The 67018-nt window shown below is 36.8% G+C and overlaps 2 protein-coding genes and 1 long non-coding RNA gene across 6 annotated transcripts; 2 read left to right on the forward strand and 1 right to left on the reverse strand.

Moving 5' to 3' along the window:
- Nucleotides 1-37500: 37500 nt before the first annotated feature.
- Nucleotides 37501-38142, forward strand: LOC113328492 (50S ribosomal protein 6, chloroplastic-like). Its single transcript, XM_026575576.1, has one exon. It carries the CDS (start codon nt 37593-37595, stop codon nt 37953-37955), a length of 363 nt encoding a protein of 120 aa, XP_026431361.1. The 5' UTR covers nt 37501-37592; the 3' UTR covers nt 37956-38142.
- A 1660-nt stretch (nt 38143-39802) lies between these two features.
- LOC113285399 (inositol-tetrakisphosphate 1-kinase 3-like) lies at nt 39803-43813 on the reverse strand. The gene is made up of 10 exons (XM_026534294.1): nt 43394-43813; nt 42659-42740; nt 42389-42421; nt 41581-41701; nt 41328-41420; nt 41066-41185; nt 40792-40968; nt 40557-40612; nt 40388-40472; nt 39803-40210 (listed from the first exon to the last, which is right to left on the reverse strand). Exons 1-10 carry the CDS (start codon nt 43561-43563, stop codon nt 40104-40106), a joined length of 1044 nt encoding a protein of 347 aa, XP_026390079.1. The 5' UTR covers nt 43564-43813; the 3' UTR covers nt 39803-40103.
- A 2772-nt stretch (nt 43814-46585) lies between these two features.
- Nucleotides 46586-49347, forward strand: LOC113285431. Of its 4 annotated transcripts, none has more exons than XR_003328655.1 (4): nt 46586-47235; nt 48037-48379; nt 48453-48976; nt 49080-49347. It is a non-coding gene; the product is annotated as an uncharacterized LOC113285431 (long non-coding RNA). The 4 variants fall into 4 exon arrangements; XR_003328664.1 differs by having other exon boundaries at nt 48037-48162; nt 48284-48976; XR_003328659.1 differs by having other exon boundaries at nt 48037-48162; nt 48630-48976.
- Nucleotides 49348-67018: the final 17671 nt, after the last annotated feature.

Raw genomic sequence — 67018 nt, forward strand, 5'->3', positions numbered from 1 at the left:
ACTAGCCTACTCCAAGCTACCTTCGGACTGGACTATAGTTGAACTCCAATCAGTCTCCCACCGATCTAAGGTATAGTTGTACTCCTACGCCTCTGATCCCAACAGGATACTGCGCACTTGATTCCCTTAGATGATCTCACCCACAACCAAGAGTTGTTGCAACCCAAAATCGCAGACTTGATAATAAACAAATCTGTCTCACACAGAAAAGTCTATCAAAGGATAAATCTGTCTCCCACAGATAAACCCTAGGTTTTCTTCCGTCTTAAGATATGAAATCAAGGTGAACATGAACCAATTGATAATCCGGTCTTATACTCCCGAAGAACAGCCTAGATTAATCAATCACCTCTCTACAATCCTTCCTGACTACACAGGCGGTTTGTCGAGGAATCACATACAGTGAGGCGAAGATGTTTGTGACTTATTTATCTTGCCTATCGGAGAACTCTCACGATCTCAAGCTTATCAAAGGTTGTACTCGTAAGATAGAGGATGCAAGATCAGATCACACAACTACGATAAAAGTAGTATCGGCCTGGCTTCACAATCCAAATGAAGTCTTTAAGTCGTTAACCTGGTTTTAGAGAAGAAAACCAAAGGTTAAAGGAGAATCGACTCTAGCGAGCGCACTAGTATCACACAGACGTGTGGGGATTAGTTTTACACAATGCTAGATGTCTCCTTTATATAGTCTTCAAATCAGGGTTTTGCCTTAGTTACAAAGCAATCCATATTCACTGTTAGATGAAAACCTGATTTAGATTCAAGCTAATATTTCTCAACCGTTAGATAGAAAAATTAGCTTGTTACACACACTTGGGTAGACGTTTACTGGGTTTGTGAAAACCATGCCCAAACGTGTACGTGTATGTTGGTTCAACATAGTACCCCAAAAAGGTTAACCATATGAGAAATTCATATTAACCTAGTGCTTCTTCACCATAACTAGTTCAATTGACTCAAATGAACTAGTTAGAGAGTTGTTCAATTGCTATGAGATCTTATGTAACTACACAAGACACAATTGAAACAAAGATGATTCGATTCGATGAATCGTCTCATGAACTTTATAGCCACGGTTTGCATAAAGCATTCCTTACTAATTTAAGTTTCATGTTCAGAGCACATCTTTAGATCATAACCACTTAAGCTCACAAACAAGTTCGCGGACTTAAGGCAACCGGCAGAGTTTTCCAAACTCAGCAGAAAATCTCGGCAAAGAGACTTCCGCCAGTTCGCGGACTAGGTTCGCGGACTGAGTTCGTGGACTAAACACGCAAACGAGTTTTTGGAAAATCCCAGCATAAATTCTCGGCAAGAGAACTTCCGTCAGTTTGCGGACTTGGCAAATCCAATTCCTCCGGTTTCTCTCAATCAACAAAGTTCGAAAATTTCGTATTAAGGAATACACGATTATGTAATATAAATTCTCATTCCAATCATTGAGACATTCTCAGAGGACGTTATATAGCCGTTATTCACCGACCGTTTCCTGTCAGAGCAATTCTCGAAGTAATTGAAACTTTTCATGACTTTCGTCACTAGGTGAAGATAAACTTGATCAAAGCGAAACACTTTACCAACACACGATTTCGAGAAAAAGATAAGTAGTGAAACTCAGCTCGAAATGTCAAATATGTATGATCCAGTCTATAGAGCATACAACTTTTTGTTTCATAAGAAGTAGGAGATAAAATAGATAGAGTTTTGAGTTATAGATAAGTTCAAGTCTCCACATACCTTTTTGTTGATGAAGTTCCACGGTTCCTTGAGTAGATCTTCGTCGTTGTATGATGAATCGCCATGAAGTCCTTGAGCTCAACTACACTTTTCTATCCTAGTCCGAAACTTAGCTATAAAAGACTAGAAATCAAGACTCATAGTTTCGATCACTAACATTGACAAACATGCTTGATATAGCAACGCATGCGAGTTCGACCGAGCTATGCTCTAACAACATGGAAATAACAAAGACGTGCGGATTGAAAATCTACCTATCTTACCTTTAGGGGGAGTATTAGCTTTGTTATTATAATGTCACCAGCGGCATTTAAGGATTGAATTTTATGCAGGTTTTGTGTTGTTGAACTTGGAATCAAACGTATGTGTATAATGAATTTTTGTAATTTGTTTATCCATATGATGTAAGAGTTTTGTCACTAAAATTGACAAAGGGGGAGATTTTTAGAGCATAGCTCGGTTGAACCCACCAAGCATTGGTATGTCAAGTTTGGTTGTCATATTTTAGTGAATCAAAACTCATTTAAGGAGTCGCTTGATTATATACTAGAGTCAACTTCGCATAGGTTAGCTTGAAAGTGTTAGGATATGAGACTTACATGAAGACTTGAAGAATGTGAAGAAGTATGGAGCTACAATGACAACATCATCCTTCCTCTTGAGGTTAGTAATATTTGACTTGAACTGTTTCATTCCCTAACGTATCTTTCAAGTCGTGCATATTGAAAACATAACTGTGAAGCTGTGTATGAAAATATAGTTAGACATAGTATTAAGGAATACAATACGAGGTTTATTGCTTAACCATTAAACTTTGTATATAAGACACCGACATAATCATATTAACGATATTGTGATTATGTATGGGTATGAGTGAAGATTTCATCCTAGGAAACAATGTTTTACATTCGTTTAAAGGAAGTAAGTTCATAACCTTGTTTTGTGAATCAAAAGGGAAATCGCTAGGCTTATTGGTATTGTTATTCATTGCAAATCTATTTTGAATATCCAATATGTATGTTTAGTATAACCGCTCATAAACTTGTTTATGTATCTTGGTAAAACTATTCACAAGGCCTGACTTATGTATTGGTATGACTTTTATTAGTGAAACTGATCTTAAGTAATCGCTCAAGATGGTATGATCGATGCCTTGTAAATATCAACTTTTATTTATTCATTGGGGAACCGATCCTAGTAAGAGGTGAAACACGTTTACAAGAGGGAATTGATTCTTGTAAGAGGTGCAACATGTTTTTAGTAGATGGGAGAACTGATCCTATGAACATGTGCAACAAGTTTGTAGTTTTGGGGGAACCGATCCTATGGACATGTGCAACCGAATACAGGTAGCTACCTGAAATTGTGGGGAACCGATCCTAGTACCTAGTCACCAAATTTTTGTAACTAGCGTGACTATGCACAATACTCACATGGAGGTAGAACCGAACTTGTTTGGTAGAACCGTGAAACCCATAATTGTTGATTTGATAGGATAATCAATCACATAGTTCTTGGAATTCAGACGAACCAATCCTAAACTTGTTTGGAAGTGTGGAAAATCGTTTCCAAGATTGTAAGTATGAAAAAGGACTTGCAAAGTAAAAGATGTCGACATACTTTGAACATGTGAAGTAACTATTATCATTAATTGTTCAAAGATATTCCTTAATAGGTAAAGGAGAATCCCATGATCGAAATAAATTGAGAATCTTTTAATTAAGGTTTCTTAGTTTTTATATGTTATTTAATCTCCTGCAATTAAATGCATATATTTAGAAAATAATAATTAGTAATGTGCATTTATTGATTATAGATTTTTCTATTGGGATTTCGGTCAATATTTGGACAGTGCATTTCTAGGAATTATGAAAACCGATTTTGTGTTTATTGTATATCTGTGAGAATATTCGGTTTTGGAAATTCCTTGGTGTCCAAACTTCCTTGTCTATAAATATTGAAGTTTGCATTTCTAGCAAACTAATCCTCAGAGCCAGCAAAACTACCTAGTTGTGTTGTTACTGGTGGAGCTGCCTATTCAGAGAAGAAAGTAACCTAATTAGGCGAAATCTTTTATGGCCGCTCAGTTTAAAGATTTATTTGGGATTGAGAAGCTCTATTAGTACTGTTGGTGGGAAACTAGATAATTGCAGTTTATTTTAGTTTTCGATTGATTTGATTGACTAACGATTATTGAACTTTAATTGCACCTAATTTTTTTTATGTTTGAGAATCTTCTCTTATGATATAAGATTCACTCAAACTTGATCGAAGTTTCGACGGGGATCTTTAGACTGTTTGTAGATTTAAAGACGTCTTGTGATAATCCAACGTTAACAGACTCCGTTTTGTGTGTGATTGATCACAAGAAATTCAAGTTGATTGTGTGCAGGTGCTAATGGAAGATTAAAGAAGATTTGAAGACAAGAAGACTTTTTGGGTTCATAATCTTTGGTGTGCACAATACTTGTTTCGGTTGGAAAGGGATCCAACTATAATCGGTTTATCTTTGTGATAGATTGGATTGATTAGTTGAGTAGATCGGCATCAATACACTTCTTTGTGATTAATAGTATTGATTGCATAGTATAACAATTACTTTGGTAGTTGTTGTGAGATTTATCTAAGGAATCGACAAAGGAGTTTATTGGTTAAACGGAAGAGCCTTTGTCACACTCATATCACGTTGTTTGAAAAGATTTGTTACCGAACAGATTTGTTGTTCCTTTACTGTTTGGAATACGAACCAAAGGAATTTTTTCCAAGTGCGTGACTTATTAACAAGTTGGAGGCGCATGGATTGAAACTCTACTTATCTAGAGGGAGTATTAGCTTTGTTATTATAATGTCAGCAGCGACATTAAGGATTGAATTTGATGCGGGTTTTGTACTGTTGAACTTGAAATCCAGCGTATGTGTATAATGAATTTTTGTAATTTGTTTATCCATATGATTTAAGAGTTTTGTCACTAAAATTGACAAAGGGGGAGATTTTTAGAGCATAACTCGGTTGAACCCACCAAGCGTTGGTATGTCAAGTTTGGTTGTCATATTTTAGTAAATCAAAACTCATTTAAAGAGTCGCTTGATTATATACTAGAGTCAACTTCGTATAGGTTAACTTGAAATTGTTAGGATATGAGACTTACAAGTATTACATGAAGACTTGAAGAATGTGAAGAAGTATGGAGCTACAACGACAACATCATCCTTCCTTTTGAGGTTAGTAATATTTAACTTGAACTGTTTCATTCCCTAACGTATCTTCCAAGTCGTGCATATTGAAAACATAACTGCGAAGCTGTGTATGAAACTCTAGTTAGACATAGTATTAAGGAATACAATATGAGGTTTATTTCTTAACCATTAAACTTTGTATATAAGACATCGACATGATCATATGAATGCCATTGTGATTATGTATCGGTATGAGTGAAGATTTCATCCTAGGAAACAATGTTTTACATTCGTTTAAAGGAAGTAAGTTCATAAACTTGTTTTGTGAATCGAAAGGAAAATTACTAGGCTTATTGGTATTGTTATTCATTGTAAATCTATTTTGATATCCAATATGTGTGTGTAGTATAACCGCTCATAAACTTGTTTATGTATCTTGGTAAAACTATTCACAAGGCCTGACTTATGTATTGGTATGACTTTTATTAGTGAAACCGATCTTAAGTAATCACTCAAGATGGTATGATCGATGCCTTATAAATAACAACTTTTATCTAGTCATTAGGGAACCGATCTTAGTAAGAGGTGCAACACGTTCACAAGAGGGAATCGATCCTTGTAAGAGGTGCAACACATTTTTAGTAGATGGGGGAACCGATCCTATGAACATGTGCAACAAGTTTGTAGTTTTGGGGGAACCGATCCTATGGAAATGTGCAACCGAATACAGGTAGTTACCATAAATTGTGGGGAACCGATCCTAGTACCTAGTCAACCAAATTGGGGTAACTAGCGTGACTATGCACAGTACTCACATGGAGGTATAACCGAACTTGTTTTGGTAGAACCGTGAAACCCATAATTGGTGATTTGATAGGATAATCAATCACATAATTCTTGGAGTTCAGACGAAACAATTCTACACTTGTTCGGAAGTATTGCAAATCGTTTCCAAGATTGTAAGTATGAAAAATGACTTGCAAAGTAAAAGATGTCGACATACTTTGAACATGTGCAGTAACTTTTATCATTAGTTTTTCAAAGATATTCCTTAATAGCTAAAGGAGAATCCCAAGATCGAAATAAATTGAGAATCTTTTAATTAAGGTTTCTTAGTTTTTATATGTTATTTAATCTCCAGCAATTAAATGCATATCTTTAGAAAATAATAATTAGTAATGTGCATTTACTGATTATAGATTTTTCTATTGGGATTTCGTCAATATTTGGACAGTGCATTTCCAGGAATTATGAAAACCGATTTTATTGCATGAGAATATTCGGTTTTGGAAATTCCTTGGTGTCCAAACTTCATTGTCTGTAAATATTAAATTTTGCATTTCTAGCAAACTAATCCTCAGAGCCATCAAAACTACCTAGTTGTGTTGTTACTGGTGGAGCCGCCTATTCGGAGAGGAAAGTAACCTAATTAGGCGAAATCTCTTACGGCCGCTCAGTTTAAAGACTTCTTTGGGATTGAGAAGCTCTATTAGTACCGTTAGTTGGAAACTAGATAATTGCAGTTTATTTTAGTTTTCGATTGATTTGATTGACTAACGGTTGTTGAACTTTAATTGCACCTAGTTTTTTTATGTTTGAGAATCTTCTCTTCTGATATAAGATTCACTCAAACTTGATCGAAGTTTCGACGGGGATCTTTAGACTGTTTGTAGATCTAAAGACGTCTTGTGATAATCCAACGTTAAAAGACTCCGTTTTGTGTGTGATTGATCACAAGAGATTCAAGTTGATTGTGTGCAGGTGCTAATTGAAGATTAAAGAAGATTTGAAGACAAGAAGACTTTTTTAGTTCATAATCTTTGGTGTTCCCAATATTTGTTTCGGATGGAAAGGGATCCAACTATAATCGATTTATCTTTGTGATAGATTGGATTGATTAGTTGAGTAGATCGGCATCAATACACTTCTTTGTGATTAATAGTATTAATTGCATATTCTAACAATTACTACGGTAGTTGTTGTGAGATTGATCTAAGGATCCGACAAAGGAGTGTATTGGTTAAACAGAAGAGCCTTTGTCAAACTCATATCACGTTGTTTGAAAATATTTGTTACCGAATAGATTTGTTGTTCCTTTACTGTTTGGAACACGAACCAAAGGAATTGTTCCAAGTGCGTGACTTATTAACAAGTTGGAAGCGCAGAGATACTGAGGAAACTAGGTGAACTATAGGTTCAGTTGCTTGGTCTCAACTATACGAAATTGGTTTGATTTTGTATAGCGTCTTAATTCTGAGAGTATTCAATTCTGGACTAGGTCCCGGGGTTTTATGCATTTGCGATTTCCTCGTTAAAAAAATCTTTGTTGTGAGCCAAAGTTCTATATTCTGCCTCAATGGAACTTCTGGCAATTGTTGGTTGTTTCTTGGAAGACCAAGAAATTGGAAAAGAACCAAAAAAGACATAATACCACACTTGTAGACCTTCTATCATTAGGGTTCCCAGCCCAATCAGAATTCATAAAGAAGAGAGAGGGAGTTGTAAGACCCTTTTGAAGTACAATTCCATGGTCAATGGTGTGCTTCAAGTATCTGAGTATCCTCTTGTGAGCAACCAGATGAACATCAGTATGATAACTCAAATGTTGACATACTTGATTAACAACATAGCATATTTCAGGTCTAGTCCAAGTAACATATTGTAAGGCTCCAACTAAAGATCTATATTGTGTTGCATCAGGTAGAGGTTCTCCATCATGCTTACTCATTTTAGTATCAACTATAGCTGGTGTAGTACAAGTTTTAGCATCCAACATATTAGTTTTCTTCATCAAATCCATGACATATTTGGTTTGAGATAAGTGCATGTCACATGCATTCCTCTTAATCTCAAGACCTAAGAAATAGTGTATTTGGCCCATATCTTTGACTGGGAAAGAAGCTGATAGTTTGGAGATTACCTCATTGCATAATTGAGATGAAGAACCAGTAATGAGAATATCATCAACATATATGAGAACAATAGAAATAATAGAGCCTGATGAATATATGAAGAGAGAAGTGTCATCTTATGAAGCTTTAAAGTCCATGGAAACCAAAGCATTCATGAGTTTCTCATACTAGGCCCTTGGGGATTGTTTTAAGTCAAAAATGGACTTGTGAAGTTTACAAACAAAATCAGGATGATCTTTGTCTTCAAAGCCAGGTGGCTGAGTCATATACACATCTTCTTGAAAATCACCCTGAAGGAAAGCATTGCTAATATCAAGCTGTTTTATACCCCAATCATTATGAACATCTAAAGATTGGACAAGTATGATTGTTGTTTCTTTGGCAACCGGACTAAAAGTATCAGTGTAATCCAACCCTTCTTATTGATGATATCCTTTGGCTACCAGTCTTGACTTGAATTTATATATACTCTCATCTAGGTTGTATTTAATCTTAAATACCCACTTACACCCAATTAAATTTGTTGCTTTAGATAGGTCAACAAGTGTCCAAGTATTCTCATTCTTTATAGAAAGTAACCATTTAGGAGACTTCATTGCCTGTTTGTAAGAAGTAGGAGCACACTCTTCAATTTTGGACATAAGAGCTTGAGACAAGGGATATCTGGTATTGCAAATAGATTTGTAATTAAAAATCCCACCTTTACCTCGTGGTTGCATAGAATATGTTGGTGCTAGAGCTGGTGAGATGACTGCAGAAGTATCAGATACTGAGTGCATGATAGGAGGAACAAATGCAGATGCACAAGAAGTATTAACTGACTCAGATACTGGTGTGACTGATGTGGTAGTTTCAAAACTATTTGATGAAGATATAACAGGAAAATTCCTATCTGAGTAGAGTAGAGATTTTTGAGAACCCACTTGTGAAGTAGCAAACAGCTTACAAGCTAAGGAAGGAAAATGAATTTCATCAAAAGTCACATGTATGGACTAACTCCGAAATACTTTGCTGGAGAATCAACTAGACAGACAGAATCAATCTAGATAAAAAGTATCTCAAGGAGTTATTATCTCAATCTCTCGATTTGATCTTTACTCAAGCAAATAGAAACCTGTGAGTCTTTATCAAAGAGAGATAACTTGGACGGTACCAAAGACCAACGTACAAGGATCAATCAATATCAATCAACAACCAAAGGTTGGATTTCCAATTGATGATCACGAACGCACAACCTGTATTATTTCAATTATATAAAATATAATGCGGAAAAGAAATAACACAGACACCAGAAATTTTGTTAACGAGAAAACCGCAAATGCAGAAAAACCCCGGGACCTAGTCCAGATTGCATACACACTGTATTAAGATGCTACAAACACTAGCCTACTCCAATCTAACTTCGGACTGGACTATAATTGAACCCCTATCAATCTCCCACTGATACAACGTACAGTTGTACTCCTACGCCTCTGATCCCAGCAGGATACTGCGCACTTGATTCCCTTAGCTGATCTCACCCACAACCAAGAGTTGTTGTAACCCAAAATCACAGACTTGATAATAAATAGATCTGTCTCACACAAAAAAGTCTATCACAGGATAAATCTGTCTCCCACAGATAAACCCTAGGTTTTGTTTCGTCTTAAGATATAAAATCAAGATGAAAAAGAACCAATTGATAATCCGGTCTTATATTCCCGAAGAACATATTAGATTAATCAATCGCCTCTCTACAATCCTTCCTGACTACACAAGCGGATTGTCGAGGAATCACAAACAATGAGATGAAGATGTTTGTGACTTCTTTATCTTGTCTATCGGAGAACTCTCACGATCTCAAGCCAATCAATCGATTGTACTCGTACGATAGAAGATGCAAGATCAGATCACACAACTACGATAAAGTAGTATCGGTGTGGCTTCACAATCCCAATGAAGTCTTTAAGTCGTTAACCTGATTTTAGAGAAGAAAATCAAAGGTTAATGGAGATCGACTCTAGCGAGCGCACTAGTAGCACAAAGACGTGTGGGGATTAGGTTTGCTCAATGCTAGATGTCAAGTGTGTATGATCTAAGTCTATATAGCATACGAATTTTGTCTCATAAGAAGTAGGAGATAGAATAGATAGAATTTTGAGTGATAGATAAGTTCAAGTCTCTACATACCTTTTTGTTGATGAAGTTCCACGGTTCCTTGTATAGATCTTCATCGTTGTATGATGAATCGCCATGAAGTCCTTGAGCTTAACTACACTTTTCCTATCCTAGTCCGAGACTTAGCTATGTAGGCTAGAAATCAAGACTCATAGTTTTGATCACTAACATTGACAAACATGCTTGAGATAGCAACGCATGCGAGGTTGACCGATCTATGCTCTAAAAATCTCCCCCTTTGTCAATTTTAGTGAGAAAACTATTAATACATATGGAATACAAAAAAGATAAACTTTAGTGGCTCCTATTCCATAGTCTAATATTTAACGTTCCCTGAAATCTTCGTCCTTCCAAGTACTCCAATGATCCCAAAGGTTGTAAGTTTAGCATCACCGTTGTTGAAGATCCGTAGCTATAACAATGAGAGAAATCGAGATTCTCAATCATTATTATACAGTGTCATAGTACTATTATGTAATATCAAAGTCCAATTGTATCACGACTTTAATAATAATACTATGGTGATATGTATCACTCCCCCTTAGTCAATACTCTATCTCGATCATGGAAACCACTCCCCCTTACACAATGATCCGAAAACCATATTTATTTGTAGTGTGAACTACAATATTTCTCCCCCTTTTTGTCAATAAAATTGTCAAAGATACAAGAACGGGATCATAATGAAATTTCCACAAGAGACATTTCATAGAGTAAAATAAAAAATACATACCAACTTAATTTAGATGAAATCATAAAGCTGAAGCTAAATACATTCATCGAGGAGTTTTAAGATACAAGATAACCCCTATAAAATTCCATGGACGCACTCCCCGCAAGATATTACCATTAAGCACAGGTTCAAAAGAACTCTCTCCCATTTGATGTCATTCCCGAAAGAACAACAAGAGCGACCTTAATTTCGAAAGAAAAGAATGATTTTTTATTGGATACCAAAAACCATGAGAATGATTTTCTATATCCAAAACTCAACCAAATTAACCACAAGTAAACCCATGATTAATTTAATTGGAATACGCAACTAAATCAAACTACAAAAGTGATCAATTTAATTGAAGGTGCTCAACATAAGTAAACTTACGGAGCTACAACTAAGGTAATCATACGGAGACGACTAACTTAATCGTTCACATACTCAACATAAGGAAAACCTTACGGAATATGCGACTATATTAACCAATATAACATGATTAGTATAGCCGTCCATATACTCAACACAAGACTTTGTGGAATATATGAAAACTCAACTAGACTAATTACAAGAGAACCTATAATTAATCCAATTGGAATACAAATAACCAAATTAATCACCTAAGTAATCAATTTAATTATTTTGGGATCAACATAATAAAACTTATGGAACCCCGACTAAGTTCATCATAGAAAATGACAACCTTAACCGTACATGTAATCAACATAACAAAGAACACTTATGGAGTACAAACTAAATAACCAAACTAGTTGATTAAATTAGTTCCTAATGCTCAACATATAGCATCTTATGGAACAACCAACAAGCCAATAAGAAAAATCGACTTAGTTGTGTAGTGCTCAACATAATACACACAATGGAGCCTTCACGGTAGAACATAATAAAATGGATCAATGAAGATCAATACCGTGGATAACATACAAGGATCTATTCTATTTTCCATTATAACGATATAATAGAATTTATCACTTTCAAACAAAAGATTTTATCCTATTTTCCATCAAATACATGATTGTATAGGCATAACTTTTGTAATTGTCAAAAGTCCATTCGTCCTTTCATCAATACGAATACTAATTCATGAACGACTTTACTTTTGACCGCAATATGGGACCTTCAAGTTCACGGACGCAAACAATACATATCCCATAAAAATATTGCAATATATCAAACCATTAAAATACTGCAATAACATCATCCTCCAAATATTTTTAGAATTTAATACCAATAAACCTAAAAAATAACATAAGAAGATGAAAACAAAAATAGCTATGTGTAGTCACAATCATCGCTATTTAAAGCACTAGTTATTCTTCCAACTAATCCAAAAAGAAGACATCCTAGGCGACAATGCCTTTGAGAAATTCAGCATCATTCCCGAACTCCTTGTTGTCAACAGCCATTGGAACATACGGTTCGCGAAGATATGAGTTTATATCAACGAACTGTCTTGATTGATTATGTCGTACCAGGGCTCTCTGAATTTCTAAGGACTTTGACACAAAAGACTTTATTTCACGAATCTCCTATCTTACTTCCTTCAACTCATCAAGAACATCGGAAAACTTCTGAGAGTTAGAAGGTACAACCCTTAGTTTTCTTGTCCTCTTTCTTTTTAAGGACCTAAAACCAGGAGATTTCTCTTTTTCCTTGATTGATGTCTTAACAATCATATTGACATCTTTTCTCTCCATAGACACAATGCTTAGAGAACAGTTATACCAACTGATTTTTGTGGATGGAATTCACAATTTCGTAAGCAGTCTTGAGATATAAAGGATATCAAGGAGGAAAAAGGAATGTGGGGTTCGAAACCTATAAACAATTTCGTGGTCGTTCAGCTCCAAACCCTATGAAGAGTGGAATTGTCGATATTAACCCTTTCTTTCATAGACAGAAAACAACAAACCTAAGAAAACACTTCTTTCCTAAAGACTGTACGTTCATGATCTTGTCTCTTTTGAACAGGAACATGAGACAAGATTTCCCAAACAACACAATTAGTTTGTGTTGTGGTGAACAACAATTTTTCCACCATTTTCCTCAAGAGAGGAATCTTCAGACTTCTGTCTATCAAAACGATTCGACCATACTTTCTTTCCAAATGGTCTTACTCTATCCCTGGAAACCAACTTCTTAGACGAAGATAAAATCCTACATACCCCAGCGGTCTTCTGAGGAAGTTTCAGCGTTCTTGCTAATCGATCTGCTCTTCGTTGGAATTTTCTAGCGTGCCTTGTTTGGTGCTTGTATTTGTAACACCTTGATAGTTCGTGTCCCTTCATTGAACAAAACGAGCACGTCGAACTTGGATAGTATTCAGGCATCTGAGATGTGCAAGCAGCTAGACATACAGTAGATCCTGAAACATTACTGACAGGGTTTTCAGTTAGAGAATCTTCCATCCTGATTGGGTTTCATTCTTCTCCGAACCCATTGAGGTTGATATATGTATTGCTACAAGTATCAAAATCGATGTTTTCACCAAGGAGCCCTACACTTGATTTCCTATCTTCATCAGAATCATAGGTTTCAGAAATTTCATCAAGTGTTACGGCTAGACCTTTGTTCCCAGTGTATTTTCTACGATTTGGGCATTCGTTAACAAAATGGCCAAAACCCTTACACTTAAAGCACTGAGGAATGTCCTCATCATCAGCCTCGTCAGCATCCCTATTTTTAGGAGGTATGCGACCGTGAGGTTTGTCTGATGACCTAGGTTTCTCTCTCGAAAACCGTTTACTTATCTTCAACAGAAGATCCCTAAACTATCTTGTGATCAAGAAGACCGACTTGTCAAGGTCTTCATCTGAAAAATCATTCTCAGACTGATCATCCTCAGAGACATGAACACTTTTACATTTGGAAAGTAATTTAGTGCTCTTCTGTGCTTTAAAGGCAACATCCTTACCGACTTTGGATGTATGCTCATGATCAAAGATCTTTAGCTTCCCAACCAAGGTGTTTCTGGAAAGATTATTGAGGTTATTTCCTTCAATGATGGCATGCTTCTTAGACTCGTATCTAGATGGAAGTGATCTGAGAATTTTCATCACAATGTCCTTTTCAGGAATAGTCTTACCAAATGCAAAAGATGCATTAACAATTTCAGACACTTTGTGATTGAACTCATCAAATGTTTCTTCATCTGTCATTCGAAGGTTCTCCCAATCGGAATTAAGGTTTTGAAGCCTAGCTTCCTTTTCACTGGTGTTTCCTTCAAATACGGTTTCCCAAGATATCCCAAGCATCTTTAGACCTAGTACAATTAGACACATGGTGTTGAAGACTTTGGGCAATGGCATGTATGATAGCATTTAACCCTTCAGAATTATGCTTTGCAGCAAGAATCTCGGCAACATTATATTCACCAATATTCTTGGGAACTCCGTTTCCAGCTGCAACAACGGGCGCATCATAACCATTCACCACATATACCCATGATTGAAAATCACGCGATTAAAGAAAAGCTCGCATAGCTATTTTCCACCACAAGTAATTGGAGCCATCGAAGACTGGTGGTACGTTAATAGAGATAGCACCTCTGTCCATAGAGTCGGATCGCTACAAACACAGACTTATTAGGTCTTAAACGTGTTTTCCTTCTCTGATACCAATTGAAAAAGCGGGGGTCTAACAACACCACCCAATATTTCTCTTAGCAATCTGTATGGACTAACTCCGAAATACTTTGCTAGAGAATCAACTAGACAGTCAGACTCAATCTAGATAAAAAGTATCTCAAGGAGTTATTATCTCAATCTCACGATTTGATCTTTACTCAAGAAAATAGAAACCTGCGAGTCTTTTTCAAATAGAGATAACTTGGACGGTACCAAAGACCAATGTCCAAGGATCAATCAATATAAATCAACAACCAAAGGTTGGATTTCCAATTGATGATCACGAACGCACAACCTGTATTATTTCAATTATATAAAATATAATGCGAAAAAGAAATAACACAAACACCAGAAATTTTGTTAACGAGGAAACCACAAATGCAGAAAAACCCCGGGACCTAGTCCAGATTGAATACACACTATATTAAGGTACAGTTTTACTCCTACGCCTCTGATCCCAGCAGGATACTGCGCACTTGATTCCCTTAGCTGATCTCACACACAACCAAGAGTTGTTGTAACCCAACATCACAGACTTGATAATAAACAGATCTGTCTCACACAGAAATGTCTATCAAAGGATAAATATGTCTCCCACAGATAAACCTAGGTTTTGTTCTGTCTTAAGATACAAAATCAAGGTGAACAGGAACCAATTGATAATCCGGTCTTATATTCCCAAAGAACATCCTAGATTAATCAATCACCTCTCTACAATCCTTCCTGACTACACAAGCGGATTGTCGAGGAATGACAAACAGTGATACGAAGATGTTTGTGACTTCTTTATCTTTCCTATCGGAGAACTCTCACGATCTCAAGCCAGTCAATCGATTGTACTCGTACGATAGAAGATGCAAGATCATATCATACAACTACGATAAAGTAGTATCGTTCTGGCTTCACAATCCCAATGAAGTCTTTAAGTCGTTAACCTGATTTTAGAGAAGAAAATCAAAGGTTAATGGAGATCGATTCTAGCGAGCGCACTAGTAGCACACAGACGTGTGAGGATTAGGTTTGCTCAATGCTAGATGTCTCCTTTATATAGCCTTCAAATCAGGGTTGTGCCTTAGTTACAAAGCAATCCTTATTCACCGTTAGATGAAAACCTGATTTATATTCAAGCTAATATTTCTCAACCGTTAGATAGAAAACTTAGCTTGTCACACACACTTGGGAAAACGTTTACTGGGTTCGTGAAAACCATGCCCAAACGTGTACATTCATGTTGGTTCAACATAGTAACCCAAAAGGTCAACCATATGAGCATTTCATATTAACCTTGTTCTTTTTCACCATAACTAGTTCAATTGACTCATATGAACTAGTTAGAGAGTTTTTCAATTGCTGTGAGATCTTATGTAACTACACAAGACACAATTGAAACAAAGATGATTCGATTTGATTGAATCGGCTCATGAACATTATAGCCACGGTTTGCATAAAGCATTCCTTAGTAATTTAATGTTTCTTGTTCAGAGCACATATTTAAATTATAACCTCTTAAGTTCACAAACAAGTTTGCGGAATTAAGTTAATTGGTTGAGTTTTCCAAACTCAGCAGAAATTCTCGGTTCGAGAACTTCCGCAAGTTCGTGGACTAAGCACACAAACGAGTTTTGGAAAATCCAGCAGAATTCTCGATCGAGAACTTCCGACAGTTCGCGGACTAAGTCTGCGGACTGGGTTCGCGGACTTGGCAAGCCAATTCCTCAATCCTCCCGATTTCTCTTGATCAACAAAGTTCGAAAACTTCGGTTCAAGGAATACATGGTTATGTAATCTAAACTCTCATTTCAATCATTGAGACATTCTTAGAGGTCGCTATCTAGCCGTTATTCACAGACCGATTCACGTCAGAGCAATTCTCAAAGTGATTGAAAATTTCATGACTTTCGTCACTAGGTGAAGATAAACCTGATCAAAGCGAAACACTTTACCAACACACGGTTTCGAGATAAAAGATAAGCAATGAATGCTCAGCTCGAAATGTCAAGTGTGTATGATCTATTCTATATAGCATACGACTTTTGTCTCATAAGAAGTAGGAGATAGAATAAATAGAATTTTGAGTGATAGATAAGTTCAGGTCTCCACATAACTTTTTGTTGATGAAGTTATACGGTTCCTTGTATAGATCTTCGTCGTTGTATGATGAATCTCCATGAAGTCCTTGAGCTTAACTACACTTTTCCTATCCTAGTCCGAGACTTAGCTATGTAGGCTAGAAATCAAGACTCATAGTTTTGATCACTAACATTGACAAACATGCTTGAGATAGAAACGCATGCGAGGTTGACTGAGCTATGCTCTAACACCAAGAGTATCTGATGTGGCTAACATGGCATGAAGATTTTGTGGAATAGGCCTTCATTGATAGGAGAAATTCATCTTGTGGTTACATTCAATAGCATAATGACCAAATTTAAAGCAAATTTGGCAATTTGGATTTATTGATCCATGATAATTGTTACCAGCAGAAGTAGATCCAGTTGTGTGAGAAGGTGGTGGTGTGCTTGATGAGCCAGAAGTAAAACAAATTAGTAGCAACAAATCTTGTAGGAAATGAAGATGCAGATTTAACTGAAAGAAATGAGTGTTGTGGTTGAAATTGTGGTCTGAATGATAAGATGATGAAGATCTTAGTCTAAAAGATAGATTGAAATAATTAGGCCTCGTAGTAGAATTAAAGAAAGATCGGTTGTTGGATCTAAATGCTGGATACGCTTTAGTTTCATCAGAATGAAGAGACGATTTAGATCTTTTAGACAAAAAAATTCTTCACTTAGTAAAAGATTATGTAATTCTCCTAGAGTTACTGGTGGATTACGAACTTTAATAGAAGTGGAAAAAGAATTAAAAGTTGAGTTTAATCCATTAAGAACACATACCAACATTTCACTCTCATTGATAGGAGATCCAGCAACAGATAGTGAGTCTGAGATCTTCTTGATCAATAACAGGGGAGTTACCTTGTTTTAGAGAGGAAAGTTTGGTACGTAATTGAATGATATGTGTAGCTGAAGTAGCAGCAAACCTTTCCTCAATATCTTTCCAGAAATCAAAGGATGTTTCTGGACTAGCAACATAAGAAATTATACTCTCTGAAATTGAATACCGGATCCAAAGAACTAAGGTTTGATCTTCTTCATTCCACTTGATCCACTCAGGATTGATGGTTTCTTCTGGATCTGCATCTCTCGGAGCATAGACATATTTGAGTGGACAAGGTTTGGTTCCATTGATATAACCTAAAACATTATATCTTTTGAACAAAGGTAGAAGAAGAGATTTCCAGGTGATCTTGATTTTGGAGGAACTTTGGTTATGATTGAATCTATGTTGTTGAAAAAGAAAATTTGCAGGCTAAAAAATTTGCAGGTTTAGTGGTGGAAGCAAGAAAGGTGATCAAGCCCATATCGGCTCCAATACCATAGAGAAACGTTTAGGAAAGAGAAAGATGAATCTTATTAATCCATAAGAGACATGTGAAACAGCTTATATTCTAGTTTCTGTTTAAATGATAAGGGAAACCAAACTCAGTACCGACAAGGGCTACCACAGTTTATATGTCAAAACATAACTTACTGGATATCATGGTCCAAAAATTTGTATCTCTTGAACGAAAAATGTTCCAAAAATCTGCACCGCCTGACAAAGGTCTCTAGTTAAACCCAAAAGTTTCTTGGCTGCTCTAAACAAAAACTCCCATGGCCATGACCTAAAATTTGGGTCTGTAAACCCATATCTGGTTCAATTCAGAACATTTTGAAGAGAAAACTAAACTTCATTTTCGCGCGGAAATGGACGACAAAAAGTGATGTAACAGAAAAAGAAGAAGAGTCGCTCGTATAATCCAAGTTGAATGTTACTTTTTTATTATGTTTGCTTAATTGCAATGGATTACATAATCATTTTTCTAACACCAAATGCACTTGCATTCATTTTTTATTCCACGTTCGGAATTGTCAACACAGCTAGCTTTGACTGGAATACCATGTACCCCATAATCAATAACACAATCCATTATAGCAACCCTGAAAGTTATCAGTAGTACATGGCGACACCCATGTCGCTATGCAAGAATTAACTTGGTCCCTCGTGGCTTTTCCGCCTGCAATCGCTGAGAATTTAATCACCGTCAGTCCATAAACTAATTAAAAAAATCGTGTAATATCCACCAAACAAAAAACACATATTCTAGTTTCTGTTTAAATGTATGTATATACCTGCAAAGAACATCGACAGAACCAGGAAAAAACATAAGATAAGAGTGTTCTTCATAGCCATCTTCTTCTTTAGTTATTTCCACGGAATCAAAACTAACCTCTCTTCTTTTCTTTTCTTTTCTTTTTCTTTTTTTTTTCTTTTTAATTTTTTTTAAATAAGACTTACTTGGAATTTATTGATATACGAATAATATAATTCTTGATAGTGTGCTCTTATATACTTATAAGATACCATCTATATTATAAGGGGCAATGGTGTTTTTCTACATCGACGGCCATCAATAATTCAGACACATAAAAGACGGTCAAGATGGAGCAACTAATATATATTTTCACTAACTTCTCTGATTTTTCACGTTGAACGAATATCTATAATTCGTACACATAAAGGACGGTTCAGATTTTATTAGATTTGTTTTTACACTCTAGTACCACGCGTCCAATCCTTGAATGGAAACCCCGCAACGCATGTACTACACAAAACGTCACCTTTTCTATGGCCATTAATTCAGCTGCAATGAATTTTTTGATAACCGAAAACAATGAAACGACTTTCTCCGTTGATTTTTGGCTACACTCACTTTTCTATTCCTCCGTTGATTTTTGGCTACACTCACTTTTCTATTCCTCGGGAGCCACTTCCCCTGTTCTTCGTTTTTGTGACCCTTATAAACTAAAGTTATGATTTCTCGTATACTAGTATAACAAGCATGCGCTATGCGCCTGTCGCTCGTTTCTGTAAACCACAACGAAAGTATTAATATTAGTTTCGAAACCATGGCTACAAGGAGATGCAAAAATTTAATACCTTAGTCATCTAAAATAAGCAACAATGTAATTGCACAAAATCAATATCACTTCAGAAACACTAAATTGCTCTGATATTCACAAAAATCAATCAATATCTACACCTAAAAGTATGTGCAACATAAGTATGAATAAACACAGTCGCCTCAGCACTACGTGTCTTTCTTTCTCTCCATCTTTATTTTCCTTTCTACCTTTAAGTATCCGTATATGATAAGTGTTCTTTCTCTTTTCAGGCAGCGCCTCTGTTTTGATCATTACATCTTATTTTTGTTTACCCAAAATTCAGCGCACCTGTAGTCGAGGTAGGTTATCCTCCATTAATAGTGATTAATTCCTGGACACCAGTATGTGCATCTGTGAGACCCGGTTTATGCCCCCATCAGCGATTGACAGAACGATAGATCCAGACCTTGCTGCAAGACTACTATGGCTTTTTTTTTATAGGAAGATAACTAAAAGAAAGTTAATGAAGCCAAACAAAGTCACAATTGGTTGTTTTTTTTCGTACATCATGTACAAAAGAAATTATCAATGAGAAAATTGATAAAATTGGATTAATTATCAATGAGAAAATTGGATTCACATTTTCAAAAAATTTACACCTCTGGTTCGAATACGATAAAAGACATCAAACAAAATTTTCTGCGCATATTTTCTAAGAACTGATATAAAATGAGAACTTCTCATAGAAGACACATACTAAGGAGAACACACCATTTTTATATTATGTCAAATGAACTGCATATGCCTTAGAGAGTATCATTTAGCATACCAAGCAACAACGAACAACAGTTTGCTCTTATTAACTTAATGCACAAATATATACCATCACTATGTAAATGACTACTCACCCATTGTAGATGAACTAAGTTTACTTGCGATGATAATCCTGTTAAAATGCGCAAATACGCTCTTGTGAATCTGCGTGTACATGACCTAAGTATCAACCTAACAACCTAAGGTTGTGACTTACAGGAAATTATGTTCATGTCACCTGCCTATGATGCAGGACAAATTTACTTCATGTTAGTTACTATATGTTTATACACTGTTTTATAACGCCGGTAGTATCAAACGATAAAGTACGCAGCTCTGCATTCATAATCTGTTAGCATTCATATGTTGCGACGTGGTAGGCTTTTATGAGTGTAAAATAAGAGCAAGAAAGAAGCCTACTTGTTATACCTGCAAGTGCACAGGGTCTGTTGTAGTAGATGTGTGCAAGTCAGGGTCGAACCACAGAGACTAGGTGTGTGTGATTGAAGGTTTCCTAGCTAAGCTAGATCTCTAAGTGTAGCAGTGGCAGTGAGCTAATGAAACAAAGGAAATGAGCCTAAGGAAGTGAAGTGACAGCAAAGAAGTAAAGGGAATCAAATAAAAACAAGAAACAGTAAAGGAAAAAGGTATTTTGGGTGAATACTAGGGATTAGATTCCACCATTTCACCTAGACTAAGTTATCCTAGTTCCACATAAATCTTGTCCCTTGTATAGTTATCAGTGAGCTTCTTGGCTCAACTGACTAACTAGATGGCAGTGGAGGTTCTATGCCTGCTGCTCATCAAAGGGTTGGGTTAGAAAGGAAGCTAAAGGCACTAAGATAATTCTAATCCTAGTAGTAGTTGGGGCTCTCACACTGTAACTACCCACAGAGAAGCCACTTAGGTGTTTTAACAACCTAAAGGATGTTCTAATCACAACTAAAGTATTCATCCTAAGTACTAATTGTCTGATTTAGAGTACAACTAGTCAGAGGATTCATAACAGACAATTAAGCATGAGCTGTAGCACAATCACATGGTGGTGTTCTAACTACAATGCATACATGATATGCACTGTGAGAGCAAAATGTAAAGTGCTTTGATTAAGACTATCCTAAACATTTCAAGCACAACAAGAATTATGTTTATAACTGAATGAAACTTAGCAATGGCTCAAAGGGTTTCCTCATCACCCTAGTTACGAGCTTAGAACATGGAAATTACACTTGAAACAACATTGCATTCAAACAAAACATGAACTGAAGATAACACAGTTGAGGAACTGGCTAGTCCAGTCCTCTTGGGTGAAGCTCTGGCTAACCCAGGCATAATTCTACACACACCCACATCAAGCTACTTATAGTTACAATTTATCTCAAAGAAATCCCTAATTTCAGAATTAGGGTTTTGGAAATTTAGGTCAAAACAATCTCACCATACTTCTCTGAATTGTTGTCCCCTCTGCAAATTGACGCCAACCCATGCTCCAAACTTGACTATGCTACGAACCCATCAATTTCTTACGTCTCTGAAAGCCGTCTGCCATTTGTACTCAAACCCTAGTTCTCTTAGATGTATCTCATAGGTGATGAATGAGATAGAGGTGGGAGAGATAGAGTCTAGAGTGATGTTTATGGGGGAATGGTTGTGTGGTTGTAGAGGCTCGAGATGGTGAAATTGCAGGGATCTGCAATGGTCGGGGAGAACGATAGTTTTGGGGAAAGGAAGTGTTTGGCTGAAGGTGAAGATATTTGATGTTGTGGTGTTGGGCAGATATATCGGATTTGATGCTCAGCGAATGAAAGACGTTGGATGATCACATCTGGATTAAATCGAACGGCACGATGGAAACAAGCATGGAGCAACCGTTGGATGTGTGATAATCAAAACTGACGGCTTAGATTGTAGTTAGGTACTGTGATGTTTGACAGGAACTTCAGAGTTTGATGCACGATGATGAGGCGACCGTTGGATGACAAGATGCATCCAATCTGACGGCTACAGGAGAAGTGGATATGGATAATGGAAATGGATTTGGGTAAGGGTTTCGGGCCTTGGGTATGCCAATCCCATATCTTCTTTAAGAACAATTCTTCCTTGTTAAGCACATTTCTAGCCTTTTGGTCTTGCGCACAACATTTTTCGCAGCTTCCTTGCGTGATTCCTCTCGGCTTCCACCACTTTTCTGCTCTTTTCGCTCCGTAATTCCATCCAAACTTTATTTACAACCTAAAAATGCAAAATTAATTAATAAAAATATTCATTCTTGAAAACAATGAAAATACAGAATATGGGATAAAATGTAGAATTAATGCACAAAAGATGAGTTAAATGCCAATAAAAAGATATAGAAATATGCACTTTTTAGCACTCATCAAATACCCCCAAATCTGAATTTTACTTGTCCTCAAGTAAAACAAAACTAAGGAAATCCTACCTATACCACTGTCGCTGGTCTCTCGAATGCATTTAGCGTATGCACTAAGCCTTTTAAACCACCAAGTGTCCCTAGTGGACGAGTTTAAGTCTCGTGAAGGTTTGCTTAGAACGTACCTACAAAGTTCTAGGACAAAATATAAGCTCAGATTCCATGAAATGTGACACGTGCAAGACAGTAGAAGCTCACAGCAAAATGGAGATGTCAATCTAGCTATCAAAGGCACAATCCTAGCACTGATAACAACTAAAGACACGTGATAAGAGTGTAAAGTGTATCTACACATGTGTAAAGAAAGATCGGATGTTATGACTACTAATCACCAAGAGATAGTTTCTCAGGCTAAGAACCGAGGTCGAAATCTAGCTAGCTGTCCGGACTTTACGAGAATTGTGAATGAGTTGGAGGTATTTCACAATTACTCGCGCTGTACATCAATGGCATACACCCTTCCTTGCTTATTACAATAAAACAATAAAAGATGACTCTTTACATGACTCTTATTTACATTGACTACTCTCTTTTATTTTTGGAACAAGAGAGGATGGAATTGATAAATACTTGATTTTTTATTTTTTTTTTTATTTTTTTTTCTGAATATATACATCTTTTTTTTTTTGATATTTTATTTTTTTCGACATGGTAACACTTTTGATACATAGACAAAAAGAAACAAAAAATTACATGACACTTTGCAAGAGGTAGCCCTTTTTGATGCACCCAGTTAAATTCGATGGTTGTCTTTCTTAATGTAACCTCCACCTTCTATCCCAACCAACCAAAGAACAAGCTAGTCAAGTTTCATTCAGTATTCTAAAGTGATTGGCAATCGTGACTTCCGATAGAACACCTCAAGGATGAGGCTATACATGTATTGGTAGATCGTGCGCGTGCAAGTTTCTTATCACTATGTGAATTGTGCTAGAATCAAGGGTGCCTAAATATCTAGACTAAGAATCCTAATAATTACATATTTGCACAAGAGTCAACATTTCAAGGTAAATGAGCTCCATTTTTATGTTTTTTTTTTTTCAATTTTTCAATTTTTTATTTTGATTTTTTCATTTTTTTCAAAAAGGAAGAGTTCAATTTTTTCAATATAGCATGAGTTCTTGTTTTCAATTATGGCATATTATCATGGTATCTACTTTATACCCCCAAACCTAAACTAAACATTGTCCTCAATGTTTCAAAAGATGAATAAAAAAAATTATAATACAACATATGAAGAGGATCATGTTAAGTAGAGAAAAAGGAAAGAGAATACCCGGATGTCGGCGAAAGCAAGATTACAACTCCGTTATTCAAGGCAAAAATCCAACATATTTCAGCCGAGATCATATTGGATTAGCAAAATATATACAAAAGGAACAAAAGGGTTTTTAAAATTTTTATCTACTGGATTATATACAAAAAATTCACCATACACTAACAATCTAAAGAGTTGAGGATCAACCCAAAAGACGAAGTGTAGACATTTCAACAGCTTCACACAATAATAATATGATAGGCATGCAAGTGAAGCTGTGAAACAAAATGAGCTACCTCCAAACCTGGATTTTTCAACAGATAAAATTTTGGATACAAAATCTCGCAGTTTTGGGGGTTCATCATGCACAAGGTCTAGCTCGAAATGAACTTTGCTAGGGACGGGCAAACATGCTAATTTCAACTGTGGCTCCTCAAAGATATTATACTTAGATTCAAAATATTCCAAAAGGACTTGGGAAGCACACAGTTCCAAACCTAGGTTGGGAATTTTCAGAAAAGTTGGTTTGACAATATCGGTACAAACCAAATCTAGGTTGGGTGGAAGGCCATTAGATTGTGACTCAGGCAGGACGATAGGCACATCATTATTAATAAAATAAATATCTCCTAAGTCTTCTACAAGTGTCACAACATGCTCACATTCATCAAATAAATTAGCAAGCCCACAATCAGAATCAACATCATCAACAGATTTATTCTCATGCATCGGCAAATCAGGAGAAATATCACAATGTGACCTAGGTGGAGAATCAGACACATCAAATATATTTTCATGCATAATAACATTAGTGTATACAGAAGATTCAACTATTCTTATGTCATGCTCATCTTCACAGAATAATTGTACGAATCCCATGTCAATATCAAAATCATATGAATTACAATGAGTATTAGAAAGAACAACATTCATGAAGGTCGAGGGCGAGAAGCCATATGTTATTGAACCAACAGGTTCCACAATATTTTCATGTTCTTCTAACATATCATCATAATCATCCTCATGGTAGCATGCATATTGGTCCTCATTGACAGTGGTGGTGTCATTAGTCAATTCATGTTCCTCTAAATTAGGTTCATATTCAACATCATTTACATGAATGGGACTAGACACTTCATTAAGGACAACATACATTTCCTCATGAATTTCCTCCTTTTGTAGGTGAAGCAAAATCTGATCTAAATATGCCTGAATTCGTGATGTAGATCTATCGCAGTTTTGCTCACTGAGTGCTTCTATGGTGGAATCTAAATTCATGGGAGTACAAAATTCTTCATGTTCAAATTGTGGTGATTGTTACATGTGTGCATGGTCATTAGGGTCTACAAAATATTGATCGCAACCCTCAAAGGATTGATTATGGTCCCAATGACTACCAGCCTCACAATTTATGGGCATTTCATACCTTGGATTTTCTCTAGATTGCCTAAAATTATGCAAAATATGACAATTCTCAACAGGGTGGTCTAAACTACCACATGCGGGACATGCATAGATTTCAGGTTGCCTAAGAAAATTAGATGTGACAGATTCCTCATGTGATTGCATTTCTAAAGCTGCGATTCGAGATTCTAATTGATCCACAAGAGATGATTGTGTGAGTGAGGCATTAGCAAAACGTTCATTTTCACGTTGTGATGATGCATGTGTGAATAGTCATTAGGGTTCATGTATTGAGGCTCGGGACTTTGAAAATGTCCATAATAATTCTTATAACTATTGACATCATGGTCTATGGGAGGTTCATAACGTGAAGTATGTCCATACGCAAGTTCTCTAAGGGATTTGTTGTATTCCCCAACTGTAGACCAAGATCTAGACATGATTGGGCTCAAAAGCTAAGTAACTATGTTACAAAGCCCAAAATTTGGTTTTTAATGGGTTGGATTTTTGGGAAAAATTTGGTTTTTATGGGTAACATTTGGTTTTGTCGGGTTTGAAAAAGAAATTTGGTTTTTAATGGGTTTTAGAAAATTTGGACTTAATGGGAAAAGAAAACACTTTGGTTTATTGGGTTTTGAAAACTTTGGTTTTATGGGATAAAAGGCCAAGCCCACTGTTGGGTTTTGGAAAAATTGTTGTGAAACAGAACCCAACTCTCGGCCTAGAGTTTGGGTACACGGCCCACTAACGACTTCAGCAAGCCCAGAAACTAACGAAGTCCAGCTGAGTTGGTAGGTTCAGTTAAACTTGTTTAGGTTGTTTGTTGGGTTTTTGAAACCCAAAATTTTGATAGGGACAATCCCACAGTTAAGCTCAAATACAAACCCAAAAGTTAACTTAAATTACAAGCCCAACAAAAAAAAATGGAAAAAATTATTACAAGCCCACAAATTAAAAATGGAAGCCCACAGGTTGGGTTCTCTTAATGGGTTTAGGCTTACTTGCTTAAGCACAGCCCAGCTGCTCTGTTTTTAGTTGCACAGCCCAGTTGGGCCTTGTTCTTTTCCTTAGCTTGTGTAGCCCAGTTGTGTTTTGGTCTAGCTACAGCAGCAGCAGACAACAACACCAGATCAACTCAGCAACAGCAACAGGCTTGGCCTGGCAGGAAACAGCAGCAGCACCAGGTCAGTTTGTGGCCCTCACAGCAAGGTCACAGCAACAACAGCAGGGGCAACAGCTTCAGCAACAGCAGGAGCAACAGCTTCAGCAACAGCAGCTGTTGGAAGCAGCACCACAGGCAGCAGGTAAAGCAGCAACAGGTCCTTGGCAAGCAACATGTCAGTTGGAGAAGGCACCTGTTACTCAACAGAGTTATCAGTTAAGAGCAAGCTACAAAGAACAGGAAAATTACACTAGATGCTACCTAAATGCTCATGCAGGAATGCAATGCAAAGATGAATATGCAAGTTATGATGCGGGAATGTAAGCAAGAAAACAACTTCAACACAGCACCAGTCCCCGGCGGCGGCGCCAAAAACTTGGTAGGCTTTTAAGAGTATAAAATAAGAGCAAGAAAGAAGCCTACTTGTTATACCTGCAAGTGCACAGGGTCTGTTGTAGTAGATGTGTGCAAGTCAGGGTCGAACCACAGAGACTAGGTGTGTGTGATTGAAGGTTTCCTAGTTAAGCTAGATCTCTAAGTGTAGCAGTGGCAGTGAGCTAATGAAACAAAGGCAATGAGCCTAAGGCAGTGAAGTGACAGCATAGAAGTAAAGGGAATCAAATAAAAACAAGAAACAGTAAAGGAAAGAGGTATTTTGGGTGAAGACTAGGGATTAGATTCCACCATTTCACCTAGACTAAGTTATCCTAGTTCCACATAAATCTTGTCCCTTGTATAGTTATCAGTGAGCTTCTTGGCTCAACTGACTAACTAGATGGCAGTGGAGGTTCTATGCCTGCTGCTCATCAAAGGGTTGGGTTAGAAAGGAAGCTAAAGGCACTAAGATAATTCTAATCCTAGTAGTAGTTGGGGCTCTCACACTGCAACTACCCACAGAGAAGCCACTTAGGTGTTTTAACAACCTAAAGGATGTTCTAATCACAACTAAAGTATTCATCCTAAGTACTAATTGTCTGATTTAGAGTACAACTAGTCAGAGGATTCATAACAGACAATTAAGCATGAGCTGTAGCACAATCACATGGTGGTGTTCTAACTGCAATGCATACATGATATGCACTGTGAGAGCAAAATGTAAAGTGCTTTGATTAAGACTATCCTAAACATTTCAAGCACAACAAGAATTATGTTTATAACTGAATGAAACTTAGCAATGGCTCAAAGGGTTTCCTCATCACCCTAGTTACGAGCTTAGAACATGGAAATTACACTTGAAACAACATTGCATTCAAACAAAACATGAACTGAAGATAACACAGTTGAGGAACTGGCTAGTCCAGTCCTCTTGGGTGAAGCTCTGGCTAACCCAGGCATAATTCTACACACACCCACATCAAGCTACTTATAGTTACAATTTATCTCAAAGAAATCCCTAATTTCAGAATTAGGGTTTTGGAAATTTAGGTCAAAACAATCTCACCATACTTCTCTGAATTGTTGTCCCCTCTGCAAATTGACGCCAACCCATGCTCCCAACTTGACTATGCTACGAACCCATCAATTTCTTGCGTCTCTGAAAGCCGTCTGCCATTTGTACTCAAACCCTAGTTCTCTTAGATGTATCTCATAGGTGATGAATGAGATAGAGGTGAGAGAGATAGAGTCTAGAGTGATGTTTATGGGGGAATGGTTGTGTGGTTGTAGAGGCTCGAGATGGTGAAATTGCAGGGATCTGCAATGGTCGGGGAGAACGATAGTTTTGGGGAAAGGAAGTGTTTGGCTGAAGGTGAAGATATTTGATGTTGTGGTGTTGGGCAGATATATCGGATTTGATGCTCAGCGAATGAAAGACGTTGGATGATCACATCTGGATTAAATCGAACGGCACGATGGAAACAAGCATGGAGCAACCGTTGGATGTGTGATAATCAAAACTGACGGCTTAGATTGTAGTTAGGTACTGTGATGTTTGACAGGAACTTCAGAGTTTGATGCACGATGATGAGGCGACCGTTGGATGACAAGATGCATCCAATCTGACGGCTACAGGAGAAGTGGATATGGATAATGGAAATGGATTTGGGTAAGGGTTTTGGGCCTTGGGTATGCCAAGCCCATATCTTCTTTAAGAACAATTCTTCCTTGTTAAGCCCATTTCTAGCCTTCTGGTCTTGCGCATAACATTCTTCGCAGCTTCCTTGCGTGATTCCTCTCGGCTTCCACCACTTTTCTGCTCTTTTCGCTCCGTAATTCCATCCAAACTTTATTTACAACCTAAAAATGCAAAATTAATTAATAAAAATATTTATTCTTGAAAAAAATGAAAATACAGAATATGGGATAAAATGTAGAACTAATGCACAAAAGATGAGTTAAATGCCAATAAAAAGATATAGAAATATGCACTTTTTAGCACTCATCACGACGTTTTTAGATTGTAGGACTAAAAAATTCAGTAAAACTACATAAATGTGTTCCTTAACTCATTACTGGCGTGATCCCTTCTTCCTTTCAATACAACCGCTTGCATTCCTTGTACTCTAACAATATATTTTGCAACCACACCATAACCTTACTTAACTTTCCACAACTATCTAAGTTCCGACTCATTCCTCAAAACAAAATGCATGAGGAAAATTATCGCGAAAACAATTCCTTTTGCACCAAAGTAATCAGATTCTACATCAAGTATTGAACCTATCAATATCTTTATCAAAAGCTTTTAATATGACATGGGATTGTAGTCTAAGTATTTCTATACACAACAATCAAACATACGGTTTAGTTTCAGTACTAACACCCTCCCCCTGCTAATAAAAACCTAAAATGTGAGAAATTTTCTAGAACAATATTAACGGATAATTCAAACTAAAAAGTTATCCAAAATCTGTCATACGGAGTAAAATTTAAAGCAATTTTGAATCAAGAATGACTTCATGATAAACTAAAACTAAAATTAAACCATGATTCTCTTAGGCATTTACACAAACAGATTATGTTCATCCAAACTTAATGTTTTCATACTTCCACTAATACCTAACTTCTTTATGTAAAGTATATTTCCACTGCTACTATATCTAAGTTGTTTGTTACAATTTAGAATGATTAGAATGATTAGTAAGAATCTAAAACTAAAATTAAACCATGATTCTCTTAGGCATTTACACAAACAGATTATGTTCATCCAAACTTAATGTTTTCATACTTCCACTAATACCTAACTTCTTTATGTAAAGTATATTTCCACTGCTACTATATCTAACTTGTTTGTTACTATTTAGAATGATTAGAATGATTAGTTAGAATTCAAGGAAATTAGGGGAAAAAAAAACAACAACACAACTGTGGAAGTAACAGAGAATCGAAATGTAGAAATAATTGTTACCCAACTTAATCACTTAAGCAATTAGGGGAATCAATAATTTCAAAAGCACATAGATTTCTTAAGTAAGCAGAAATCGAACGTCTAATGAACTAAGGAATGAAGATCTACCCAATGAGTTCTTCCAATGGCCCGAATGAATTTTCGTTTTTCTTTTATTACATGACGAAGGATTAGACAGAGAGATTAAATAATGTGGAGGCGTGAAAAATTAAATCGATAAAGTGGTGATCAACGGGGTTCGAAGCTGGCACCACTAAGTCAATGTATTACAAATTCACCCTCACCGCTTTTTTCATTTGTCTTCTATAGATTGTCTTTTTAATATTGAGATTTCTTATTTAAAGGTTATAATGGTAATAAAGAAAAAGCTTCACGAAAACCACAATCAAAATATTAACATTAGTTTCGAAACCATGGCTACAAAAATTGGAGATGCAAAAATTTAATACCTTAGTCATCTAAAATAAGCAACAATGTAATTGCACAAAATCAATATCACTTCAGAAAGACTAAATTGCTCTGATATTCACAAAAATCAATCAATATCTATACCTAAAAGTATGTGCAACATAAGTATCACCACTACGTGTCTTGCTTTCTCTCCATTTTTATTTTCCTTTCTACCTTTAAGTATCCGCATATGATAAGCGTTCTTTCGCTTTTCCGGCAGCGCCTCTGTTTTGATCATTACATCTTATTTTTGTTTACCCAAAATTCAGCGCACCTGTAGTCGAGGTAGGTTATCCTCCATTAATAGTGATTAATTCCTGGACACCAGTATGTGCATCTGTGAGACCCGGTTTATGCCCCTATCAGCGATTAACAGAACAATAGATTCAGACCTTGCTGCAAGACTATTATGGCTTTTTTTTATAGGAAGATAATTAAAAGAAAGTTAATGAAGCCAAACAAAGTCACAATTGGTTGTTTTTTTTTTCGTACATCATGTACAAAAAATTTATCAATGAGAAAATTGATAAAATTGGATTAATTATCAATGAGAAAATTGGATAGTTGTGGACTAATTATCAATGAGAAAATTGGATTCACATTTTCAAAAAATTTACATCTCTGGTTCGAATACGACAAAAGACATCAAACAAAATTTTCTGCGCATATTTTCTAAGAACTGATATAAAATGAGAACTTCTCATAGAAGACACATACTAAGGAGAACACACCATTTTTATATTATATCAAATGAACTGCATATGCCATAGAGAGTATCATTTATCATACCAAGCAACAACGAACAACAGTTTGCTCTTATTAACTTAATGCACAAATATATACCATCACTATGTAAATGACTACTCACCCATTGTAGATGAACTAAGTTTACTTGCGATGATAATCCTGTTAAAATGCGCAAATACGTTCTTGTGAATTTGCGTGTACATGACCTAAGTATCAACCTAGCAACCTAAGGTTGTGACTTACAGGAAACTATGTTCATGTCACCTGCCTATGATGCAGGACAAATTTACTTCATGTTAGTTATTATATGTTTATACACTGTTTTATAACGCCGGTAGTATCAAGCGATAAAGTACGCAGCTCTGCATTCATAATCTGTTAGCATTCATATGTTGCGACGTTTTTAGATTGTAGGACTAAAAAATTCAGTAAAACTGCATAAATGTGTTCCTTAACTCATTACTGGTGTGATCCCTTCTTCCTTTCAATGCAACCGCTTGCATTCCTTGTCCTCTAACAATATATTCTGCAACCACACCATAACCTTACTTAACTTTCCACAATTATCTAAGTTCCGACTCATTCCTCAAAACAAAATGCATGAAGAAAATTATCGCGAAAACAATTCCTTTTGCACCAAAGTAATCAGATTCTACATCAAGTATTGAACCTATCAATATCTTTATCAAAAGCTTTTAATATGACATGGGATTGTAGTCTAAGTATTTCTATACACAATAATCAAACATACGGTTTAGTTTTCAGTACTAACACCCTCCCCCTGCTAATAAAAACCTAAAATGTGAGAAATTTTCTTGAACAATATTAACGGATAATTCAAACTAAAAAGTTATCCAAAATCTGTCATACAGAGTAAAATTTAAAGCAATTTTGAATCAAGAATGACTTCATGATAAACTAAAACTAAAATTAAACCATGATTCTCTTAGGCATTTACATAAACAGATTATGTTCATCCAAACTTAATGTTTGGGCTATTTTGCGTTTCCTCCCCTGCCAAGATCGCTAATTAGCGTTTCCTCCCCAAATAGATTGAAATTAGGGTTTCCTCCCCTCGTTACATTTTCCATCCATTCCTCGGTTAGATGAGTCAGCACCAGTGCACGCGTGGCATAAATTGTATACGTGTTCCATGACTTCCCTAAAATACCCTCCACTAAGAACCAGTTTACAATCATCACAAACATTGTCGCAACTACCACCTTCTCTGTTATTTCTTCATAGCTCAAACCCTAACCTAGACATCACCAATTCCCCCATCTATCATCATTTCAGAGTCTTCCCTAATTTCTATGAGACCCCTGCAGTACAATCTGTTCTCGGCATCTTCATTCACCAACAGCTCCGTCAACAAAAAAAAAATATTCTCCATAATCTCATCCACGACTGTATCTTCACTAGTATAACAATAACTCAGCAAACCCATTAAATCCATTGTTCTTCTCTAACACGACCCTCAATTCCATTTCTCAATCCCTTCACAGAACCATTAATTTCACCGTCTACCAACTCGAGCTGTTGGTTTTCGGATTCAACCAAAAACCCATCTTCAGTTGATTTCCAATTCCATATTCTCTGTAAACCCCATCTCCAATTTCCATTGATGTAGCTTCATCTCTTACAACTCTGAACACATATCCATCTGTCTCATCTCAGATTTCCCATCAATACCCATTGCCATCAACACAGTGGCAAATCCCCTATTCATAACACTAATTTAAATAATAATTTGATTGGATTGTTGCGTGAAGTTGCTGATGAAAAATTAGGTTTGGTGGTGAGATGAAAAATTAGGTTTGGTGGTGAGATGAAAAATTAGGATTTTGGTATCCAGGTTTGATGGGCTGTCTAGGGTTTGAGTCGAATTGGATATCGAGAAATTGAATTCGCTGAATCGATGAAATAATGATATTGAAGATGGATCTGGTGATCTTGAGTTGAATTAGATGAATTTAGAGAGTGGGTTTGAGTTTGGTTGATGTTGGTAGTCAATTACAGATGATAGTTAGGATTTGTTGAGTCGGTTTGAAGCAGAGAAAGAGATGAGGCTGGTGGAGATGAAATTTTGTTGCTACCATAAATGGGTGTTCTGAGTTAAAAGGAGTTGGTGGTGATATTGTGTTGCCGTTGAAGATGCAGACGAGTGTCTGAGTCTCAGTTGCAGGGAAGAACATGAGTTGCTGGTAATTCATTTCAGATTTTGATTTTGATTTAAACAAATGGGGGTATTTTTGTAATTTTGTTCGACATGTGTACATTTTTGCCACGCGTATATCCTTGATGACTCAACTAACTGGAAGTTGGATGGAAAATGTAACGAGGGGAGGAAACCCTAATTTCAATATATTTGGGGAGGAAACGCTAATTAGCGATCTTGGCAGGGGAGGAAACGCAAAATAGGCCTTAATGTTTTCATACTTTCACTAATACCTAACTTCTTTATGTAAAGTATATTTCCACTGCTACTATATCTAAGTTGTTTGTTACAATTTAGAATGATTAGAATGATTAGTAAGAATTCAAGGAAATTAGGGGAAAAAAACACAACACAATTGTAGAAGTAACAGAGAATCGAAATGTGGAAATAATTGTTACCCAACTTAATCACTTAAGCAATTAGGGGAATCAGTAATTTCAGAAGCACATAGATTTCTTAAGTAAGCAGAAATCGGGAATCAGTAATTTCAGAAGTACATAAATTTCTTAAGTAAGCAGAAATCGAACGTACCTAATGAACTAAGGAATGAAGATCTGCCCAGTGAGTTCTTCCAATGGACCGAATGAATTTTCATTTTTCTTTTATTGCATGACGAAGGATTAGACAGAGAGAGTAAATAATGTGGAGGCGTGAAAAATTAAATCGATAAAGTGGTGATCAACGGGATTCGAAGCTGGCACCACTAAATCACTGTATTACAAATACACCTTCACCGCTTTTTTTCATTTGTCTTCTATAGATTGTCTTTTTAATATTGAGAATTCTTATTTAAAGGTTATAATAGTAATAAAGAAAAAGCTCACCAAAAATACCTCTTTTCTTTATATTAGTATAAGATGATATATCTCAATTTCGTAGATATAGTTAGGGTTTTAATAGTCCTGATATATTATGATTTTTGTTTTCTATTTTATCTTTAGTTTTTTGTTTTGATTTTATCGATGCGATTCCTTACCGAGAGTTTTTCTTTTAAGGATTTTTTTTCCAGTTTGAGAAATTGGATTAACTCAATGAATTGAATGTTTTGATAGATGAGATAAAGATGAGATTCCGACGCATAAGTGGAATTAACTTCTGCAATTCTAACCTCTTTTGGCTTTGATTCACTTCTCTCACAAAGACTTTTCCTTTTTTTCGTTTCAATTTCACACGTATGTTCAAGTTTTCTTATTTCAATTTTGTAGACATAGTTAGGGGATCTTAATTTTTTTTTTTTTTTTTACCTTCATTGTCATTGTCTTTGATAGAATTCCCGAATGAGAAGTGGTACTGCCGGTAAATCCTTTGTTTTGGTTAATGGCAGAGCCCTAAGTTGTGTTTTGGGCTACTCCCATCTAGGGAAAAGTATGTTGCAATTACAAGGTATAGTCTTGGTTTCTTTCACTGTCATTTCCAGCCCATATTTTTTTGTATTGGTTTTAATGGAGAATGTCCACTTTAATTTTGTAGCAATTTTCTTGCTTACCAATTGAATGCAGGCGTGGTTGTGCCGATGAACCTCATTTTAATATTTTCCCCTTTCCTGCGGGAGGGTCCTTTTGCCTTGAGGAATGTTTCCCGCACCTTCTATTGGTTGGAATACCGAGGTTAAGCCTCTAGATTCCATCACGATGAAAATGCCTTGCCACAAGTTATTTTTGAAGAACTTGAGGTAAACTCTTATTCCACTTTGTTCAAAAGATTGTTGTCCCGAATAAAATATTTCTTCCATAGATACTTATGGTGGATAAGATGTTGTAGGTGTTGTAATCACCCTAGCAACTGAACAAGAAATTAAGAGAGCAAATGAACGACAATCCATTATGGGCGACCTCAGGTACAGGTATGCTAAACTAATATATGTACTTTCGGGATATATTGAACAGGTTTCCGATAATCTTTAGATATTATAGTAAGTAGTAGACGTTAATCTAGAGACAGCGGTGTCGATGTGAAGATCATTATGTGGAGTGACTCCACAAGAGAGCTAAACCATAACTTAGACGAACATGGCATTTAACAAGTTGTAGTTGTTACAACCGGGAGCTACATTAAAAAAATCTAGGTTAGACACGCGTCATGTTATGTTTTCTTGGATACCGATTTCAATGGATTTTAAAAAAATAAAATAAGTAACAAACAATACTTACCCTGTTCTCAGGGAAGTTATCTTTGTTATCAACGAATTCCTACTTCAACATGGACCTTCCAGAAGTTATGGGTATGCAACAGGGGTAATGGAATCATTTTTAATTTGACCTTCTACTTCAACATGGACCTTCCAGAAGTTATGGGTATGCAACAGGGGTAATGGAATCATTTTTAATTTGACCTTAGAATTGGTTAAGAGTTTTCTACATATCAGTCATGCACCATGAAACTAACTCATGTGTAACACAGATGCTGGTGAAAAAAACCGCCCAAACAAATAACTCTACCTACCAAAATAGGGTAGTCCATTGCCAAACTTTTGATGTTTGGGTCTAACTTACATTTCTAAACGGGACATCCGGTCTAACTTACATTTCTATCTGGATGAATCTTTTTTGAAAAATCCCAACAAACCATCTCTCTGTCTTCTGTTAATGCAGGAACAAAACAAATTTTTGCGTCGCGCAACAGCCTACTAGCTTTTGGCAAGTGGTGGGTGGTACTACTGGGAATGCAACAACTGCACAACGAAAGTGGTTGGAAAGGGAGGATGACCAGTGGTGTACCAGTTGTGAAGCGAAGATTTAGGAACCCATTTCCAGGTGATATTGTAGCTCATTATGTATGGATCCACTAATAAAAGAAAAACTACACTTATTTGTTTACGAGTACGTAACCTATCCTGAGCCCGTTTGACATAGGTTCATGCTACGGAGCTCTGTAAAAACAAGCAGTTTTAGAAAATGACTCTAGAAAAATGATCATAAAAGGAGGGAATCACAAAAAACATTGTCGACCACTTGGACTGGACCTAATGTGGAATTTAGAGGATTGAGTTTTCATTATCATCGTCTTCTTAGGCAATGGGGAAATGTAGTTATAGTCCAGTTATCCTTATCTTTCGATAAGTTTTTGGTTCTTTAACCTTTGGCGCTGTCACTTCTGTGAGATGGAGTCTCTTATTGTAACTTCTTTTATTCATATATTCATTGTATTGATCAGGAAAAAAAAATCTGTAGCCAGTGGCCATAGATACCGTTATTTTTGCTGTGTGCATATAATATTCTACTATCCTTAATTTGTTAAAAAGAATTCGAAGCACGATACGTATTTGTGTATACCCCAATGTAATGACTTGATTCAAAAATCTAAGTTTGTATATGTTATGGAAATGAACAACAGTTTAAATAATGATCTTCCATCCCTAAATTGGTAGGTTCCTTATCCCCTAACACGGAAACCTCACCTTGCAAAAAGAAACTCTTTGGCCACAAAAACAGTTTCACTTTCAACAGAGAAATTACACACCAAACTTTATGGTATCTTTTTTTGTCGGAACGCAAGGGCAACTCAGATAATTCATTAGAAGGATAAATTACACACAATAGAGAAAAGCTCACGGGCATGAAGCAGCCGACGACACTACTTTCACTACGGTTCCCACTGTTGCCGAGAACCAAAATGGGATGATTTGTAACATCAAGCAACACTTTGAGTGCTTTGATGACAAGACACCATGGACGGATCTTTAGTTCCTAGGGTGCCAAATCCACTGGAAAAATATTAGCTTCTCAATAGGAAACCAATAAACATTCATTAACGTACCACTTTATAACTACTTGCAACTGCAAATTAATACAGACAAGTCCATTTTCACTTAACTTCTCATGCGAACCCTCATACTGAAATTGGTCATGCAAATTTATCTAAGCTGCATACGTTCAGCCCCGACATTAATAAATAACATGGATTCGATAGTGTCAACTACGTTAACAGGATGAAATTCGGCACTTTAGCCCGTCCCGTCACGGCACGGGTCATACCCTAGTAGACATAATAACAAAAAGAATCTCGAAATTAATTTTGGTTTGAATGTAAAAGATATCTCACAAGTATTTTCTAATTTTCAAAAAAATTTCCCTTCTTTTAATTAATGTTATGGAAGTTGGGAGTTCAAATTCAAAATTACGCAAAAGTTGCTGTTCAATTTAGGTTCACCGCGTGACTTAGTAAAAGTAATGTTCCACGTGGTTTCGGTCTAGTATTCCACGTGGTGCTAATGGCTATGTAGTCCAGGGATCGAATCCCAGCATACGTTTGCTTGGTTTTAAATTCGTTTGGAACCAATCCTAATAAAAATAAAATTGGTTCCAGTGTCGAGTGTGGATAAGTGGATAGGGGATTTTGAGAGGCTGATAAAAGTAGTGAAAAGATAAAAAGATTGACAAGGGAAGAAGAACAAGACAGGAACATATTGAGTGAGTTCGGGACACAGAGCAAAAATGTCAATTTGTTCAGGAATCTTCGGTACAAGATTGGGGTCTGTGGTATTGCCTAAGCAGCAGCAGCAATCCAACTACTCAACAATTGGTGATGTTGGTGTTAACAATGGTCTAATGATGATGCCAACTGGGAGAGTAACAATGCCGATGGTAGAATGTTCATCAAGACCACAAAAGAAAGGTACTGCTCATCACAGGAAGACTAGACCAAAGAAGAGTCAGCCATGGGATATCAAGCGTGGAAAAACCATTTACCCACCACTTCCTGCTTTACCTGCTGATTGGACTCTTGTTTCTGCTGCTCCTATCACCACTGACATTACTGATTCTGCTGTTATTGGCGAGTCCGATACTGTCGAATGAATGAGTGTCTTAAGGTTTTAACATCAAGCAAGTTTGTTTATCTTGTATTAGTCTGTTTATGTTTCAATTCGTTGTTGATTTTGCATTTTATGTTGTTTATGTCAAAGTGAGAACACATTTTGGGACATGAAGTGATGAATGAATTCTAGGCTGTTTTTTGTTTGGGTTAAATTACTTTCTTTGAGAATTGGGATTGTTGAACACCATCTGCTTGACTCATTTCCGCTGAGAAAAGCAATTATTGTAGCTTAATTGGTAGTTTTATACCGTAGAGATAGCAATGTTTAGGGTTATTGAACAGGCTGTTAACTCTATTAGAATCACAATCACATGGAGAAATGCAGACCCTTAACAACATTCTCGGCCTTCGCGGAAATAAAATTACAATCAAAGGAATAATGAGATCAATTTGAGCAGTAAGTTAGCACCTGATTTGGTGTGGATGGAACAGCTGAATTGGCACAACTAAAAGTTTACTGTTCCAGACTCTTATAACCATTCTATGGAAAATTGGCAAAACACATCTCTAGGTCATGGAGGCCATCCAGCCAGAAAAATCTTGCTGCTTGTTCAATTTTATGTTGTGAGAAGAGTCATGAATTTTGCTTCTCTAATTTTGCTTCTCATGCTAATAGAACATGCGTGGACACAAATAATTTCCGCACTGGGTAATTTGCTTCATTCATTTTTTTATGTACAATCATAAAACTATTATATTCATGAAACTTAAATGTGAATAACGATATATATCGAGTGTGAGCTATTGTCTAAGTAATGTTCCAAGGTAAAACAATTTTTTGGTAAGGTAAAACAAGTAACAAAATATTCTTAATTGTTTAGTAAACTACTTGGATATCCAAAGTAGTAGGGTTGAAATGTTGGAGAAAATTGAAATTGGAGAATTTAATATGTTGGAATTATGATTTGTAATTGTATAGAATGGTCTAGACAAGTTGAGAGAAAGTAAATCATCTAAATTAATCTAAAGTGTGCCAGTGGGTTATAACATGTTTGAGTTATAGAGAAATCGAGTATTTGTAATTTGTGTAATTTGTAAAGACGGTTGCAAGTGCAAACTAGATAAGTAGTTAGAAGACATATGAAATGAAATCTCTTGAGTAAACCCGAGATGTCTATGGTCAGTCGTGCAAGCCTATAAATTAGCAAGAAATATTCATTTCTATACCAAATGAAACATCAATAAGAAGTTTAAGTTTAGAGATTTGAAGAGTCTTGAGATTCAAGTCTTGCTTCACTACTATACCAAGAAGTTTAAGTTTAGAGATTTGAAGAGTCTTGAGATTCAAGTCTTGCTTCACTACTATACCGTAATATGCTTTAGAGATTTTAGAGTCCTGAGATTTAAGTCATGCTTCACTGCTACTATACTACTATAGTCTTAAAAGCTCTGTACAATGTTAAGGTGTTATTATGCTCGTATTATACTTTACATAGGATTTAAGATTACTCTGTATATTTTTTCTCCCTCAACTAATTTCACAGCTAACATCGGAAGAAATTGTTTTCACCAATGGCAAATTTCATTGGATGATAAATACTGTGATATTGGTTACTTACGAGAAGTCCCATGTAGCTGATGGGACGCTTAGCACATGGGATTGCTAGGCCTAGGAGTTCACTTTTCACTACTTTAAGCCTAAGTTTACAAGCCGTCCGGTACTTGCAAAGTTTTACACAGACTAATAGGAAATAACAAAATATCATGGGTGAAAATTAAACCAGGCACATTGTACATTTCTCTAAGGCACAAGGATTTCATAGAAATTCAGAAAATATATAACACTTACTACTTGGATATTACAAATTTTTTAAAAAAAAAAAAAAAAAAAAAAAAGGCTCCATGTTATCAGCCGGGAATATGTTTTGGGTACATAAGAGAGGCATTAAAACAAAACAGAAGACCTGTGTGGCTGTGGTTTAACTTTAAACCAACTTTTAGCCAAACAGACAACTTTCTGATAGTACAGGCGACAACAATCCTCTTATAACACTGTACATGGAACTGCAGCCAGCATTTTACCAACCTGTTCCCTGGGATTACAACTTTGAATCTCCCACTAACCTCAACAAGTAAACTATATTTGGCAAGTTAAAACTGTAGGAACCCATTTCTCCATGTTCACGTCGCTACACCCTGCGAGTGTTATTAGCAGACCGTATCTTGTACTTACTCTGAACCAAACTCAGGAGGAAATCTGTAAATATGTGCTCATACTCTGGCATTTTTCCATAACCTGTTATAACGATGTTCCGAAAGCCTCTAAGACCACACATTCCAATAATGCAAAAAAGGATGCAAACTCTAGAAAAGTGGATTAGAAAGAGAAAAAGAACCAGATAATAATTGCCTGGTCATTTTGAAATGAACAAAGTGGGCTGTAACATTGCCAAGACAGACAGATATTACTTGCCTGGAAAGTAGTTGATGTCAATAACATAAAACCGGTCTCTGCTTCCATGCTCGCGGATCATATCTATATTGAACAGCCGAAGACCCTACATTATACAGCATTATAAGTTAAATAAAGCTCACATATAAGCAATTCAGAAATATATGAAAAGGAAGAGAATGAGGGGTACCAGGCGATGACGAAGCTCCCTTGCAAGCCTCTCAAGTAAAGGACGCGGAGGAAGCTCTACAGTGAACAACAACGAAAGAAAGAAGTTAATAAACTTTTCATGTTGCTAATGTTAAATGCAAGGAGTTCCTGGCAACCCTACCATACCAATCCAAACGGCAAACAGAAATTTGAAAACACATTCAAGTGTGACAGAGAAATAAATCACTCCAAATGGAAGTGGTGAAGGAGCTGACCAGCAATACAAGGATCCAGATCTGCATCATCAGCAGAAGCCGCTGCACAGGAAACTCTTGGAAAACGAAACACACCATGATTATTTAGCAACTCCCGCTCATTAACATCAGGAAGAGAGAAGCGGCGCACAACTTTTATAGCTTCCCCAACAACATAAACCTTAAAAAGAACGCCACCTGCAAGCCAGATAAGCATAAATTACATAAATAAACCAATCCTCTCGAGTCACACAGATGGTTTCTCCATGTTAATTGCATTGTGGCATCAACATACCGTGGTTGATGAACTCCTGCAGAACCAAAGGAGGATCGAGCTTCGACAGGGAGAATTGATCATAAGCAAGAGACAGTTCATGTGACTTTGCACTCCCATCCACAACCAGTGGTTTTGCAACTAAACCAACGAATATAAACAAACACATCTAAGTCGGAAGAATCAAGAGATCAAATAATCTAAACAACAAAGACAATTTCATGCTCTTTCCTAGGCTATTTTCTGAAAGTGGGATCCAAGACGATCTCACTAATCAACTCACCTAAGGGTAGCATTAAGCCAGCTTTACGAACTGCATCCGGAATGGATGAAGGATCTTTAGTTATGACCAACTGTTTTGGGACACCAACCGTGCCTGCAATTATACACCGAGTCAAAAAAGGTTACTACAACTCAAATGTAACAGTAAAGAACAATACAACCCTTCTAAGCTGTTAATTAAGCCAAAGTCTTAATTCCTTATACTCTACTGATTCCGAAAACAAAGCTTCTGTTCTAAATGCTAATATAATTACCATAAAAATTAGATAAGTTCAGATCAGCCACATCTTGAAGCATAGACTGTCGATTGTGCACATGCTGTATGCAATCCGGAGGGTCGAGGACTGTCACTTCTGGATGTTCTAGCCTGTAGTCCTTTAAGAAGGAAATGAAAGACCATAAGGAGACGATGAAGGACCATGAGAAGCAGATGATCATCCAGTGACGAATAAAACGAAACTGTTCCGGTATATAATGCAAATAAAAAACTAGGTCGGCAAAACAGACTAAAAGCAGTGATGCTCTCCGGTTCATATGACCAATGAGAGGACAAAAATGCTACCAAAATTCACTAGGTGTATGTTCTTCTTTTGTTTTGTTCAATCTTTTCTTCATACTCCTAATTGGCATGTCTTGACTAGTCAAATAAATTTGAAGTCGGAAATTTTGAATATAATCTCATTGTAGGTAACCTACTAACTATAAATAGGTGATCTGTTTCCAATTGCAAATTTGTGCATGATTAATTGCATTTCCAAATAGTATTAGCTGAAAACTAAGCAGTAATTGAGAGGGTTAATGCTTTAGGATTGTAGAAAACCAGAACTAGTGAACCACCATAGATGAAACATTTAATTCCACCCAAAACTTGTAATGAGTGCCAAAGTCATCCTATATGATTCAAATTATGAACTAATACCTGAAAGACTGGTCCCGGGTGAACCCATTGCAGTACATTATATATGTGAGAAGTGAAACTGTAAGAAACTGATGACACTAATAAGAAAAAAATCAACTGCCCCTAGAGTCAACACAGGATTTTGCTACAGTTTATAGACTAACCTCAAGAATCTGGCGCCATTCCTTTCCTGTCAACTGGATAAGAATGAATTGAACACATCATTAGAAATTGAAGGTTCAAGTCATTCATTTCATCACAAATTTTATAGTCTAATAGTAATAACATAGTCGTACTTAAGAATCCCCGTAGATATCCACTCGGACAGGAGAAAAAGTAGCGTCATATGAAATGCTGTGTAGGGTAAGTGCAGGAGAAATACAAGAAACAAAAACACATGTTTAACTCATGATATGTATGATAGCCCCACTCACCTTATGCAGAACAACGTCAAAGGGACCCTGGTCAGAAAGAGGCCTTTTGTGGTCGATTGCAACAAACAAGATTCCCTTATTTCTGCACCACAGAATAAATTCGATATTATTGAATACAGGCCACAACTACCATGTATGAAAGCCACATACAAGAAGATTCAGTTGATACTTCAAGAAAAGTCAGCTTGAACAAAACCACGAATTATAGTTACCGGTCGCAATCATATCATAGTAAAATTATCCGGTAATTTAACGTTATAGAATCTAAGACACTACTGAAAAAGCAAAATTAAATCCAATAAAGAACTATTGAAATCGCATATCATAATTAGTTGACCCCTCAAGCTTAAATCCTGCACTTAAATGGACAATTATTGACATCATATTCTAATCATTCAAACAACATACAAAAAATAAAAAATAGTTTCTAGAAAGATCTCCACCTGCTAAATTTCTCTCAATTTGATAAACAGCTCCACAGTTTTCATAGTCACATTTACCATGGGAAAGAAAAATACCAATAGAGATTGATATGATCCATGATGGTGTGCAATAAACTAGAGGATAAACAGACAGCTCTAATAGAATAGTAAATCAATTCCCCAATTGGAAAACTCCTAAACACCATAATTCATACAGAGATACCTAAAAATAAAAACAAGAGGATGAACAACACACACCAAATCAAATCATAAAAATTAAAACAGATCAAACCTAAGGAATTTGTGTGTTTACCTAGCCAGGATTTCTAACTTAGGTTGTAAGAAGCTTTTCTTCTTCTTAGAAGTTAAAGCATAACCAACAATGAGTTTCTGAGGTTGAGGAGGAAATTCAACACCAATCGCATACGACTGTAAATTCCTCTCGTTCTCTTTCTGTTCTTCTTCTTCTTCGTTAAACCTCATAGTATATCAAATAGATTTTGATTTTAATCAAGAAATTTAAGATTTTTAAACAGGCTCCTGAAAATGAGGAAATTATGTATAGATGAGAAAGGGAAATGAAATCCTGTAAAAATGAGTGGATGTTTTCTAAGTATGAGGAGATTTTAAAGCAGAAGAAGTGACTGAAAATCAGGTGAACAAGGTAAGGAGAGAATAGAGACGGTTATAGGGAGAAATGAGAGGGAGTTCGAGTGAGTGCCACGCGTGTGTAAGTAAACTTCGGGATGTGCGTCGAGGAAATCTAATTTAAAAACAAAGAAAGTGAATGTAACCTTATTATCAGGTAGGTGAAGAAAATAAGTTCTCACTTTGGTGTTTGGTTGCCACATATCCCAAGTGGATATTAGGACACGTGGATTGCGGTTTACAGAGTCGGGAACTCTAGGTTCACCGAGTTGATTAGGTATTCGACTATTATCTTTTGAGGTCAGTGTTCCTCAAACTTTTTAAATGAAAATTGTAGACATCTATACATATAATAAAGATGACACATGTGTTAAGGGATGGTCATTTCGAGTGGAATCTGTTAAGGCAATTTTAGTGTCTGCCAAGAGAAAAAAGAAGAAGCAATTTAGTGCAATCCTGCTGGATTAGAGACACCATGAGTCACAAAAGGTAATATACGTACATAAGTTTGCATCCTTGTAGATATCTCATTTGTGGCTTAGGTTAGTGTCAAGTGTGTGTACTTGCGAAGACAAACCAGATATTCATTATGCAAGAATACATGCATATGGTGTGTTTAGTGCCAAGAAGCTAAAATTGACTCGTGCATTTATCTACACAATGAATTTAGAAAATGAATGCTAGTAAGATAATGTATTAGCTAGCTAGATCACATGCATGATCTATCTCTCTGTTTCTAACCATCATTTGAAGGGATTTCGTGGTCCAGCCCTTAATTTGTGACCATGTAATCATCATGAGATACTCGGAATACTGACAATCATCTCCTTTTCTCCCTGTCCGATTTGGTTTCTTAGTGCCAAGTTGCCACCATCATCGTCCACACTACAGTATATTTTATTCTCGTGCAAGTGGGGGTTCATAGAGCCTATTTATGCTTATTTTGCTGCCACAAACGAATTACATTTTCTGACCGATGGAAGTATGCTAGTTTAGAGATCCTCCAGAATGTATTGGCATGATAATATACACAAATGAGATCTAAGTAGCCCATAGCTCACAATGACAAGGAATTCCAACAAACATAATAGCAGCCACGCATTTCATCACTGGGCACTATTTGCAGTAGTAAATTCTTAAATATGCATAATGCTGTAATACGAGTAGTATTTTATTTTATTTTTACTTTTTGTGTGAGTTGTTTTTTTTTTGTTTGTGATCGCCATCTAAAGGCTACAAATTAACTCTAATGTGGATAAAATTACTAGAAGCGAAGTATTTTCACAGATCGAACCCTTTTCAACCGACAAGAAATTATGAACTCTCGTGGATTTGGACAAGCATTCAGAAGGGTCTTAATATTATAAAAGGAAACTTCATTTGGCAAGTGAAAGACGGAAAAAACACAAGGATCTGGGAAGACAAATGGATACCTGGTACAACTACATTAATCCAACGAAGTGATAAGACGGACCCGATACCTCAAAAGGTCCATGAGCTACTAAATTATGATGGTGACTGGGATATTGAAAAATTAAATGAATATTTTTTCCCATAAATTAAAGAAAAAATTCTAACAATTTCCCCGAATAAAGAAAACATGGACATAATCAGATGGAAACACCATATATCGGGAGCATTTTCGGCAAAAAATATTTACAACTACCTTATCAATCAACATAATAATGATGAGGAAGATATTATATTCCCGTGGGAAAATATTTGGAATTTGAAGACAATACCTCGGATCCGACTATTTATTTGGAAAATGATCCAAAAGGCGCTCCCAACAAATAGAAGATTAGCATCCCACAACCCAGAAATCTCCTCAGAGTGTCCCCTATGTAAAAACCAAGAAGCGAAAACAGAAGATCACCTTTTCAGAAAATGTCATTTCGCTAGAACAATCTGGTTTGGATGCGACTTGAACTCAGTCAACTCGCAAATCAACACAGATTCGATTGTTAAGTGGGTTGAGAACTGGATATCAAACACTATCTACTCAAAAAATTGTGAACACATCGCAACGGTCACTTGGTTTCTGTGGAAGTATAGATGTGAAGTAATTTTTAGGAAAACTAACCCAGATCCATATGCTTTGATCCAACAGATTAGGAATTTTATACAATCTCAACCGCTTAATAAGGAGAAGTTGCAAACAAGTGCTCAAAAAAAGAAGACAAATACAAATAAGTGAAACAATTTCAACTCTCATTGGATAATTTTTACAGATGCCTCCTTTAACAAGGAGAACTTGACAATGGGCTATGCTTTCATTCTTTACTCGGTAGAACAAGAAGCTTTTATGCATATTTCTGCAGGTTTAGATTGGGCATCCTCGGCTTTACACGCAGAAGCAAAATCAGTTTTGAAGGCTTTAAATTGGCTAGAGGATAATATTCTCTCCAGTGTCTTTATTGATACAGATTGTAAAGTTCTGTCAGATTGCATTAACAAAAAAGATGCAGCAATTGCCTGGGTGGCGGAGAATACCATAGAAGACATTATTTCCATTCTGGACACACTTCCACAAGCCAAGATAAAATTCATAAACAAAGATTACAATGCTGCAGCTGATTCAGTAGCAAAGGAAGCAAGAATAAGAAGACTACAACACATTTCGAAACATACGCAACAGCAAATCCACAAAGAAAGTATCCTTTCTAATGTTTTTGAAAAAAAATGAAATTGTAGAACTTTTGAATTATCTAATTCCTTTAAAATCCTAAGATCCTTAGGCTCCACGTTGAACGGTGACCGTCACCCTCTCACAAAATTGCTCTGTTTCACTTTTCCTCAAAGGAGAGAAAAAAAAAGGAATTCCCTCACAAAAACAATAAATCTATTTATTAAAATATTTATCCGAGAAAAAAGAAAAACAAATAATATCTCCTTCACTGAGTCTCCAATTCTCTTTTCTCTTCGACCTCTCACAGAATTGTAACACTGAGGGTTCGAGATCGAGAATTTAATGATAAAGAAGGTCGTTGTCTGATTCCGTTGGCAGAGTAGATGGGGAAGAAATTGATGGTGGTCTGTTGATATCGAGGAGAAGGAATTGATGGAAATTTGCTAAATTAGGGTTTGGATTGAGATATGAAGATGATTCTGATAATACTGGTGTTAACATCGAGGAATTGGAATTGGGTTTTGTCTGTATTAGGTTTTGAGATGTTGGTGACGAGCTCTGTCCAGAAGAATTGATATTAGGGTTTGGTGATCTGAGCGAATTCTGTTTATATTTCGGTAATCTTTTTCGATTATGTTGTTGAATTCAGAGAAGCAGATTCAGAGTAAACAGCGAGGAATCGAAGTGGTTTTGATTGAAGTAGATTTGGGTTTGTCTCGAATTAACAGTTCAGAGAAGATGATAATGGTAAAATTGGAGTTAGGGTTTATGGTGAAATTGGAGTTAAGGTTTATTGATTTGTCCTGATTGCTCTGTGATTGATTTCTCGGTTGATGCACGAATTTCTCGAAATTGTGGCCCTCAGGTTGATCATGCAGGTGTGAAAATACTAGATACTTCGATTGTTTATTTTGTTCAATGTATTTTACTGTATTCATTAAATTATGTTTTTCGAATTAGTGTAACTACATTACACTAGACTATAACGATTATTTATGTTTTATTGGGATTTTAGGGCAAGTTGATCGAATAAACTTCGGCAAAGAAGAAGATGTATATAGAAATATTATTGCCGGAATTACATTAGTTTCAATATTTGTTTATGTTTCTTTGTTTGATTAATCTTTTTGATTGATTGTTGAGGAGGAAGGAAGTGAGATACAATATATAGACTGGACTATCTTTCCCAAGAAGTTTTTTTTTTCTTAATAAGCAGGTTTCACAATCTCATAATACCACGAACTCAACAATCAGATTGGCAATATTAATCTTACATGTATGTCATCTAATTCCCTTACTCATGTTGATTCATAGAAGCTTGAAAAAGGAGTGTCGGAATTGAGAACTGACAATCATGGGCTTGAGGTCTACGTTTATGGTGATGATAATTTTCGTGCTTTGTTAGTTTAAGGTTTTGGATTTCAATTTATGTCTTTTCAGATGGTTAAGGAATTTTTGCTTTTGAGAGATTTTAGTTTGTTTGTTCAATTTTAGTTGAATCCGAATGTGGGTAAGACCTATTCTTTGTTTATAACAGCAGAAATCACAATTCAGTGATGCAAGGGGCTTCAATTAAGTGCACCAGTTTATAGATATACGAATACAAGTTTTCATCTATAATTCTTATTTGTTGGCGTTCTTAAGATTCACATAGCTTATTAGTTTTATCTATTTTACAGGTATCATAAGCCATTGTGAGCAGCAACACCAGTTTAATCACTGTTACTACAGAAAGTGGTGAGTACCCTTCAGGAACATACTAGGAAGATCAACGAAGCCTGAAGGATTTTTATGTACCTAATCAGGTAGTTTTTATTAAGTTCTTCCCAATGTCATAATATGCATTCCCAAATTGCATTTTCCAGTCGTATAATTACTAGCGCTGATGTATATTGGAATATATTCTTTTCATTTGTCCTTCGCTAGAAAGGTGTCATGAGCGGGGAAAGGGGAAGATACCACTTAAACATGATTTTGTCTATTTGATCTTTGTCGGCCTTACACACAAGTGCAGTTAGACATGTAATATATATTAACTTAATTTAGTTTGCATGCGCATAAACCACTTTGTTAATCGATACATCATCTTCTACAGAGGTCATGTACATCACAATGCCAGGCTTCTCTCTACGAAAGTTGGTCAATGGTGCTCGATAAATGTCTCGAGCTTACAGTTTGTTAAGAATCCTGTTTTTGGTTACTGGATAAAGAATCCTTTTTTTTTTGTTACTGGAATTAGCATCCTCTGACTTATATGTTCCTGCCATTACAGAGCAAGCACAACAGACACCTGGCCCCTACTGATAATACAGACTGATCCGTGAACGTTTGATTGTGGAAGACCTTCCATTCCTAGAAAAGACCTACAGATTTGGGCATCACTAACTTATCTGGGTTTTCTTTTAGTATCTATATCTATCATTCTCGAATCCTTGGCAGGGATGGTGGTACTCTGGGAACTTGCCTTACGGAATGGGTAGATATGCTCAGTTCAGTTTAGCAGATGGGGGATTGATGTGTGATGTTGTCCATTGTGGGGCTGTGAAGAAAGCATACTTAATTAAAATTCCCTCTTTGGATTCGACATGATGATTCTACCTTTCTAGACTGTCCTCTGAGGTAAGCCTTACTCTATGTAAAATTTATTTTGTGTTTGGGCTTTAAATTGGTTTTGTGCTTTTACGTTTTGCTATAAACAAAAAGGTTTTATGTTTTTGTGCAGAACTTCCAATACTAGATTCTTGAGCATGCTATAGATGGAAAATCCAAGATAACATTGAGGTACTCATTAAGTAGTTTTTGAAGTTGTTGAGGAGCTAGTTGTTCCTGAGAATAAATTCATATAAGGGCAAAATCAGTTTCTTTAATAAGTGAATAGAGTTCAAAAGATAACAGTGGTTTGGTTGTATGGATTGCGCTTGACAACCACCCTCTGTATTGTGAAGCACACAATTTATTTTGTGTCCATATTGATGCGCTAAAGGTACGTGCATATTGATTCCTTTGTCTTGCTGCTTCGTTGCTTAAGCTTTCTTATTTTATATTTCATCTGAGCATAATAATTCATGTGAATCACTAAAAATCTTTTGGAACCTCACCTGCGGATAGAAACGGATGCATTGAATTAGGTACATGGTTTTGAACTTTCAACTAATATGATTTTGATACTGATCACATTCCCCATGATCTAGCACGGTAAGAATTCTTCATAGACATATGAACTGCCGATAAAAAAAGAAGACATACGAAATGTAAAAAAAAATTTCTAATTTGATTGTATTATCAACTTTCTGTTAAGCACGAAGCTGCCTGAATTTTGTTTTAGCAGGCTTTATATAATCAGTCGCTGTGTTTTTATATATAAAGTTGTCTGTATTTCTTGCTGAAAAAATGTCCAAGATTTTCTCCTCTCAACTTAATTCATTAACGATTTCCTAGCTTGTGATTCGCATAAGAAAATCCTCTTCTTCTATTTTACAAATTTTGTTGTTCAATTTATTAGCGTTTGGCATCAAAAGTATATAACTTTGATTATTGCAGTAATTGTTTTAATTGATTTCAGAAACATGTGTGAGAGTAATGTTATGAGATTACAATATGTTAGGTTTTTAAAAATTCCTATTGCGGAATTGATAAAACAGGTTATTGTTTTGTTTATAAGTGTTTTATTGTATTTAAGGACAATCAGAGGTTGAATTGGAGTTGTGATCGTTGAGCAGTTTTCATGGATTTGCGTCCAATTATAGTCACCACTAAGTGCATGAAAGAAGTTAAGTGTTCATGGACCGTCGAAGCTGCCACGGAATGGTAATTGTGCCTTTGTTATGTTGTTACTCTATCAGCATTCCCAAAACGGAAGAGTGTTTTATTATTTCGGTTTCCTATAACGTAGTTTCGAGGGCAAGATTGAGACTATTCTTAGTCGTCAGAACCAGCTAGCTTGCAATGAGTTCAATTTGAGAGTTGTTAGTCAGGTGGGTGTCCCTTGGAGCATCAATACGCATCCCAAGTTTCTGATTCTGTCCCTAGGTAATGTTCTGGCTCCTCTAATTAGGTGTAACTTCGTTGATCGCTTCCTAGGCATGTGTCTAAATTATTATCTTCTACACTGATAGGAAATCTTGCATAGTTTTAATGGCTATTAGAGTATGAGTGTGTATTAAACATTTTACTTTCTGTTGTGTTCTTATGCAATTCCAGGTATCATAGAAAAAATTAATTGCACAACAAATGAGGTATTCAGCTCAAGCTTCGGCGACAAGAGGCATTAAACAAGGTATGCAAAATTCTGAAGCACATGTAAATCAAAATAAGCATCGAGGCAGTTCAATTCCGATGTTGATAAATTAATAACGGTTAGCCGTAAACATATTCAAGAAACAGTGACATGATGGACAGTCCAGTGATGCCAAACTCCCATGTTCATTCCAGCGTCACAATCCATTGTTAAGAAGAGACATCGATTCAGTATATACTGGCATATGACATAGAGATACCAATATGTGTGAAGACTAAAGTTGGCTGGAGTCCATTGATAGACACATTTTTGTGTCTAATTTGTCCTCAATGTCCGTATTGTTGGAACTCTATTTTTGTACTAATATTGTGTTTTTATGTATTTTTAGGAAATAAACATTTTTGGAAAATTCGGCTCGAAAAGTTGATTTTGGCACCCGGAGGACAAGTGTTATTCGGACTCTCGCTTTTGGATAAGGGGTAACCTAATTACTAAAGCGCACCCCCAGGTCACCCCCAAGGAAGATGTTATTCGCACCCCTATTCTGGATAGGGGGCTACCAGTTTCTTCCCATTTTGAAACGATTTTGGCGGGAAATTTCTAAACAGTTCTGGCAGAATTTCGATCGTCAAAATGAAGGGGTTATGGGTCGATTCAATGGCTGAAATTTGGTATATAGATGTGATATAGGTTAAGGAACATAGTATGGGTGACATGATCGATCAAATTTGGCTGGAATTTTCGGTATGATTCACACACCCAAAACAGAGCACGTGTACTGTAACACGAGCAAAATTGAAGTTCTTGTGTGCATGGGGGAGTTCTGCTGGCGTTGGAAGAGTGTTGAGGCGTGAATAAGACATTTGGGAGCGTGCAGGATCAAAGTTAACGCGTGCATGGGATTAAAAATGGAAATTTTCGTTATTATTGGCAGCCGAGAATATTTGGATTAAATGGAGAATATATGCAATCAATGGTCGGATTTTTGGCTCCAATTCACTATAAATACAAGGAAAACAGTTTGGGAAATGCTGGAAAGTTTAGAGAGAATTGGGAGAGGTTTAGAGCACTACAGAACAAGAAAATTGAAGTTGCAGAGATTCTGGTTCTGCTGCTGCTGCTCGAGGAGGAAGAAGAAGAGGAGGAAGAACAGACTGCCAAAGGTAGTCGTTTACCAACAAAGACAACGACTGTCGTTCGTGGGTCATAGTTTTTCAACGACAACGGCACTTTATCTCTATCGTTGATTCTGGACGCCTTCTGTGGGTCGCAGAATCCTGTTTTATATCATTTTCTATTATTTCTCTTCATTGTAAAACACTTTTGAGCATCAATGAAATATTTTGAGAGGTTTTCCAACATGATGAGCGGCTGAAATACCTGGTGACTTAGGCGACGGAGGAGCTATTCACTCATGTTTGATTGGTAAATTCTTTTTATAATTTCTTAATTATTTATTTTATTTAATTCACTTGAATCAATAAAAAAAAAGAGATAAAAATGGTTTTCTTAATTAGTTGTGAATTAGTTTGATGTTTTATGCTTAGAATTAATTTTTTGATAAATCATGCTTAAGGATTACAATTTAATATTTGGACACCTTATAAATTAATAAGTGATTTAATGAAAAAAGAGCTAGATAATAATTATGAAATATTTTTGTAACCAATCAACTTGAAGTAATAGTGAATCCGGAGCCTTAGTCCATTTTAAATCTTGACATCATTCTTTGAAAATTAATTTGCTTTATTTTTATTAAGTCTAAAATTCATTGCCTTCAGAAGTCTTAAAACAACCATTTTATCACTATCTACAACAACTTTGAAATCACATCAAATTTTTGGCGCCGCCGACGCGGATTTGTGTTTAGGTAGCATTTTTAGATTTTTTTATTATTATTTTCATTTGTTCCTTTTTACGTTTGTTTGGGTGTGTCTTTGATTTGCAGGTTTGAAGTTGGATACTAAGGACTTGGAACAAAGCTTAAATCTAAAAGAAAAGAAAAAAAGAAGACAAATAATTATTTTTTTAGGATTTAGTTTTATTATTTTTTTTAATTTTTAATTTTTAATATTTTTTTTTTTTTAGAATTGTATTAGGAAATTTTTGTAATATTTTTGCACTTTACTTTGGACTTGGACTGTGACGTTGGACATTTTTAAGTTATTTTGACCCTACAGAAGGGTACCTTAAATACAAGTTGTGTGCAGGGAAGGACGACGATTACGATATCGTCTCGGCCCCTCGGGTTCGTACATGACATAGGAGTCGTGGCCCGAGTCGACTTCAACGGTTCATCCCCGTCTGGTACGGGAGGTAAGTCCATCGAAACACTCGCGAATCTCCTGTAAGCGAGTTACTGTATTCCTTAAGGTGATTCATTGATTGAGGACGAATTTGGACTGTTTTTAAATTCCTAGTAAAGGGCAAGGCCTGGACAATACAAGATAAGGGTTCGGATTTCATCACCGTTCCCTTCTTGCCCTCCTTAGGAAAACGAAACCAAACGCGAACCTAAGCTTTAAAATTTGGAATAGAACGAGACCTATAGGGTAACGAGCTTAGTAGGAAAGTCGTTCGAAAAATATTGGTTACTCTTTTAGCATACTTCGAAGTTCATGATGGTCTCTGTGAGTTGAATGCGTGACTGCGCCGCCTTGGGATAGCGGTGAGGCCTTGGGTATCAAATCTCCACTGAGCTTCCCTCGCCTCAATTCAACTTACTTTGACTCGGATTGACTCCAGAGGGGTTTGCTTAAATTTTAACGAATTCCCTTTCGAAGGATTAGAAGCTGGTCTAGAAAAAATCTAAGTGGAGCCATCATGCTTTTTGTTTGCTAGAATTCAGTAGGTTTGCTGTGGTGGAGTCAGCCTTGTTTGTGTTTGCATAGAACTTCCCTTCCCTTTTAGGGATTTTCTTTTTAGTCTTGTTTTTCTAGTGTATGCCCGAGGTAGAACGGGCTTGGAAAAGAAACACTCTAGGTCGTCTGATTAGTGATAAACCTAGTAGTTCTTCTTGTGAAGGCGGGGAGCTCGAAGACTCTTCTTTAGAGAGCCCCGTTTTTGGAAACTTCAGTTTTGAGAATCTGCGTCTTTGTGAAGAAAGTTCTCCTAGTCCTTTGGTAGTGCCAGAAATGGCAACTTTAAAAGCTTTATTGAACCCAACTAGGACCTCTCGTCCGTCTTATATCAAGTTAGCTGAAACCGAGGCAAATTATGAACTCAAACCTGGCACTTTACAGATGCTCCCAACCTTTTTAGGAAAAGAGAATAAGAACCCCTATTTTCATGTTAGGGAATTTGAGGAAGTATGTAGTACTCTGAAAATTAATAACCTTAGTGATGATGCACTGAAACTTAGGTTATTCCCCTTTTCCTTAAAAGATAAAGCCAAATCTTGGTTGTATAGTTTGGATACTGAGTCAATTGAAACCTATGAACAACTTACATCTTCCTTTATACATAAGTTTTTCCCAAGGCACAAAACATCGTCTATTAGGACACAAATTTGTACTTTTGCTCAACAAGAGGGAGAATCTTTATATAGGTATTTAGAAAGGTTCAATGACTTAATTTCTCAATGTCCTCATCATGGTTTAGAGAAGGTTAGGTTAGTTCAGATCCTCTACGAGGGTTTAGACTATTCAACAACGACCATGGTTGAGTCCTTATGCACAGGTGGGTTTGAGAATAAAACTGTTGATGAGACGATGACATTTTTGAATGAAATCGCCAATAAGACCCAACAATGGGAAAATAATAGGGAACCCCAGAAAATAATTCTTCTAAGTAGAGGAAATGTCAATAGGGTAGAAGGATCCTATGAGTCAGATGCTAAAATAGCATCCATAGCCAAAAGGTTAGAAGCGTTGGAATTAGGTCATTCTAGTGGTACTAGTGGTAGAATAGATCCTTTTTGGGAAGACCATACTGTTGAAGAGCAAGCCAATGCTCTTTATAACAACATTAGATTCGATAACCGTCAGAAGTTTGACCCTTATTCAGAAACCTATAATCCTGGATGGAGAAACCATCCCAACCTTTCTTGGTCTAAGGGCCAGAATCAAGGTCAGTCTAGTAACTCTCAAGCTCCCCCAGGTTTTGGCTATCCTAAGAATCCTTCAGCCCCGGCACAGTTTCAGAATCCTTCGGATAAGAAGATTATGAGTTTAGAAGAGTCTCTTGCTTTGTTAACTCGTAACACTATGCAGTTTCAGCAATCTGTTGCTCAAGGTATAGAAGAAAATAAGAGAATAGGTCAGGCTAACTCTCAGGCTATTTCCGAGTTGAAAACCCAGGTTAGTCATATAAATGAGTCTTTGAGGGAAAAAGGTAAGTTTCCTAGTCAAACTCAACCCAATCCTAAAGCAGAGAAATCGTACAATCATGTGAACTCTATTACAACCCTTAGGAGTGGAAAGAAAGTTGACAATAAGGTTGCCATGCCTGATAGTGAACATGTTGTAGTTCACCCTTATGAGCCAGAAAATGAGGAGACTGATAGAGTCTCCAAAGAGACCAATGAGGGTCATGATGAGCCCGGCTTTGTTCCCAGAGCCCGATTTTGTTCCCAGAGCCCCTTTCCCCCAGCTGCTAGTTCCGACTAAGAGGGGGTCCAACTTTAATGATATATTGGAGGTTTTTAAGCAGGTTAATATCAACCTTCCATTATTAGATGCAATTAGGCAGATTCCCTCTTATGCCAAGTTCCTTAAGGACTTGTGTACGCGAAAGCGTAAGCTCAGTGTCCAGAAGAAATCCTTCATATCTAGTCATGTGAGTTCTATTATTCAGAATACCACTACTCCTAAGTATAAAGACCCAGGGTCCCCTACCATTGCTTTTAAAATAGGTAAGTACCGTGTTGAGAAAGCGTTGCTTGACTTAGGAGCCAGTGTGAACTTACTGCCATACCATGTGTACCTTAAGCTAGGACTTGGTGAGATGAAACCTACACAGATGACACTTCAGTTAGCTGATAGGTCCGTTAAAATTCTTCGTGGTGTGATCGGGGATGTTCTCATAGAGGTCGACAAGTTTATATATCCGGTGGATTTTGTTATCCTAGATACCCAACCTATCCCTGACCCAGAGAACCAAATACCAGTGATTTTAGGTCGCCCGTTTTTAGCTACATCCAATGCGATCATTAACTGTCGAAATGGTATTATGAATTTGTATTTTGGTAATATGACTATTGAGCTAAACATTTTTAATATTAGTAAGCTACCCTCTGAACTAGATGACTCGAATATAGAAGAGGTGAACATGATAGGAACATTAGTCGAGGAGTCATTACCAAACACTTTGTTAGAAGATCCATTAGAGAAATGCCTAGCTCACTTTGGGATTGATTTTGATCATGATAAGGTGATTAATGAGGTGAATGCTTTGTTAGATTCAACCCCTTTGTTATATACTAGTAATGGATGGAAACCTAAGTTCGAACCACTACCAGTTTCTAAGTCTACCCTAGTTCCTTCTTTAGAAGATCCTCCTAAGTTGGACCTAAAATCATTGCCAGATACCCTGAAGTATGTGTTTTTAGGCCCGTCTGAGACTTTAACTGTGATTGTTTCTTCCGACTTGGATAGATATCAGGAAAGTAGGCTAGTAATCGTCCTTCAAAACAACAAGGAAGCTTTAGGGTGGACCATAGCAGACATTAAGGGTATAAGTCCTACTGTTTGTATGCATCAGATCTATTTAGAGGAATACACCAAACCTTCTAGGGAGATGCAACGTCGACTAAACCCCAATATGAAAGAAGCAGTTCGAACTGAGGTTCTTAAGCTATTAGATGCATGCATTATCTACCCTATTTCAGACAGTAAGTGGGTCAGCCCCGTTCAGGTTGTTCCCAAGAAATCTGGTATTACTGTAGTCCAGAATGATAACAATGAGTTAATCCCGACCCGAGTGACCACGGGTTGGCGTGTTTGTATTGACTATAGGAAATTGAACAAGGTCACTAGGAAGGACCACTTTCCTCTTCCCTTCATCGACCAGATGCTAGAGAGATTAGCTGGACATAGTCACTACTGCTTTTTAGATGGCTACTCTGGATATAATCAGATCGTTATTTCCCCAGAAGACCAGGAGAAAACCACTTTTACCTGTCCCTTTGGTACCTTTGCGTATAGACGCATGCCTTTCGGGCTATGTAATGCCCCTGCGACTTTTCAGCGTTGCATAATGAGCATATTTTCTGACATGGTAGAACGGTTCTTAGAGGTCTTTATGGATGATTTTTCAGTGTTTGGTTCGTCTTTCGATGAGTGCTTGCATCATTTGTCATTATTTTTGACTAGGTGTAAGGAAAAGAATTTAGTGCTTAATTGGGAGAAATGTCACTTTATGGTTCGTTCAGGAATTGTTCTAGGGCATATTGTATCTTCAAAGGGTATAGAGGTAGATAGAGCCAAAGTTGACCTTATTAAAACTTTACCGGTCCCAAAAACCGTAAGAGATATTAGGTCATTCTTAAGGCATGCTGGTTTTTATCGTCGTTTCATTAAGGATTTTAGCTTGATGTATAGACCTCTTTGCAATTTGCTTGAAAAAGATGTTAAGTTTGTCTTTGATGATGCTTGTTTAGAGGCTTTTGAGAAGCTTAAGTCATTACTCACTACCGCCCCCATAGTCCAGGCACCCAACTGGAACCTACCCTTTGAGATCATGTGTGATGCTTCAGATTATGCTATTGGTGTTGTGCTAGGTCAGCGAGAAAATAAGTTACTTCATGTGATTTACTATGCTAGCAAAACTCTGAATGATGCCCAGTTGAACTATACCACTACCGAGAAGGAACTATTAGCCATTGTGTTTGCCTTAGACAAGTTTAGACCATATCTCTTAGGTTCTAAGATCATCATATATACTGATCATGCTGCTTTAAAATATCTTTTGTCTAAGAAGGATACTAAACCTAGATTGATTAGGTGGATTCTGTTGTTGCAAGAGTTTTCTCCAGACATTAGAGACAAAAAGGGTGCCGAAAATGTTGTAGCAGATCACTTGTCTAGGCTAGTTGTTAGTTCCCCAGATGATTCTCTTCCTATAAGGGATAGCTTTCCTTATGAACAATTGTTCTTTGTTACCCAATTACCTTGGTATGCGAATATAGTGAACTATCTTGTTACTGGTCGAATGCCCCAACATTGGGGTAAACAAGATCGTTCTAGATTTTTAGTTGAGGTTAAGCACTTCTTTTGGGATGATCCTTATTTGTTTAAGTATTGTCCAGATCAGATTATTAGGAGATGTATACCTGAGAGTGACCAGTACAGTATTATTTCCTTTTGTCATGATCATGCTTGTGGGGGTCACTTTAATGCTAAGAAAACTGCTGTTAAGATATTGCAGTGTGGATTCTATTGGCCTTCGTTGTTTAAAGACTCCCACAGTTACTGCGTTACTTGTGAAGGATGCCAGAAATTAGGAACCATTTCCCGTAGGAACATGATGCCCTTGAACCTTTTTTAATTGTTGAGGTCTTTGATGTGTGGGGTATTGACTTTATGGGTTCGTTTCCTAATTCTTTTGGTAACCTATACATCCTTGTCGCCGTAGACTATGTCTCTAATTGGATTGAGGCGGTTGCGTGTAAAACCAATGACCATAGGGTTGTAATTGAGTTCTTGAAAAATAATATACTTACACGTTTTGGTACACCACGAGCTATAATTAGTGATGGAGGGTCGCACTTTTTTAATGGGCCTTTTAAGCTTCTGATGAAGAAATATGGTATTACACATAAGATAGCTACCCCGTATCATTCACAGACTAGTGGTCAGGTAGAGGTTTCCAATAGGGAGATAAAACGTATATTAGAGAAAACAGTTAATCCTAATCGGAAAGACTGGTCGTCTAGGCTTACTGATGCCTTATGGGCTTACCGTACTGCGTTTAAGATCCCCATTGGAATGTCGCCTTATCGGCTTGTTTATGGCAAGGCATGTCACTTACCTGTTGAGTTAGAACATAGAGCTTATTGGGCTGTTAAGCAGCTAAATTTTTTACTTGACGAGGCAGGAGCCCATAGGAAACTCCAGCTCAATGAGTTGGACGAGATTCGTATAGATGCTTACGATAGTCCGAAGGAGTATAAGAACAAAATGAAACATGTGCATGATAGAAACATTTTACGGAAGTCATTTTCTCCAGGTCAAAAAGTTCTTCTGTATGATACCCGCTTGCATTTTTTCCCTGGGAAGTTACGTTCTCGGTGGACGAGTACTTTTATTGTTCGCACTGTTTTTCCTCATGGAGCTGTTGAGATCGAGACACCGTATGGTAGTAGTTCTTCGAAGGTTAACGGTCAGAGATTGAAACCCTTTTTAGATCCCTTTCCTACAGGTGATGTTGAGGAGGTCCCTATGGAGGACCCTGTTTACCCTTGATTGACCATCGAGGCAGTTGTATGTTGTATATTAGTTTTTGATTTTCTTAACCCAGGTACTATCTTTCCAACTTCTCCTCGTGTTATTTTACTTTTGGTACTGCTCTTTAATTAGAAACATTGGGGACAATGTTAGATTTAAGTTTGGGGGTGGGGAAGAAACTTTTTGTTAGCTTTTAGTTGCAATAAATGAACTCCAGAGCCTAGAAATTTATGCGTATTCAGGATGGTACTAACTAATCTAAGTGGATGGAAGCATCTTGGTTGTAGGAGTTGAGGAACCAATCTGATTAGATGGAAACATCTATAGAGTCTATTCATAAAAGCACAGAGCTCAGGTGTTAGAAATAACATGATAGTTGCACCATATCTCTTTGAGTCATTTTCATTTCTTTTTTTTATTTTATTTTTTCATTTTAAACTATGTTTCTTTAAGTGATTAGGCGGGGCACACGATTCAAGTTGTTACCACTGCTAGGATGAATTAGAGTGACTAAGTTACTAAAAAAAAAAAGAAGAGACCGGACCAGTTAAACCAACCTGAATAAGTATTAACACTTGGATAGCAATATGTGTGTGTTCTCCCTGTTTCCGTCGCCTAAGCAAGCGTGGAATGCAGGACCCGTGGGAACTATCGTGTAATCTGCTGACAAGAAGCATGCGCTTGGATCAAAAAGATCTATTCATGCCGTTAGTTAAAAAAAAATGGTTATTGTTCTGTGTAGTCAACTGCTGGTTCCCTTGTATTTGCCAGTTTGTTGATCTAGATTTAAGTTATTGACCACTGGTTCCCTTGTATATGCCAGTTGTGTTGATATTAGTCAAACCGGTACCTCAGTCCATTAGGATAGGTTCATTATGGCAGTGGCCTTCAGACAGATATGTGAAACATCGATCACTTAGTAAACATCAAAACCATCTATGTTTTTCTATATCCATCTCCTTTTTCTATCCATATGATTAGTTTGACTCCGAATATGATGTCCATAGTGCAACTATCTGAGTAGAGCTCTGTCACTTTATATGAATTTTAGTATGCTTGAGTGCAAACTCGTGTACAACAATTGGAATTTCGCATCAGGGTACTTCCTCCTATAGTCAATGATTGTATGCCAACCAAGGAGATTCTTCAGTGCCTTCCAAGGTTCGTTGTAGATAGCTAGGGTTTGGAGTAAAGGTTTTGTGGGTACACCTCTGGTAAACCCTCCGGAGACAACACTCCGCCACTAGGGACACCTAGTGGTTTAACGGCTTGCTGCACGTGCTAAGTGTAGTCATTTTACTTTCTAGATTAGATTTGCTCGAGGACTAGCAAATAATAAGTTTGGGGGTATTTGATAGACACATTTTTGTGTCTAATTTGTCCTCAATTTCCGTATTGTTGGAACTCTATTTTTGTACTAATATTGTGTTTTTATGTATTTTTAGGAAATAAACATTTTTGGAAAATTCGGCTCGAAAAGTTGATTTTGGCACCCGGAGGACAAGTGTTATTCGGACTCTCGCTTTTGGATAAGGGGTAACCTAGTTACTAAGGGTCACCCCCAGGTCACCCCAAGGCAGATGCTATTCGCACCCCTACTCTGGATAGGGGGCTACCAGTTTCTTCCCCATTTGAAACGATTTTGGCGGGAAATTTCTAAACAGTTCTGGCAGAATTTCGATCGTCAAAATGAAGGGGTTATGGGTCGATTCAATGGCTGAAATTTGGTATAGAGATGTGATATAGGTTAAGGAACATAGTATGGGTGACATGATCGATCAAATTTGGCTGGAATTTTTGGTATGATTCACACACCCAAAAAAGAGCACGTGTACTGTAACACGAGCAAAATTGAAGTTCTTGTGTGCATGGGGGAGTTCTGCTGGCGTTGGAAGAGTGTTGAGGCGTGAATAAGACATTTGGGAGCGTGCAGGATCAAAGTTAACGCGTGCATGGGATTAAAAATGGAAATTTTCGTTATTATTGGCAGCCGAGAATATTTGGGTTAAATGGAGAATATATGCAATCAATGGTCGGATTTTTGGCTCCAATTCACTATAAATACAAGGAAACACAGTTTGGGAAATGCTGGAAAGTTTAGAAAGAATTGGGAGAGGTTTAGAGCACTACAGAGCAAGAAAATTGAAGTTGCAGAGATTCTGGTTCTGCTGCTGCTGCTGCTCGAGGAGGAAGAAGAGGAAGAACAGAATACCAAAGGCAGTCGTTTACCAACAAAGACAACGACTGTCGTTCGTGGGTCATAGTTTTTCAACGACAACAACACTTTATCTCTATCGTTGATTCTGGACGCCTTCTGTGGGTCGCAGAATCCTGTTTTATATCATTTTCTTGTATTTCTCTTCATTGTAAAACACTTTTGAGCATCAATGAAATATTTTGAGAGGTTTTCCAACATGATGAGCGGCTAAAATACCTGGTGACTTAGGCGACGGATGAGCTATTCACTCATGTTTGATTGGTAAATTCTTTTTATAATTTCTTAATTATTTATTTTATTTAATTCACTTGGATCAATAAAAAAAAGAGATAAAAATGGTTTTCTTAATTAGTTGTGAATCAATTTGATGTTTTATGCTTAGAATTGATTCTTTGATAAATCATGCTTAAGGATTACAATTTAATATTTGGACACCTTATAGATTAATAAGTGATTTAATGGGAAAAGAGCTAGATAATAATTATGAAATATTTTTGTAACCAATCAACTTGAAGTAATAGTGAATCCGGAGCCTTAGTCCATTTTAAATCTTGACATCACTCTTTGAAAATTAATTTGATTTATTTTTATTAAGTCTAAAATTCATTGTCTTCACAAGTCTTAAAACAACCCTTTTATCACTATCTACAACAACTTTGAAATCACATCATCCATCAACTTAAGAAGAAATAATGGCGGCATCTGCGATAGGCTCTTTCTTATGGATGGGGGTGAATGTACTGAAGCCTAAGGAACATGAGACTTGAAAGCGGATCCATAGAATAATGAGCTTGCAGATAGATTACTAAAGGTATATCTCTTTTGCAATTAATAATTGCAAGTGAATATTTCAGTTTTAGGATTTGGGCATCTACAGGTTTGGCAGAGTGTACTGTTATGTTGAATTTCGAATTTGTGCAGTAAAGTTGTAGGATGACGTTGGCAACAATTCCAGTTGGAAAGAGCCTTCTCCAGCAATGGTTTTCATCATCACTTAGTACCACTATTGCAACCATAAATTAGTTGTTTTTTTGTTGCTAAGAGATTAAGATTCAATCTTCACTCCTGATTGACCGTGTTGGTAGTCTACTTTATATTTTAGTTGATTTTGATGGACTGCATTGTGAAAATTTATTACATATTTATGTGACTTTGTAAAATACGTTTACTCTTTTGTATCCCCCTATTCTCAAACAAGTTATATATCGATGCAGCTAAAAGGGTTCAAGTCGCTGACTCAATTTTAACTCAAGTGGCGGGTGTATACATTGAGATCTATGTACGGGGATAATTCTTCTTTTTCTCATTTTTGTTTTCCTTTTTGTGATTTTATTTTCTTTGCTGCTAATGAAACGGTTGTAAGTAATCATAACCTATTACTTACATGTTGTGCAAATGCTGCTTCTATATATTGGTTAACTGGATGGTTGTTTTGTAAATGCTTTTGACCGAGTATCCGTAACTATAAGCATAACCTCATGTTTTGTAAATGTATTAGGCGGGTCTAGGAGAAACCGAGCCACACCAAATAAAAAATCTTAAGCGACGGGCAAGGCTGCATCGCGACAGGGGCGAGGTGAAGCCGAGCCACACCAAATCAAACATGCATGGGGACGGGGAGAGGCGCAGCCGAGCCACACCTAATCAAAAATACATCGGACGGGGCGAGGCGAAGACGACCACACCAAATCAAAAATGTATCGCGATGAGGCGGGGAAAAGCCCCGCAACACCAAATCAAAAATGCACGACGAGACGGGACGAGGCGCAGCCGAGCCACACCTAATCAAAAATGCATGGGGACGGACACCTAATCAAAAATACATCGGACGGGGCGAGGCGAAGCCGACCACACCAAATCAAAAATGTATCGCGATGAGGTGGGGCGAAGCCCCGCAACTCCAAATTAAAAATGCACGACGGGACGGGACGAGGCGCAGCCGAGCCACACCTAATAAAAAATACATTGGGACAGGGCGAGGCAAAGCCGACCACATCAAATCAAAAATGTATCGCGACGAGGTGGGGCGAAGCCCCGCAACTCCAAATCAAAAATGCACGACGAGACGGGGCGAGGCCACATCACACAAAATCCAAAATATGGTTAAAAGAAAGAAAAAAATTCCCAATGCGTAGCAAGGGCACAAAATCTAGTCTTGCTTAATTAATATATTCTATCTTCTTATAAATAAATAAATAAAAAATAAAATCTAATGTGATCTAATAATATTACGGGTACTGTGCACAAATTCTATAAGCACCAATTTGGTGTGGATGAGGATGATATCGATGGCATCATGAATATAGGAGTCTTATCCATAATCCACTAAAGAAATGCTCTTATATAAAAACAAACCACTAATTGATGATTTTAATGTATTGTTGGCATTTGAAAATGTGGTTGACCACATTATTCCGTGGGATCCGCCCAACTTAGTGATAAGATTAATCCACTTCTAGATTAACATTAAACTGACTAGTGACTCCACTTGATGCCACATGTTTTGAGTCGTGGCAACACCTTATTGTGTGAGTGTTTTTTGAGTTTGGCTATAAATAGCCTTGAGCGGTTGTGTAACAAAGATATAGAACTTGAGTAATGAAATGAAATGAAATGTCCTCTTTACTTCCAAGTTCAAAGTCAGTAATTAGTAAAGCAGCTAATACTAATTAACTAACATATACACTTGTACCCTAGTCCTTCTGCACATGTCAGTACCTTGAGTTAGTGTGGAAATACTAAGTCGCTTATCAGTATCATTTTATAAAACGTTATCAGCACAAAATTAGCTCTTCAATCATGATCGGATGATTTAATCGCAATACAAATGAAAGTTGCTTCCCGAAATGCCATGGTGGAGAAATATAAACCATGGACGTGTGCTCTTGTTGATCAAACAAGGACAGACATTGAACTTCACTAAATATTGTGAAGTTGGCGGCACAAATATGATGGCTAAGATTTTTTTTCGATTTTATGTACACTTATTTTAATTTGTATTGTACGTATAATCTCCACTAATTGATATTTTGTGTGACCAGGATCTTAGTGGATCAAAACGCGTTATCATTTTGGTGATCGATTAAACAGTGTATGTCAAAAAGGTATTTGTGCTTTTGGCAAGCATAAGCAGGGTCACGGGCAAGACAGGAATTGGTGAGAACTGTAGTTTGTCGAATTTTAATAATATTTACTGTGGTATTAATAGTTTAATATCGGTTGAGCGAAAAATTGCCTCCTTCCTGGGATGACGTAAATTTGATTTTCTCAACTTTGATAATCTCCGGAAAATTTGAAATAGTTCCACCAGAAGATGGGACGTCGTGTGGAATAATATGGGTACAAAATGTGTGCTCATCTAGCCCTTTGGTCCCAGCAGTGACCTGTTACAAAAGTGCTAGCCGTTTTTATCAGCGGTCCCTGAAGCGACCTGCGACTGATATCGAGACAATTTCTGCCACAAAGACTGTATCCATGTGCATACTTGGAAATTGATATTCGTCGACCCCAAAGGTAGCGAAAATGAAGATTTGTTGTTTCTATTAGTACCATATATATCTGTGTTTCCTTTATTTTTAAGTTCTGTTTATTTTACTTGTTATGTAAACAATGGAGAAGCAATCCATAAGATATTGACGACTCCGGAAGCAGTCCAACACGTAATTTGTGGTTTCCCGTAGTAATCCGTATTAGACTCCAGGAGTGGTCTATGGGTTCAAGGAATAAGCCATAAAATTTTGGGTTCCCGAATTAGCCCATAATTACCAAATGTTTTTGTTGATGGCTCTGCTATCTTTCTCTCGTCCACCTGTACTAACGGATATGGATTCCTGAAGTAATTTGTCCATATTTAATAGACGATGGAAATATTTGTCTCAAAGACAAGGGAACAACAAACACAAATTTTCGAACCATTTTATAACCCATGTGGAGGTTTTTAGAAATGTAAAATATCATTTCAGGTTCGAATAGTATGATAGACGTCTGCAGAAGGCGTATATCATTTTATCTGGTGGTGTAGTATTTTCCTTATATTCTATCAGGCTCCAGAAGAATCCGTTGAGTCTTAGAATATTTGGTATTACCACCTTGAAACGATAAATGAGCATTTTTGTGGAGTATTTTGTTACTTCATTTGTTTTTTTTTGTACCGGAAGCACGTTGTAAAGAAACGTAAGGCTCTCTATTATGGGGTGTGCCATAGGAGAATTCGAACAGTCTAATTCCACGTTGTCATTAGCCAGAAGTTTAATGACCCTTGAATTATTCATGCTTGGGCATGTGTGATTTGGACACCCAAGTTCTACCAAAATGAGTAGAACGATAGGAAATGCTCATAGACATCCTCTATAGAACCAAAAGTTAAGGATGTAAATTGTGTTGTTTGTTCCCTGAGACATTTGGCTATTTAAGTGGCATTAACAGAAGCATTATGGTAATTCGTTGAATCACCAACAATCCTGTATAGGATTTATGGTGGCATTTGTAGGACTTATTCACCCTACACTATGTACAAGTTTCAATACTTTGTGGTATTGAAAGACACATCCGTTGGATAGTATCTTGTTATATTAACACGTAATGTTAGATTTTGCCAAACTGTTTGTGCAAATCTTGTGGTTGTGTATCCATTTTTGGACTTTCCAGTTAAGTCCATTTATTTTGGTGGTAAATTTATAGGCTTTTGATGCTTTGCCTTCAGTTGGTATTATATCGAGCTTATAACTAGCACATGTGCGCACTCGACATGGTTTAGTTGAGTTCTTTTGTTTAAGCATCTTTAGTTGATTGCTCGACCAACTATTTACCATCAATATTGTTTTGGGAAGCAACCTTACATCTTGAATTTACGTGTTTGGTCCATAGTGTCACCTAACTATATATGTTGGTTTCGATTCATAAGACATTTAGAACCCTGAGCTGGTAATGTCTTATTGCAGATGAGACTGTATTCCCGTCGTTAGGGGAGGAAGTAAGTCGTTAAAAAGGAACGGCGTGAAGTGTCTCATTTTCTGTCGAGCCTGCAGCTGTCTTTGGGTACTTTTTGTGCAGTTAAATTAAACCCCAAAAACTATCATGAGCAGATTTGCCTTCGAAAATCAGGCAATTTTGGAACCAGAAGTGTCCATAAATGAGATAATAATATTTCCGCCATGATCAGGAAGACTAATATGCCACCATAAGTTGTCATGACAACCTTCCACTAGAAGTTGGCAAGAGTAGGGTTGATAAACTTAAAGGTTCTCCCACTTTAGTCAGGGGGAGAAACGTCACCATAAAAGGATGGTGCAAATTATGATAACCTAAAATGTTTTCCCGCCTTAACCAGGGGGAGAAAGACTGCCACCTTAAGATGGCACGTATTATGTCGACAAATTTAAGGACTTTTCCCTTGAAGTCATAAAGATGACAGACACCACCTAAAGATTGCAGTAAGCAATGTCGACAATTCAACAGGTTATCTGATTAAGTATTTATCCTGATCAAACAAAGTTTGGATGCCACAAGAATTGGCGTGAAACATCTCATTTGTTTTTTCTCACACCAAGATATTGGATGTAATTGAGGTGTTGGAGATTACTCATGATTAAAACAAATAACTGCAGTAGTTCTGGGAAAATATTGTTTGTCACTTGCTTAAGGATGCAGACACGAGAATTTGTCACAGCAGGTTAAATCATGCATCTCGCAATGACCAAAGTCGTGTGTTAAAACACGCTTGAGGCCTGAATAACTGCCTCATATATACCTCTTAAAAGAAATTCCAATCACTTTTCTAATATGTAGTGCTCTTGAAGAGAGACACAGATAGTGCTCGTGGA

Source organism: Papaver somniferum, chromosome 1 (assembly GCF_003573695.1).
Source record: "Papaver somniferum cultivar HN1 chromosome 1, ASM357369v1, whole genome shotgun sequence".
Classification (NCBI taxonomy): domain Eukaryota; kingdom Viridiplantae; phylum Streptophyta; class Magnoliopsida; order Ranunculales; family Papaveraceae; genus Papaver; species Papaver somniferum.

Bases quoted from the DNA above. Each gene is read 5' to 3' on its own strand.
- LOC113328492 (XM_026575576.1), top strand. From the start codon at position 37,593: ATGTCAATTTGTTCAGGAATCTTCGGTACAAGATTGGGGTCTGTGGTA.
- LOC113285399 (XM_026534294.1), bottom strand. From the start codon at position 43,563: ATGAGGTTTAACGAAGAAGAAGAAGAACAGAAAGAGAACGAGAGGAAT. The intron at 42,422-42,658 runs GTGAGTGGGGCT...ATTCTTATCCAG, and splicing joins TTGACGTTGTTCTGCATAAG to TTGACAGGAAAGGAATGGCG. The intron at 40,613-40,791 runs GTCAGCTCCTTC...TGTTCACTGTAG, and splicing joins TCTGGATCCTTGTATTGCTG to AGCTTCCTCCGCGTCCTTTA.